The 71,863-nt window shown below is 43.1% G+C and overlaps 2 protein-coding genes across 2 annotated transcripts in view; both read left to right on the top strand.

Annotated features, from left to right (window-relative positions):
* Positions 1-4,266, top strand: part of MYCL (v-myc avian myelocytomatosis viral oncogene lung carcinoma derived homolog) — a 6,574-nt gene extending 2,308 nt beyond the window's left edge. Inside the window, exon 3 of the mRNA XM_018042224.1 lies at positions 1,725-4,266. Coding sequence (XP_017897713.1) covers positions 1,725-2,323 — 599 coding nt within the window. The 3' untranslated portion in view covers positions 2,324-4,266. The remainder of the gene's footprint in view (positions 1-1,724) is intronic.
* On the top strand, positions 16,805-60,978 carry TRIT1 (tRNA isopentenyltransferase 1). Its single transcript, XM_005678653.3, has 11 exons — positions 16,805-17,003; positions 43,690-43,830; positions 46,771-46,869; positions 47,593-47,738; positions 51,409-51,551; positions 52,151-52,262; positions 52,634-52,746; positions 52,996-53,073; positions 55,633-55,742; positions 56,063-56,180; positions 58,376-60,978. Exons 1-11 carry the CDS (start codon positions 16,827-16,829, stop codon positions 58,543-58,545), a joined length of 1,407 nt encoding a protein of 468 aa, XP_005678710.3. The 5' UTR covers positions 16,805-16,826; the 3' UTR covers positions 58,546-60,978.

The following is a 71,863-nucleotide window of genomic DNA, read 5'->3' as shown; positions in this document are numbered from 1 at the left end:
ATTTTTAACCTGCCTGCTTTTTACACCAAGACCTTCTGTTTGTTTAATGGCTGGAATGGGAACTTTGAGATCAAGAAACCAATAAAGATGTATCTCTACAAAAGCTGATATGGTAGAGTGGAAAGTGCATTGTTTCGGGAATCTGGAGATCTTAGTTTTAGATCCAGAATGTTATAAAGGTGCTGTGTGGACTTGGCTGACCTGGCTCTCAGTTTCTCCCTTTGCATGTTAGCGAGTTTGACCTGATCATCCAGCTGAGGACATGTCCTTGTCTGGGTAGAGTTAGACATGCTCTCTGAAAAGGAGAATGGTGTCTCACATAATTTTTTTCTTAGGCAGAACCTTCCCCAGCTATGGGGCTTAACCCTGAAGTATTAAAGGTTTGGGATGTGGGGAAGTCTCCTGTATCATTTTCTAACCTGCCCTTTACCCTGAACCTGTTTGCAAGCTCCTGGTTCACTCACAGGCCACATGGCCCAGAACAAAATGCAACAGATTGCAAACAATGAGGGGGGTGGGGAGAGTGACTGACGGCAAAGCTCAGCCAATAGGGGCTCGGGGCTGAGTAAGACCGCATTCCAAACTCCGCTCAGCCAGCCAATCACAGGTCTCGGGGCCAGGAGGGCTGAATGGTCAGGTTTTATTAATGGAGAAATAATGCGATTGTCCACACAATGGAAGCCTTCCTGACAAAGGGGCTCAAGCTTCGTGATTTGCGAAAGAGGCTGAGAACTGAGCTCTTCTGTTGTCAGGCTGAAATGCATGAAGGTGGCCTTCTCTGTGGGGGCTGCAAAACAGTGAGGAGCAGTAACGTTCTCCCCTAATTGTCCCTCTCCTGGTTGGGGTAAGCTGAGATCTTGGAGTAAGGGAAAGATAGAGGCATGTCCAGGTGTTGCTAGTGTTTTGGCCCCTGTATCAAGACATTCTCTTGCCGCTCAATTCCTGACCCCCTAGCACAAGTAGCTTGGAAATGGTCTTTTGTACCTCCGTGAAGTTCCTGCGGCTTCTGCTGACCTGTGATTACAAATCCAATCCTCTTCTGGTCCAGGGAAGTGGGTGGGGCAGGCGACCTATAAATGATGGGTGACTTTAGAAACCCACTGAACCCAGGAGCAAAATGCTCCTAAGGGAAACCCTTTCCCTCCCCTCTGTGGGTGAGGAGGGATGGGTTGTAGCCCTCCCTTCTCTGACTCTTCTGCTGAAAGGGACGGCAGAATAGAGAGGTGGGGGAATAATAGGATTTATAACTTGTGAAAAGTAACAATTCCCAAGTGCAGGCTGTGCTGGGCTGGAACAAAGGGCAGCTCTGCCCACAGACCCCTCATTTACAATTCTGATGGGGTATGAAAGAGCCCGACTGGGGAAGATCTTTATAGTTAAAACTTTGTCCCAGGCCGATAGCTCTTTCTCTCCATCCCATCGGTGGGGGAGGGGAGAGCCTGTGCAGACTGGGGGCTGTTGGCTTGGGTCTGCCTTTTGTTCTTATCTAAGCCTTGCTGTGCAAAGAGAAATTGGAGAATATTTTCCTTCTTGCTTATTTCCCTTCCTTTCCTTCACACCACCCTTAGCCTTGATACAATTGAATCAGTTGTCTTTCTCCCCACGTGAATTTGTTTATATCTAAATTGGGAAGATGTCACCTCCTTTCCCAAACTCCAGCATAGGGTCTGTGTATGTGTTTCTCATGGGGTGTGTTTCTTCTGTTGATCTCTCTTCTCGGACAGAGGGTGAAGAAATTGACGTTGTGACAGTGGAGAAGAGGCAGTCCCTGGGTGTCCGGAAGCCGGTCACCATCACTGTGCGAGCAGACCCTTTGGACCCCTGCATGAAACACTTCCACATCTCCATCCATCAACAACAGCACAACTATGCTGCCCGTTTTCCTCCAGAAAGCTGCTCCCAAGGAGAGGCTCCAGAGCCAGGGCCCCGTGAAGATGGTCTGAAGACAGATACACCAGAAGAAAAGGAAGATGAGGCAGATGAAGAAATTGTGAGTCTCCCACCTGTAGAAAACGAGCCTTCCCAGTCCTGCAACCCCAAACCTGTCAGTTCTGACACTGAGGACGTGACCAAGAGGAAGAACCATAACTTCCTGGAGCGCAAAAGGCGGAATGACCTCCGTTCCAGGTTCTTGGCCCTGAGGGATCAGGTCCCTACCCTGGCCACCTGCTCCAAGGCCCCCAAAGTTGTGATCCTGAGCAAGGCCTTGGAATACTTGCAGGCCCTAGTGGGAGCCGAGAAGAGGATGGCTACGGAGAAAAGGCAGCTCCGGTGTCGGCAGCAACAGCTGCAGAAGAGAATCGCGTACCTCAGTGGCTATTAACTGACCAAAGTCTGACTGCTCTGTCTTCACAGAGACCCAAGTTTATTTTTTAACCTTCCCTCTTCCCCTTAGGAATTTGCACATTTCAGTTCAGGTGGGGCGGCCTGGACAATAGATTCCCAGAATGCATTGCAGCCGGTGCACACACAAGAAGGGCTCGCATTCTTGGAAACCTTGCAACCCGGCTCTCCTTCTGCCCTGACTTGCGGGAGCGCAGTGGCTTCTCTGGCGCCTTTGGCTTCTCAGGCAGGCAGCACTGAGGAGACTCTGGGTTTGTCGAGCTCACTAGCTCCTAGCTCCGAAGAAAAGCCTGACAGATGCTATGCAACAGGTGGTGGACGTTGTCAGGGGGCTCCAGCATGCATGAAATCTCACACTGCGGATGAGTCTTAGACTGAGAAAGGATGCTCCCACTGGTGTCTCTGGGGTGACGCTAGGACAGCTGGGCTTGGATGCTCTCCCCAGGCTCCTTTTTCCAAGAGACATACGAGCTGTCTTGAGTGAAGACGAGCTCGCAGACTTGATCAACAGGGACCATTACCTCACTGTCAGACACTTTACAGTAGCTGAGGAGTCAGAAACCTTTAGCATATATATATTCCCATGTTAGTTGACACCCCTCCTCCCAGTCTCCATGCTGCGATCTTGAGATCTTGAGAACTTTTAATGCGCTTGGCCTCTTAGATTCTTTGTCTCAAGGCCCTCCGGGCCCTTTCCTCTGAGGGCAGAGACCATCCCATCCCCACCAGAAGCTTTTTTGGTTTCCTTCCACCTTTGTTATGCAATGGGCTCTAAGGCCTTTTCCTACAGGTCAGAAATACTTCCCCAGGACACAGGGCAAAGCGTCCCAGCCTGTGACCGGGGGAAGGTTTGGAGTCCTGGCTGCGAAAGTGTTCCCTGCCCAGGTGTTTTCCATCTTGGAAATCCTCTCAAAGCAGATGTCAGGCACCTGAGGGGGAAGAGCTGTACCACTTCTTCTTTCCCACTTCCCTCTCATCTCAACCCCTGACTGATAACTTTGAAGTTCTACTCAGTTCAGTTCAGTCGCTCAGTCATGTCTGACTCCTTGCGACCCCATGGACTGCAGCACGCCAGGCCTCCCTGTCCATCACCAACTTCTCGAGTTTATTCAAACTCATGTCCATTGAGTCAGTGATGCTAGAACCAAACCTGTGCTTCTCTTGCAACTCCAAGGAGCTTGCTGTCCCTGTAGCCACCCTTGGGCCCTCTGCCAGCCTGACATGAGTCAGAATCCCATTCCCAGAATCTGGGCCTTATTGCAGTTCTTACTGGGAGAGCCGCTGGGACTCATCCAGTGCTCCAGAAGGTGGATTAGCTTCCTGGTGGGTTTTTAAGAAGCTTCCAGGAGCTCTGCTCAGTGGACCATGATGGATTTTACCCAACTGGGCTCAGTCTCTCCAGGTGGATTCCAGGCACAGCCTCCAATCTGAGAAAGTCACCTAAACCAACAAGTGTCACGTGGGCAACCCCTAAGTCTAGTCTGGAAGAAAGATCGGCCCTTCCAGCACTCTGCCCAGGGCAGCAGGTGCCTACTGGTTGGGGGTTTGAAAATGGGGGGAGGGAAGGAAGCTAGAGTGCTATACGTGGCTCTGGGAAGCCAGCTGCTACTTCTAAACCTGTTATGCATGATGGTCTGTTCCTGAGGTTGCTTCCTGGCCTCAGAGAACCCCAGTGGAACTTGCAAAAAGCCCCCCGCTTCTGGAGCATGGTTTTGGGGAGCCAACTGACTTCTGGAACTGTCTCTGGAGAACAGGTGGGATGTAGGTTATTGATGTCTCACCTGAAGAGCTTGGGTTTTATAAGCTGCTGTTGGGTATTATACTGGGAGCAGTCTTCTTTTTAATACTGTATTTTTGTATGCCTTTTGCAAAGTGGTGTTAATTGTTTTTGTACAAGAAAAAAAAAAAAGAACTCTGGGGCAATTCTCCTGCTGCAAAAGTCTGATTTATTTTAAAAGGCAGATTTACCTGAAATTTTGTATTTAGTTGTGAATACTGATTGCCTGATTTTAAAATGTTGCCTTCTGGGACATCTTCTAATAAAAGATTTCTCAAAGGTGTCAGAGGTGGGGGTGGGGGGAGCTTATGCCCACCATGCCTCCCAGAACCAAGGGACACTGTGTTTTAGGGTAGCCACAAGCGATCTCTAACCATGTTGCTAACCTGGTCACTCCACCCTGGGTTCCTGAAATGCCATTTCAAACATGTCTAAACAACATAAGTTCAGTACTCAGTAAACACAAAATTGTCTTGTGAATTCCATAGTGCTGAATTTGTATTTTAGAAGGCTTGAAATCCTGGTGTTTCACCATTAATTCATCCTGTGCCTTTTACCTTTACCTGAAAGCCCTAGTTTCCCTACTTGTAAAATGGGGATAAATGCTACTTCCCAGGGGATTGTTGTTATTTAGTTGCTAAAATGCATCTACCTCTTTTGCAACCCTATGAACTGCATAGCTTGCCAGGCTCCTCTGTCCATGAGATTTCCCAGGCAAGCATACTGGAGTGAGTTGCCATTTCCTTCTCCAGGGGATCGAACTCACATCTCCTGCATTGGCAGGCAGACACTTTACAACTGAGCCACGAGGGAAGCTTATCGCAGGGGTTGGCAGGCATTAAATGTAGACTTTTTCTTTTTCAACTGCAAGGCTTGTGGGATCTTAGTTCTCCTACCAGGGATTGAACCTTGGCCATTGGCAGTGACAGTGCAGAGTCTTAATCACTGGACCACCAGAGTATAGACTTTAAACTGCTTTTAAACTGTAAAGCCTTAAATCTTTTCAGGTGGTACTTTTACCATAGGTAGTTTAATACCTTTTTTTTTTTTAACCATGCCTACCGCCCTGTGGGCTTCAGGAGACGTAAGAGATGTGGGTTTGATTCCTGGGTTGGGAAGATCCCTGGAGAAGGGAGTGACAACCCACTCCAGTATTCTTGCGTGGAGAATCCACATGGACAGAGGAGCCTGGAGGGCTACAGTCCAAAGGGTCACAAAAAGTCAGACATGATTGAAGCGACTGAGCATGCGTGCATGCACTGCCTTGCAGGATCTTGATTCTCTGACCAGGGATCAAACCCAAGCCGCCTGCAATAGAAGCGCAGAGTCCTAACCACTGGGAAACCAGGGAGTTCCCTTGCAGGATGTCTTTTTAAAAATTTTATGAGAATCGGTGATATAATGTGATTTTTTTTTCCTTTCTCCTTTGATTAATACAGGAACATAGTTCTCAGAAACTTGCTCTAAATGCAAGAGGGGAGACTATAATAATAGCCACTCCTGATGGAGCACTGCCGATCTCTAAGCACCTTGCTCCTTCCTACATGTTAGACCACACCAATCATGTGCCGGGACTACAGAAGAGGGAACCAAGGTTCTAAGGGTGAAACATAACTGCCCAACGTTGCACAGCTAGTAAGTAAATGAGTTCAAAGGATGTGAAACCAGCTTTGCCTGTCTCTAGAGCCAGAGGTCTTAACCACCACATAATAATGATCAGCTTCTTTTGTTATCATGGGGTGTGTAGAGGAAGTAGACAGGGAATTTCATCACTTAACTGCTTGCTGGAACTATCTCCTTGGGGCCACTGTGCCTGCCACTTATTGGGATGAAGTGGAGCAAATGTCCTGTGACCAGCCACTCTGCCCATTTGTGGGTTGAGTAGGTTCGTCTTGCCCCAGAGAAGCCCCTTCTAGGACTATGAAAGGAAAACAGGTGCAGGTCAGAAAAACCATGCGCATCATGGTAAGAGAAGGCCACTGTATCTCATGTAATCCTGCCTTACAGCTGAGACCTGGGTCGATATTGCCCACCTGCATTCCTACGAAGCCTGAGTCCAAAAGTTACTATAAATTCCTCACATTTACAAAGTGACTCTCATCACAGCCTGGTAAGTAAGCAATATCTGCCACTTGGTACTGGAGCCCAGACAGTTTTTTTGTTTTGGTTTTTTGGCCACACCTTGTGGCTTGCGGGATCTTAGTTCCCTGAGCAAGGATGGAACCCGTGCCCCCTGCAGTGGAATGGAGTCCTAACCACTGGACCACCAGGAAGTCCCCCAGACAGGTTTCCTGCTCAAGGTCACAGATCAGAATCCAAATCCCCAAACCAGTCTTCTGGCAGGTAAACTTCCCACTCCACCCCTATGACCCCTAGGTCCCCAAAGCCAGGGCATAAATAGCTGTTTGATAAAACAAACTTGGATTACTGGGATACTTTCCTTAAAATTCCATACCCCTCTTTTAGCTCTAGTCGCTCTGTTCCCACTGAGTGTAACATACTTTTTTGGGGGACTGTGCTGGATCTTTCTCGGTGTGCTCGGGCTTTCTCTAGTTGCGGCGACCGGGATCTACTCTTCGTTACAGTACGAGGGCTTCTCATCATGGTGGCCTCTCTTGTTGCCACCATGGCACTCCATGCCACCATGGACTCCAGAGCGCAGGCTCAGTAGCAGTGGAGCGTGGGCTTAGTTGCCCCAAGGCATGTGGGATCTAGGTATCAGCCCCATGTGCCCTGCATTGGCAGATGGACTCAACCGCTGGACCAGCAGGGAAGTCCCCATTCTTCTGCTTTGGAGGCCATTTGTTAAGAAATAAGAAAATTTGTAGGGGCTTCTCTCCCATTACTAGACCTTGAAAAAATTCACGAGTGCTCAGTAAAATCCTAAGAACTCCTAGGTACAGGCCCTACAGCTGATGCTAATGTTGCTTTACATTGCTTAATTCTCACAATAACCTGGAGGAAAGGATTGGTATCAGCTCCATTTCACAGGTGAGCAAATTGGAGCTCAGAGACATTGAAGTCATTTGTCTGAGCCCAGACAGCTAGTACAGACTGCCTGACTTGCCTGACTCTAAGCTTCAGTTCCTTTGAGTCTGAAACTCTGCTGAGAAAGGAGTGGGAATAAAGCCATCTCCTGGGGGGAAGAAAGGGTGTTTCTGGAATGTGAAGTATTTTAAGCTCCTTCCTAGCTCACTTCTGCAGACTCCTACCTCTATCTTTGTCTGAAAATAGCCAGGAGTTTATTCCTGGATTTCGGAGAAAAATTTCTACAAATTAGGTTTGCCTCTGAATAGTACACTTAAGGGACTACATACCCCTCCCAGAGATGTGAACGTAGATAATAAGGAACAGCTGAGAAGACACACGTGGCATGGGAAAGAAAGACCATCTGCTCTGTTAGACAATCAAAGGCTAAATGGAGTGCTTAACTCCTGCCCCTATTGGTAGCTATTTTAGGGGGACTGAGACAGGTTGAACTATCTTAGAAGTGCTGAATTTATCTTAAGTGCCCCTGGAGTCAGAATATTTCAGAATATGCACTTTAGAAGGAGAAGGGATGGGTGCAGGGGTAGAGGGGCAGGCGGTGAGGGGAGGTGGGGGCTGGGGATGGTTTTGTTGATCTGGAAGGTGATAGGGGGTGTGAAAGAGGACTCGAAGGATAAGATAACCAGTGGGAGATGACTGATGACTGGGTGACTAGGGAGGGCAAAGGGGAGGTCTCTAAATATGTTAGCTAAAGTTCCATGGGGGTGTGGACATTTCTACTTTAAGCTTAGTGGACAGCTCTTAATGTCTGTATTTAGAATTGCTGCTAAAGGGATCAACCATATTAAGATTGGGCTTCCCAGGGGGCTCAGTGGGTAAAAAAAGTAAAGTCAAAGTGTTAGTCCCTCAGTGGTGTCCTACTCTTTGGGACCCCAAGGACTGAAGACCTCCAGGCTCCTCTGTCCATGGGATTTTCCAGGCAAGAATACTAGAGTAGGTAGCCAGTCCCTTCTCTGGGGGATCGAGATCGAATCTGGATCTCCTGCATTGTAGGCAGATTCTTTACCTTCTGAGCCACCAGGCCTGCAGTGCAGAGGACCCAGGAGATGAGGGTTCCATCCTTGGGTTGGGAAAATCCCCTGGAGGAGGGGATGGCAACCTGCCACAATATTCTTGCCTAGAGAATCCCATAGACAGAGGAGCCTGGTGGGCTATAGTGCATAGGGTCAAAAAGAGTTGGATGTGACTGAAGCAACTGAGCATGCACGCACCTGTTTTAAGATTGCCATTCTTTTGGTGAGTAAACCTAAATATGATCTTAAGGTCTCTAATCAGGTGAGTTATTAAACAATTAATACTCAGTGCCAGGGGTCAAGTTGGTGCCCAAGAAGTAACTGTTGAATCACCTCTAAACTTGTGGGAAGTAGTATGGTTAGGTAACCTCCCACAACCAACAGAGCTCAGTTCCAAATCAAGCTCTCCATTTTCCAGCTTTGTGACCTTGGACAAATTATTAACCTCTCCCAGTCCCAATTTCCATATTTGTAAAACAAGCATAAATCATAGCACCTGCTTCTTAGGGTTGTTGTGAGCAATACTAAGTGCTTAGTAAATGATTAGTATTATTTAAGCCATTTAACAAGCCCCACCTAGAACACCAATTAATCATATTTACAAGGCAATAGAAGGGATTGGTAAAATAAGAAATCTTCCCAGAAGGAGTACTTAAAATAATCTGAGGTGGACGTATTAATGCCTCTGCTGCTGCTGCTGCTAAGTCGCTTCAGTCATGTCCGACTCTGTGCGACCCCATAGGCGGCAGCCCACCAGGCTCCCCCGTCCCTGGGGTTCTCCAGGCAAGAACACTGAAGTGGGTTGCCATTGCCTTCTCAAGAGGCAATAAATCATCAGGGAAGGAGTAGCCAGGAATTTGGGAGACTGAGATGAGCAGAGAAGGAAAGAAGGGCAAAGACCTGAGTCTGACTGGTCCACAGCATCCCACGCCCCATGGCAGGTAGGAGGTGGGAGTCTGTGACGCTGTTGCACGTATGCGCCCTCCATTTGTCCTTACTGGGCACTGCAGTGTCTTCAAACTGAGCTGGAGTCAATGACTCCATTCAGTCATTAAATCCTCTAATGTGTATTTTTGTTCAGGCAGTGATCCTCACACTTGAGTGGGTCTTAAGAATCTGGAGATGGAAATGACTACCCACTCCAGTATTCTTGCTTGGGAAATCCCATGGACAGAGGTGTCTGGTGGGCTAGTACGGTCTATGAGGTTGCAAAAGAGTTGAACACAACTTAGCAACTAAACAACAAACAAACCCCCAAAACATTGATGTAGTAGGTCAGGGCCAGGAATCTGCCCTGCTGATAAGCAAGGAAGAAGATGGAATCCTATGGTCACACTTAGAAAAACATTGGAATAAGGGGTTAGAGCCAGGTCTTGTGGCCAAACAAAAATATTCACAGAAGTTGGTATAGATGGCATAGTATAATGGTTAAGAATAAGGGCTTGGGGTTACTACTTATGTGATATTTGGGCAAATCATTCAACCTCTCCAAGTCCTAGAAGTTTCCTTCTCTAAAATGGATATAATATTAATACCTACCTCATAGGACTGTTGAAAAGATTAAAAATAATTTACTGTATGTGAGTGCTCAGAATAGTTCCTGCCACATGGTAAGAACAATGATATAGGAAGTGATGGTTCCTTATGGAAGTTTCAGTTCAGTTCAGTCGCTCAGTCATGTTTGATTCTTTGCAACCCCATGGACTGCAGCATGCCAGGCCTCCCTGTTCATCACCAACTCCCAGAGATTGCTCAAACTCAAGTCTATCAAGTCAGTGATGCCATCCAACCATCCCATCCTCTGTCATCCCTTTCTCTTCCTGCCTTCAGTCTTTCCCAGTATCAGGGTCTTTTCCAGTGAGTCAGTTCTTCACATCAGGTGGGCAAAGCATTGGAGCGTCAGCTTCAGCATCAGTCCTTCCAATGAATATTCAGGACTGGTTTCCTTTAGAATGGACTGCGGTCCAAGGGACTCTCAGGAGTCTTCTCCAACACCACAGTTCAAAAGCATCAATTCTTCAGTGCTCAGCTTTCTTTATGATCCAACTCACATCCACACATGACTACTGGAAAAACCATGGCTTTGACTAGATGGACCTTTGTTGGCAAAGTATTGTCTCTGCTTTTTTTTTTAATGGAAGTTTATGAGCATGCAGACATGATCACAGAATAAGGCAATATGTGTCTCAAACAAGGGCTGCAAGCCTCAGAAGGGGAAGAGAGCACTTTGGAGTCATCAAGAGAGTTCTTGTTGGAGATACTGTGACTTTAACTGGAACTACTAGTCAAGGCTATAGTTTTTCCTGTGGTCATGTATGGATGTGAGAGTTGAACTGTGAAGAAGGCTGAGCACCAAAGAATTGATGCGTTTGAACTGTGGTGTTGGAGAAGACTCTTGAGAGTCCCTTGGACTGCAAGGAGATCCAACCAGTCCATTCTGAAGGAGATCAGCCCTGAGATTTCTTTGGAAGGAATGATGCCAAGGCTGAAACTCCAGTACTTTGGCCACCTTATGCGAAGAGTTGACTCATTGGAAAAGACTCTGATGCTGGGAGGGATTGGGGGCAGGAGGAGAAGGGGAGGACAGAGGATGAGATGGCTGGATGGCATCACTGACTCGATGGACGTGAGTCTGCGTGAACTCCGGGAGTTGGTGATGGACAGGGAGGCCTGGTGTGCTGCGATTCATGGGGTCACAAAGAGTCGGACACGACTGAGCAACTGAACTGAACTGAACAAGTCCCAGTAGTATTTGGCTAAGTGAAGAGGAGGAAGGTGTTCGAAGCTAAGGGAATAGCTATGGGGAAGAGAGGATTGGGAAAGTTATGTGAAATCTGGGGAGGGATCTGGTCTGATTTTCAGGCCAGGTGGTCTTATTTTTGTAAAAGAAGAGGAGTTGCACTAGATTTCTAAAAGGATCCTTTCACCACAAACATCCTCTGTGATTCATTAAAATAGGGAAGTCAAGAAAAGAAACCGATTGTGGTTTGGGACACAATTGAGATTGAGGTGGTGGGATCATTCAAAATAGAGCACCCAACAGGAAGTTGGAAATGTGACATTAAAACTTTGGAAAGGGGCTTAACCAAGATACAAAGCTGATGAAGGCCCACAGTGCCAAGTCACAGGAAGGAGAAAGGGCCAGAAAAGCAAAGGAGAGGGCTTGAAGAAGCCATGAAATTAGAAACAGAAAGGACCTCTGATGGCTCTGCATCTTTTCTCCTTTTGCACCTCCCTACTCTGGTTTTGCAGCCTTTGGGGATCCCTGCGCATGTGTAGGCTCCCTTGGTGATATGGGAAGGCAGGAAGTGAGCTCTTTTTGAGAACAGAAACTTGGGGTTACTACCTTTGTGATGTTTGGGCAAATCACTCGACCTCCCTGAATCCTAGAAGTTTCCTTCTTCTGGGATTTCCCTGGTGGTCCAGTGGCTAAGGCTCCATGCTCCCAATGCATGGGGCCAGGGGTTCGATCCCTGGTCAGGGAAGTAGATCCCGCATGCTTCAACTAAGACCCAACATGGTCAAAGAAATAAAAACAAATATTATATATAAAAAAAAAAAAAAACAAACAAAGTTTCCTTCTTCTGGTGTGCTCTGGAGAAGACTCTATAACACAACATAAATCCTATAACATGGTGAACTCCACTCTCTTCCCCTCACTTGTTCTGAGCACTCTGATGCTCCCAGATTTGAGCTGGCCAATCGCCAATGGAAACAGTCATGGAAACGGACATCCACCAAACCAATGGAGGGTGTTGTAATTACTCACAGGCACTGTACTGGGTTGTATTTTGTCCCCTGACTAAACTCATGCCTATCCAGAGCCTGTGAATGTGACCTTATTTGGAAATAGAGTCTTTACAAATATCATCAAATTAAGGTGAGGTCATATTGGATTAGGATGGTCCCTAAACCAATGACTAGGATCCTAAAGAGAGGGAAGTGGGGACAGAGACACACCCACAACAGAGAGGATGGCCACGTGAGACAGGCAGGATTAGAGTCACACTGCTGAAAACCAAGGAATATAAAGAATTTCCAAAAATTACCAGAAGTTAGAAGAGGTAGGGAAGGATTCTTCACTAGAGGGAAGCATGGAGTGTGACCCTACCAATACCTTGATTTGGGGCTCCTGGACTCCAGAACTATGAGAGAATATATTTCTGTTGTTTTAAGCCAGCCAGTTTTTAAGCCAGTTTGTGGTAATTTGTTATGCTAGCCTGAAGAAACAAATACAGGCACCAAGTTCATCATGAAACATCCCTGCAGGAAACATTTTTTTAAATTTAGGATGGGGGTCAGGCTGCAAAGCACTTTAATTTGTGATTTAAAAAAATATATTTTTATTTGGCTGTGTTGGATTGTGGTACATGGACTCAGTAGTTGTGGTATATGGGCTTAGTTACCCTGAGGCATGAGGGATCTTAGTCCCTGACCTGGGATTGAACCCACGTCCCCTGCATTGAAAGGCAGTTTCTTAACCACTGGACCACCGGGGAAATACCTAATTTATGGGTTTTTTTTTCCCTGAATGTTTATTTGGCTATGCTGGGTCTAAGTTGTGGCATGTGGGATCTAGTTCCCTGGCCAGGGAATGAAGCTGAGTCCTCTGCATTGGGAGTGGATTTTCCTAGCCACTAGCCCATCAAGGAAGTCCCCCTAATTTGTGATTTAAAATAAAATTTTATGGCTGCACCATGTGGCTTGTAGGATCTTAGTTCCCTGATTGAACCCAGGGTCCTGACAGTGGAGGCATGGAGTCCCAAACACTGAACCGCCAGGGAGTTTCTGGCACTTTGGATTGTACCAAAAATCTAGTGTTTGTCTTTGAACCAACTTTCTTCTCTTACTTTAGAAACAGATGCTTCAGGCCTTTCATGACGACACATTCCTCCTCCTGTCCTAAATGTCGCAGCATCCTCTAGAATTCCAACAAGTTCAAACTTTCTGGATGCTCCATTTTGAATGATCATTCCACTCTAATGGCTTTTCCCTACCTTTCTTTCTTTAAAAAAAATTTTTTTAATTGGGTCATTGTCCAGATTCTGCACTTCTCCTTTTCAGCCATGTTTCCATGCCCATCCCACCCCACGTACTGCTCTCAGTTTCCTAAAGGCAAGGTAAGGCAATGTAGATGTTGCCCAGGCTATATCTGCCCTAGGATAGAACACACACATACAGGCAGTGACAGTTAGGTGGCAGACAGCGGACTTACAGAAGGGCAGGCAGGAAGTATTATCCTCCAAGTAATTAGTCTCCCTCGTATCTCATTCCTGCATTTCAGACATGCTCTTCCAGACTGAACCTATCCCAGCATTTTAAGAAATAATTTTATTGATTTTTGGCTGTACTGAGTCTTTGCTGTTGTGTGGGCTTTTCTCTAACAAGGGTGAGCAGGGGCTACTCTCTAGTTGCCGTTCTGGGGCTTCTCCCTCTGGTGACTTCTCCTGTTGCAGAACGCCGGCCTCAGGTGCATGGCCTTCAGCTGCTGTGGCCCATGGGCTCTAGGGCACAGGCTCAGTGGTTGTGGTGCACAGGCTTAGTTGCTCCGTGGCATGTATGATCTTCCCGTATCAGAGATCGAACCTGTGTCTCCTGCATTGGCAGGTGGATTCTCTACCACTGAGCCACCAGGAAAGCCTGCATATTTGCCTTTTAAACTTTTTTTTTTTGACTCCGAATAGTCTGTAAGCAGTGGAATATATTGAAGATGGGCTTCTGAATCCTCCACCTCTAGATATACACATATATTTAAGCGAGAGACTGCCTTTCCTCTTGAGCTGTCTTTCTGAATAGGTTGAGCTGCTTCCCATCTGGCCTCATACAAAGCAGAGAGGGGTCAGGGCTAATACCTGGGCATGACTACAAGTAGCTTTTCTGACTCACTTTCGCCACCTTTTGTTTCTTGATTTCCCTGCAGTGCTCCCATTAGAGGGTTTTGGTGGTGCTAGAGTCTGCCTACCAGTGCAGGAGGCACAAGAGACACAGGTTCGATCCCCGGGTCTGGAAGATCACCTGCAGTAGGAAATGGCAGCCCACTCCAGGATTCCATGGACAGAGGAGCCTGGGGGGCCACAGTTCATGGGGGTCGCAAAGAGTTGGACATGTCTGAGCACATTGTTTCTTAGAAACACTAACTCTTCTTGATCTTAGACTTCAATTTCCCAATTTTTACTTGAACTTAATCTCTCCAATTAGGATTTCAAGTTACAGGTTATCTTTAAGGAACTATTCTTAGTAAAGTTTAGAATTCAGAAGATCATTAGGGAGACCCAGGTCCAAAAAAATAGCCTAGAGACATTTAAAAATATGTTCCAATTCTCCTTTGGTGAGGCTGGCAGAATTAGAATTACAATGAATGGAAATAGCATGATTTTTTTTTTTTTTCCTCACTTCTCCCTTCTCCTCATTTGTTTAGGACTACAGGCTCCATTCTGATTTAGGAGTCAGAATGAAATTCCTGCTCAGTATTTCAGTGATAATTCTCCCCATGGTCTATAGGATCCCTGTTCTCTTTGTTTCTATAGCAACAGTCCTGTGTTGCTTGGTTAGAAGCAATTTTCTACTGCTGTGGTGAAGCCCCATTTTTTCATTCCTTGCTCCCCTGTTGCCTCGGTAACCAGCCTCTCCCTCTTCTGGTCTCTCAGTAGTAAATTCCACTTCCCCCTCCTTCCTCCCTCTCTCTCTCTCACAACAGTCACCTGGTCATGACTCAGACAGCGCTTTCCCATCTGTAAGTGGGCCTCTCTGTCATGGTCAGATTGTCATCATGATATTAGCCTCCCTTTTGCTTTATTTGCATCATTTCTCTGGCCTTCCTTCTTTCTGGTGGTTGTCAAGGTAACTGTACCCTCGGAAAATCTCCAGGCAAAGGCTCTACAGTTAACAACCATCATGTGAGAGTGTCTGCCAATATGTGGCCACACATCTCGATTTTAAAACCAGCCCCAGGCGGGTACTACAAATTGGCGAGAACAAGGCTTTTGATCAAAGCAGGCTGGATTGAGAAAAGGAGGTTCAGGGGACCCTGGGACACGTGACTACAAGGTTGAGGCTGGGTTTGCAAGAATAGCCATTATGCCAGTCGTGATCCAAGTGATTGAGAAATGTATTTATTGGCAATCATTCTAGACAGGTCTATCACATGCTGTAACCATCCAGGGGTGATTCCTCTGGCCCAAGGGTGACATGACCTGAGAGCTAGGCAGAGCCAAGGAGTAATCCCAGGGAGAAAGCAATTAGAACTCTTGAACTTGCTAACAAAGGGTGAGTAGAATAGGTATTTAGGCACTTTCACACATTACTGGAAATTTCTCTACCCTTAGGCGGCTGCTCTTACCTCTTTAGTGAGGCAGATGGGGTGTTACTATTATAATAACACAAAGTGTTCAACAAATGGTGGTTATTATGTGCCAGGGCATTGTAGCAGACACTTTTCAGACATTACTTCATTTTCTCCTTATGGCAACCCTGAGAGGTATTTAATGATGAGGAAACTAAGGCTAAGCTAATTGTGTGAAGTCACTCAGCTGATAAGCGGCAGAGTTGGAATTCAAATCCATGCTCATCTGACCAGGTGCCCAGGATCCAGATGCCTGGACCAGGGATCCAATCCCTGCCTCCTGGGGTGGAAGTGTGGAATCTTAATGCCTGAACCACCAGGGAATCCCCTCAAAGCCCTTTCTTAAAGGTTGTGGAGTCTCCAGAAGTTTGGTCCTCTCTGGACCTGATTTTTCCCCTTCCCTACTTTAATCTGAGGGTTGTTACTATATCCCTTCTACCTTCCTTATTTTTCCTCTTTGTATGTTGTCGGTTGTTTACTTGCTTATTTTTCTCTCTGTTCTCACCCCATCTCTTGCATACTTTCACCAAAGAGATGACAAATTTTGTTTTGTCTTCTGATAGTGTCTGAGTTTAAGTTGTTGGACGAAAACATAACAGCAGCCCTCTTTTCCTGAGAACCAGGAAGATCTGATCCTAGAGAAGGTCACACCTCTGAGCTCACTGGCTGTAGCACTAGGTAGGCAAGCTATTCTCTCCATTAACAAATCATTGGGTATCTTTTCGGTATCGGGTACTATACTGGATCCCTGGGTCAGGATGATCCCTTGGAGGATGGCATGACAACCCGCTCCAGTACTCTTGCCTAGAGAATCGCATGGACAGAGGAGGTTGGCGGGCTGCAGTTCTTAGGGCTGCAAAGAGTCGGACACTTCTGAATCGACTTAGCACGCACACAGGCACTCACTGTACTGGAGATACAGTAATGTCCCAGGCAGAATCTGTTCCTTGCCTTTACAGAACTAACAGTGTGGAGACAAAGTCAGACAATAGAGGTCAAAACATAATTTCATACTATAATTAGGGCTATGAAGAAAAAGAAGTGGGTGCTAGTTTAAAAAAGAATAATAGGTATAAATCTATTTTAGATACGGCTGATACGTTCCCATTTAAGAGAGGAGTTAGTTGAGGTTTTCACACTAGCTAGTTGATGGCAGTCACAGAGGAGCTTCTGAGCTTGGGGACCTTAGTCCCTTGCCTCCTCCTTCCCTCCGCCCTTTCCCTCTAGAGCCCGAGGTCCGCGCAGGCGCACTGACGGTTGCCATGGGGACAGCTGATCCGGCGCAAGCGCAGACGTCTCCAAGATGGCGGCGGCGGCGGCGGCTGCGAGAGCTGTGTCTGTGGGCCCTGGGCTCCGGGGCCTGCAGCGGACACTACCTCTCGTAGTGATTCTCGGGGCTACGGGCACCGGCAAATCCACCCTGGCGTTACAGCTCGGCCAGCGGCTCGGTGGAGAGATCGTCAGCGCTGACTCTATGCAGGTATGACAGTGCGGCTGTCCCCGGCCTGGGGAACCGGAGGCCGCGTGCGGGCCTTTGGCCGAGTAGATATCTTGTCGCTTGGTGGAAGTGGGTGAACTCCGAAGCTTGTGGGGCGGAGGGGGCAGAGGAAGGGCACCCATAATTAGTAGGCGCCCACCGTAGGCCAGACACTGTGCCAACATCTCATTTACTGCTGCCGACTTCACTGTCTGGTGTGTGGGTTCTATTATTTTCCTTTTACGGATGAGGGAGTTCACCTCGGGAAGCGAAACGACCACCGCCTTGTCACAAAGAGAGTATGTGGAGGCCATGTATTTGAACCTACAAGGTTGACATATAGGTGTCCAGTACATACCTTTTGATTGAAAATTGTCCCAGAGCTTTTGTTGTTTAGAATTTCCAGCGAAACCAGGATAAATCATTTACCATCTGTGATTGTCTGCTGAGGGAATGGATCACCGTGGATAGTCTTGAGACCTGGATTCTCCTCCCTAATCTGCCATCGGCCTAAATAAGGTGACCTAAATAATTAGGTCGTGATTTGTGCTTCGATTGAGGGTGGGTGACATTTGGGGCAAATCTCTGATGGAGGAATTACAAGTTAAGAGTTTTTACAGAGTAAATGAGATGCTTGGTGTGAAATGCCTGCTGCTGAACTTCAGCAAGGAGGGGCAGTCCTTCTCCCCACTGTACCCCATAAATCCCTCCCGCATGGTCTCCACCCTCATTAGTTCATTTGGGGTGACATGACCATCAGCACATATCAGGTGATTGGGATAATTCAACAAATATTTGTTTGCAACCTCTACTTTGTGCTGACTTTGAGAGACAGACTTTAGCTCAAATCCCAGCCTTGCCTTTTCTAAGATATGCAACCTTAGCTTGACCTCTCCATGTCTTTGTTTCTTTTGTAAAATAGGAAGAATAAAATTAGTAACAATATTATTGCAATGGTTAAACAGATTAAATATGTAAAACACTTAATAGGAGGCAGGTAGTAAGTGCTAAAAATATGGTGAAAGTGAAGTCGCTCAGTCGTGTCTGACTCTTTAGGACCCCATGGACTCTAGCCTACCAGGATCCTCAGTCCATGGGATTTTCCAGGCAGGAATACCGGAGTGGGTTGCCATTTCCTTCTCCAGGGGATCTTCCCAACCCAGGGATTGAACCTGGGTCTCCTGAATTGTAGGCAGACGCTTTACCGTCTGAGCTTCCAGGGAAGCCCTAAAAATACGGTAGGTGCTATTTTCTGCAAGGCCCTTTTGGAGAGACAAAACTGCATTCCTTGTCCTCAAGGAGTTTTAGTCCAGCTAAACATGAACCAAAGCAAATTAATACATGTTTGAACTGAGATTTTCATGATGCTTTGCAAGGTATGGGAGTGGGAGGTGGAGAGGAGAGAGACTACAAATTTTAGATCTTATATCCATGGGGAAAGTCTAGCACGTGTGTGGAGAATGCAGCAGGTGTGATGCACATTAGGAATCTTACGCTCAGGATTCCTTGTCTTGGTGGAACTGTTTCCCCTCCATAAGTGTGCGTCTTTTACTCTCTTTATTTAGGTCTTTACTTAGATGTCACCTTATTGAAGCCTTCTCCGACCATCTTACTTAAAACAACACACTGTTGCTCCCTGTTTCCCCCTCTTCCTCATATACCACACTTGGCAGGAAAGTGTTCTCAATAGAACATCTTAATTTTACATGTTTTTAAGTAAGTTGGCAGGTCCTGGCAATAAGGGTTGGTGATTGCTCTGTAATAGCTGTTATCCATTATTCAGAAATGTTTCTTTACTCATATCTGTGTGCCACAAGGTTGAGCTTGCTAGAGGTCTTGCTCAAGGTGAAATAGGCCACATCAGTTAGATACTTTGTGTCTTGTACAGTGCTGATGACGTGGTAGATCTTTAACATTTGATGAAATATTTGTTGGCCTGGCTTATCAAAATTACACATCTTGATCCATTTAGATTCTTCCTGTGGTTGTAAGTAACTAGAATATGAGAATTAAATTTCTTTTCATCCTTGGGATGCCGTGAGGATTAATTAATGCATGAAAAACACTTTGAAGATAACTGAGCTATCTGAACTGGCTATGAAACAGTTAGTCGCTCAGTCAAGATTCTTTGTGACACCGTGAACTGTAGCCCGCCAGGCTCTGTCCAGGAATTATCTGGGCAAGAATGCTGGAGAGGGTAGCCATCCCCTTCTCCAGGGGATCTTCCTGACCCAGGGATTGAACCCAGGTCTCCTGCATTCAGACTATGAGCCACCAAGGAAGATTGTGTTTAATTTTGATTATACCTGGGATATTCATAACATTTCCCCTCATACCCGTCGGAAAACTTTGACCTTTGATTTTTACTTTTCAGTTCAGTTAATGAAATGAAGTATCTCTGCCCCTTTCTCTGTGGGTGTACATAGTTCTTCATTTCTACCATTGCTTACCATGCCCCTGATAGGGTAGTGCTTCTATGCTTGCTTTTTTTTTCTCTGCTTGCTTTTTAAGCAATAGAAAGAGATAAGGCTTTTCAGTGACTTGAGGTTGACTCAAAAAAGTTTTGGCAAACTTGTAAACAAGTGATACTGTTTTTTTAAAAGTTAACTTATTTTTAGTTGTACTAGGTCTTCATTGCCTCCCGAGGCCTTTCTCTAGGTGCGGCAAGAAGGGGCTACTCTGTAATGGTGCACTGGCTTCCCATGGCCGTGGTTTCTCCTGTTGCAGAGCAGAGGTAGGCACTTGGGCTACAGTAGTTGCAGCACGCAGTTTCAGTAGTTGTGGCTCGCGGTCCCCAGAGCACACAGTCTAGTTGTGGCACGAGGGCTTGGTAGCTGCGGCTCTCAGGCTTAGTTGCTCTGGGGCATGTGGAATCTTCCTGGACCAGGGATTGGACCCGTGTCCCCTGCATTGGCAGGCAGATTCTCATCCACTGTGCCACCAGGAAAGTCCCAATGAATGATATTCTTAGTGTTGGAGTTAACCAGCTTCTCTTCTGATTTTATTTTTTATTAACCAGCTTCTTGAAAGAACAATTTCAGTTAAATCCACAAGCAGAATCATAACTTAAATTTGTGTAGCACTTTTTATAAAATGCTTCTATATATGCTTTTTTGTCCTCACAATAACCTTGTAAGGTAGATACAATTATCATTTCACAGGTCTTACAGTGCGTAGCAGACCTAGAGTTGGACATAGGTCTCTACTTTCCACGCTCAGTTCCTTATCTGAAACTGTCATCCCTTTTGGATGAGGCAGGAGCTGTGGGAGTCAGTCATTAGAGAGTACTTCTTAACTTGTATGACACTCATCCTTCACACAGAGAGGGCGATGGCACCCCACTCCAGTACTCCTGCCTGGAAAATCCCATGGATAGGGGAGCCTGGTGGGCTACAGTCCATGGGGTCGCGAAGAGTCGGACACGACTGAAGTGACTTAGCAGCAGCAGCAGCATCCTTCACAGGAATATGTTACATTTTGGTCAAGATATAAAATGTATTTTAGGATTCATATTGTGGATTGTAGTGTGAATTCATCATGATATCTCAAGTTGAGTGTTGAACTAAGTGGTGGCCACGTGATGCATTGCTTAGGGGGCTAAAACTTACTGCAGCTGAGACATAATTTACTGTGAATAATTTGATGGTACCAAAGGCAAAGAATGTTTACTGGAACAGAGGAGAAACGAAGGGCTTGTAGAGAGCCTAGAACGAGCAGTAAACTTGCTTGTTATAACAGCCACAGAGATGGAAGGGTGACCAAGTGGAAAGTGCGACAATTAGAAAGTTTTTGCAAGTTTCCAAATTGACCTTTCTAAACCAGCATTTGAATTTTAATAATCTCAGAAGTATACCAGTAACTCAGAAAGGATTGTAAAACACTGTCTTCAATCTTAAATTGTCTTGCGCCTCATACTTCTATCATCCTTTTGTCCTACCTTAATTGTTGGGTCATCCCCAAGGCAATCCCAGCAGGGCAGTTTTCATCCAAGGAAAGTACTTGGTTTTGTAAACATTGAAGAAGTAAGTGCTGTAAGTACTGAGGTAGCTTCTTTGAGATAAAACCGCGGGGTGTTAAGGGTCATGGGTCTGGGGTGATAATATTGTGGTAGATAATGGCTTGCTTTTATAGCCAGTTAACACCTGAGGCCCTGCCTTGCCTCTCGCCTCTTATTCTTGCATCAGTGGTTTGTTGAGTAGGAAGTCAGAACTAACTCTCTGAGGAATTACTTGGTTAGGGACTTCTGGGCTCAACTGTGGACTTTTCATGGTAGGTCTGACGAAAGTGAAAAACAACCTTTGTGCTTTATTTTCTGAGTTTTCCAAACTCCAGTTTCACAAGTTGTCGAAGCATACATATTCTCAGCTAGCAGTAAAAGTCTGAATTCAAAGGACAGGTAATACAATCCCCGTTTTCCAGGATGGAAACACTGAGTTGCAGAAAGATAAAAGAGCAGACTAGAGATCACACTACCAGGCACTCGCACACCTGGGGGTTGGATCTGGCTCTTCTGACCGGTGTAGTGTCTGATATATTGCAGGAAGGCGATGCTGAAGGCCTTCTTTTCAGTCTTTTCTTGGTGTGTAAATTTAAGGTACAATGCTTCGCCTTTAGTGACTGATGAAACATTGTACTGAGAAATTTGAAGGCACTTGCCAAAAGATGTACAATGGCTGCCTGGAAATACAGACTGCCAACTATATGCCAAGAGAAAATAAACAAAGTGTTCTGTTTGGGTTTATAGAGAGGAAGTATCTCTAATGCCTTATTAGTTCTTCAAGTTCTGTGGAGAAGCAGTAGTCATACATAGGAGCACAGTTCCCTTGTGTTTGCCTAAACCTCCAAGAGGAGAAGCAAGTTATTTTTGGCAGTCTGACTAGTAAGCAGGCTATGTGTCATCTAATAAATGTGGAGTTCTACGTTCTTTGTCTGCTTTGGGACATAATTTAGGAGCAGTGTTTTTTTTTTTAAAAAACCAAAGGACTGCTTGTCTGATAGTGCTCAAGGGAGATCTGGCTTGCATGGGGGAGGGATATGAAAGAAGAGATGGGATAGTGGGTTACAGTGGCTTACTAGGACAGGAAAATGAAAGCTACAAAAACTTGTTAACTGAGAGGAATGAGGGCTATCCAGAGTCTCCTTGCCACAACAGACAGAGGCAGTCTTTTAAAGGACTAAGCATGAGCGTGAACCAGAGGAGATACCCCAAATTTGGGGTATTTAAAAAATATATCTAAAAAAATATATATATATATATATATTCATTTCTAGGTCTCTGGGTTCACCTCCATTGTGAGTGAATTTAATTTTCCTTTGGCTACCGTATGAAGCATGGGTGGGTTGAACACATGTATTTAGGTTTTTCTGCAGCTGTGGGAAGAACTTTAGAGTTAAATCTGCCATGTTCTGTAAGGAAAGAGAAGTGGCTACTGGCTGAATGGGAAGACATGAGAGAGCACATGTGGGTTGCAGTTTCAGATTTGTGAGGATGCGGTGCTGCTCTGATATTTCAGTGCTGGGGGCCGGGTGCTGAGACGGGAGTATTTATGTGAGGGTGCAAGTCATCTGGGCACACGAGAATTTACCTGTGTGCTCTGTATGTACTCTAGTATGGCTTAACCGAATTGGTTGTGGTTTCTTGTGTAGTTTGTTGGATTCTTTAGATAATTTGAATCAGACCAGGTTCCCTTTTTCAGTTTACTCAGAGCTTCTGAGCTGGAACTTCACCACTGTTCCTTCCTCATAGCAGCCAGAGTTCAAGCTCTTACCACTGTGCTGTGAATAATAATTATACCGAAAATGAAAACAATACAAAAATATATGTCAGGCAGTGTTTTAAAAGTTTGTCGTATCTCATTTAATATGCTCACCGCAGCCTTAGGTGGTAGACGCTATTGTTATCTCACCCCTAAAAATTACTTCTTGAACCCTCGTCTCTGCTATTCTGTGTTTTTTTCTCCGTCTCTTCCTATTTGTTTATCCATTCATCTGCCATCCCATTCTTTTCCGATATACCACTGTGTACATTTTATCAGGCAGAGAAGGAAAAAGAATATTCCTGATGAAGGAACAGCATGAGCAAAGTAAAGGAAGGGTGAAAATGCATGGTATGTTTTCAAGATATGACCAGCAACTATCACTGGCATAGACACTAGAAGGATAGCAGTCAGAGGTGAAACTAAAAATACAGACCCTGAGGCCCTTGAGAGGCATGCCGTGAGGTTTGGGGTTTTAAATGTGGGAATGATAGTAAATATTTCAGACGGTAACTCTGAGGCCTGGGTGGAGAATGGGTTAGAGAGGGATAAACAGTTTAGGATTCTGTTACATTAGCCTGGGTAAGAGGGGCTGGAGTTGAGTTGTGGCTGGGACAAGGGGTAATCGTTTTGATGTTTTGGAGACAGAATCAATAGGATTTTGGTTACTGAAGTGGAAGCATTGTAAGGGAAAAAGATGGAGAACAAAGCCTTTTTGTGTTTGGAAAAAAGAAAACATGCTTGTTTAAAAAAATCCAAATAATATACAAAAGTTCCAAGGAAATACCACCATAATCTTAGCGTCCAAAGATAACCATTTTGACATTTTGGTGCACATCCTTCTAGACCTTTTTTTTGTGTATTTGTACATGTATATATATATGTGTTTTTTCCAATTTACAAAAATTATAAAATACACGTAACAAAATTTATCACCTTAACCATTTTTAACTGTATAATTCTGTGGTGTTAAATGCATTCATGATGTATAACCACTCTCCATTTCCATAACTCTTTTCATCTTGCAAAACTGAAACTCTGTAAACAAGGCCCTGCTGTATAACACAGAGAACTATATTCAGTATCCGATTATGAACCATAATGGAAAAGAATGTAAAAAAAGAATGTGTGTATATGTATAACTGAATCCCTTTGCTGCTGCTACTGCTGCTACTAAGTCACTTCAGTTGTGTCCAACTCTGTGCGACCTCATAGACAGCAGCCCACCAGGCTCCCCCGTCTCCGGGATTCTCCAGGCAAGAACACTGGAGTGGGTTGCCATTTCCTTTTCCAGTGCATGAAAGTGAAAAGTGAAAGTGAAGTCGCTCAGTCGTGTCCGACCCTCAGCGACCCCATGGCCTGCAGCCTTGCAGGCTCCACCATCCATGGGATTTTCCAGGCAAGAGTACTGGAGTGGGGTGCCATTGCCTTCTCCCTTAAATTAATGCAAATTGTAAATCAACTCTACTTCAATAAAAAACAATGATTAAAAAATAAAGAAAATTAGATATTTTTCAAATTAAAAAGAAATCTAAAACTCTGTACTCATTAAGTAATAACTCCCTAGTCCTCCTTTCTCCCAGCCTTGGCAACCACCATCCTGTATTCTGTGTCTGATTTTGACTACTCATGCATAACTTATATAAGCGGAATCATATGATATTTGTCTGTTTTGTGACTTGCTTATTTCACTTAGCCTAACGTCCTCAGGTTCATTCATGTGATTCTTTTTAACATAAGTTGACTCATACATTTCATGCTGCTCTGTAGCTTGCTGTCGCCCCCCCTTAACAATGTGTTACAGTTTTCTTTATGTGTTAATGTATATAACTTGGTATCTGTGGTCTCAATCTGGGGTAATTTACCCTCCCACCTCCACCCTATGGGACACTTGACAATCTCTTGGAGACATTTTCAGTTGTAAAAAATGGAAAGGTGGGTTCCTGGCAACATCCTACCATACGTAAAACAGCCCCTCCCAGCAAGGGTTTACCTGGCCCCAAATGTCAATATAGTGTACTGAGGTTGAGAAACCCTGTTCTACATGATTGTTAGCTTTTAAATTTTGAAGTAATTATAGATTTACACAGGGATGTCAAAGATAGTCCATGTCCAACTCTTTGAGATCCCATGGACTGGAGCACGCCAAGCTTCCCTGTCCTTCACCATCTCCCGGAGCTTGCTCAAAGTCATTTCCATTGAGTCAGTGATGCCATCCAACCTTCTCCTCCTCCGTCATCCCCCTCTCCTCCTGCCTTCAGTCTTTCCCAGCATCAGGGTCTTTTCTAATGAGTCGGCTCTTCGCATCACATGGCCAAAGTACTGGAGCTTCAGCTTCAGCTTCAGCATTAGTCCTTCCAGTGAATGTTCAGGCTTGATTTCCTTTAGGATTGACTGGTTGAATCTCCTTGCAGTCCAAAGGACTCCCAAGAGTCTTCTTTAACACCACAGTTCAAAAGCATCACTTCTTCAATGCTCAGCCTTCTTTATGGTCCGACTCTCACATCCATACATAACTATTGGAAAAACCATACCTTTGACTCTATGGACCTTTGTTGTTAAAGTGATGTCTCTGCTTTTTAATATGCTGTCTAGGTTGGTCATAGCTTTTCTGCCAAGGAGCAAGCGCCTTTTAATTTCACGGCTGCAGTCACCATCATCTGCAGTGATTTTGGAGCCCCCTAAAATAAAGTCTGTCACTTTCTGCTGTTTTGCCATCTATTTGCCATGAAGTGATGGGACTGGAGGTCATGATCTTCGTTTTTTGAATGTTGGGTTTTAAGCCAGCTTTTTAACTCTCTTCTTTCACCTTCGTCAACAGGCTCTTCAGTTCCTCTTTGCTTTCTGCCATAATCCCATACTGAGTTATTTATTTTATTGATCAGACTGTTTCAGCTTTGATTATTGGGTGCTCTTTCATGCTGGTGCTTGCATCCTTTGGCATGTCCCATATTTGTTTGTTTAGCACTTCCTTACTCTCTGGCAGTGCAAGATGCTTTCGTCTTAGTTTGTCCTGTTTCAGTTCTAGAATCGGCCGTTTTTCCGAGGAGCCTTGGTTCCTTTTACTGGTGAATGGCAGTCAGATACAAAGTACTGGGTGCTAATTGTGCTTGTTGCTACTAGGATATGATTGCTTCTAATCCCTTCAATGGGAAGAGCTAGGCAACATATGTACATACACTTACTCATGCGTACCCAAATATCTATGTTTATTTCTGTATCTATGTAGATGTTAAAATAAACTTGAGTTTATACTGATATCTCTGACTCTATTCCACCACAGGTTTTATTCTGATCTTTCCTTCTTGTTATTTGTGACTTCTTCCTCAGAGTAATAAACCTGGGTCTCCTTGTCTACAAATATTTCTTTTTTTGTACAACCTGTAAAATAGTTTAACTAGTTAATCCTGTGAGAAACAAATTTACCAACTAGAGTATAATGTGTGTATATAATTCATTTTGCCATCTTAGCTATATAGTATCTAGCCATAACATTGTTTTTCAAAGTTACTTAGGTCAACTCCCCTTCTCCCCCTTCAGTGAGATTATGTCATACATCTGTAATATAATTAGATTCATTTATTGCAGACTGCATTCTGTCCTGGTTCCTCAGTCATTCTGGTTAGTATTAAGTTTGCATATGGTAGAGAACATTCATTTTTGTGTACAGTTCTTTGGGTTTTGCAAATGGAGAGAGTCGGGTGTCTGCCATCAGATATACTGAGCCGCTTTCATCACTAAAAATTGCCTGGGTCCTCTTTGTGGTCATCTTCTCTACCTACACCGATTTTTGGCAACCTCTGATCTGTTTTCCATCCCTGTGTTTTGCCTTTTCTAGAAGGTCATATATGTGGAGTCATACAGTACTCAACCTTTGGGGTCTGACCTTTTTTTTTCTGGCCATGCGGTAGCATGTGGGATCTCAGTTTCCCAACTAGGGGTCAAACCCAGGCCCTCTGCAGTGGAAGTGTGCAGTCTTAACCACTGGACCACCAGGGAAGTCCACGGTCTGACTTTTTTCACTTAGCAAAATACATTTAAAATTCCTCCATGTAGTTAAATAAGTCTGTTTCTCTTTATTGTTGAGTATTATTCCATTGTACATTATGTGTCCTTTCATCTATGAAACGCCATCTGAATTTCCAGTTTGAAGAAAGCTATTATAAACATAGGTAATGATTTAACTTTACAGCACTGGTTAACTAAGAAGATAGTTTCCGAAAATAGTTTAGGAAACTACTAAATTGTTTTCCAAAATGACCGTACCATTTTGTATTCCTACCAGCAGTGAATGAAAGTTTTTGTTTCTTTCTTTCGGCATTTGATATTGTTGTTGTTGCTTTTAGTTTTAACAATTCCAAGAGGTGTGTGCTGGAATCTCATTGTGGTTAATTCAAATTCCCCTAAAGGTTAATGATGTTGAACATCTTTTCATATGTTTATTTGCTCTCTCCGTATATCTTTGGTGAAATATCTGTCTGATCTCTTTTCGGAAGGGGCTGTCTTATTGTTGAAATTTAGGGGGTTTTTAAAAACTGTGTTTTGGGTACAAATCCTTTATATAGAATGTTAATTGCAAATATTTTATTCTAGTCTGTATCTTATTTTTTCATTCTCTTCAGTGTCTTTCACAGAACAAAGTTTTACATCTTCATTAAGTCCAATGTATCTATTTTTTCTTCTGTGGGTTGTGTCTTTGGTGTCATATCTTAAAAACTCACTACAGGGAGTTCTTGGCAGCCCAGTGGTTAGGGCTCAGTGCTTTCCGTGCCATGGCTCCAGGTTCAGTCCCTGGTCTGTGAACTAAGATCACATAAGCAGGGGACCCTACCAAAAAGAAAAAAAGCGAGAACAAAAAAACAAGACACTAACTCATTGCCAAGTCCATAGACATGCTGATTTTTCTCCTGTTCTTTAAAAGAGAAGTTTATATATACAACAAACACACACACATATATACACAGAAACACACGTGAGTTTTATAGCTTTTCATTTTACATTTAGACCTGTGATCTACTTTGAGTGAATTTTTATATAAGGTTGTGAGATACATATGGATGTCCAGTTGAACCAGATCTGATACTGTTCTTTCTCTGTTGAATTGCCTTTGTCAAAGACCAGTTGACTATTTTTGTGAGTCTACTTCTGGGGCCTCTATTCTGTTCCACTGATCTGTTCGTCTATTCTTTTGCCGGTATCACTTTGTCTTTAGTTACTGTACCTTTATAATAGGTCGTGAGATTAGATAGTGTAAGCTGTACAACTTTCTACATTATTGTTTTTGATCTCTGTGTAGTATTCCATTTCATAGATGTATCATAATTTACTTAACCATGTTTCTTCTGAAGGACATTTAGTAAGTTTAATTTTGGGGTTTTTTTTCTTTTACTTAATAAATGATGCTGAGATGAACGTCTTTGCACACACATCTCTTCCTATTTGTGTAATTCTCTCTCAGAATAAATTTCTGGAATGGGATTGCCAGATGAGAGGGTGCACATGTTACTTTCTTCCAGTTTTCTAAGAGCTTTATTAGAGGAGGTACTTAAATTTTTCTTATTGAGGTTAAACTAATGTAATATTAACCATTTTAAAATGAAAAATTCAGGGACTTTCCTGGTGGTCCACTGGTTAAGACACCACACTTTCACTGCAGAGGACACTGGTTTGATCCCAGGTTGGGGAACTAAGATCCTGCATGCCTTGAGGTACAGCCAAAAAAAAAGAGAACAATTTATTGGCACTTAATACATTCACAGTTTACCTCTGTCTAGTTCTGAAGCATTTCCATCACCCTGAAAGAAAACCCCATAACCATTAAGCCATTACTTTTGAGTTTCCCTTTCCCCCCAGCACCTGGGAGCCACCAGTCTGCTTTTAGGAACAGATAGATTTTATCTGTTTTGGATATTTCATATAAATGGGATCATATAACACATGACCTTTTATGTCTGACTTCTTTCACTTACATTGATTGTAGCATGTGTTGGTGCTTCATTTCCGTTTATGGTTGAATAGATATTCCAGTGTATGGATAGATAACAGTTTATCCATCTATTGACGGACATTAGCACCTTTAGGCTATTGTGAATAGTGCTGCTGTGAACATAGGTTTACATGTTATTTGAGTATCTGTTTTAAATTATTTTGGGAATATACCTAGCATTGGAGTAGAATTGCTGGGTTATATGGTAATTCTGTAGCTTTTTGAGGAATTGCCAAACTGCTTTACACAGTGGCTATATCATTTTGCATTCCCACTATCAATGTATGAAGACAGCAATTTCTCCACATCTTCTCCAGCACTTACTTACCTTAAAAAAAATTGTAGCCACCCTAGTGGATCTGAAAGTAGTATCTCATTGTGGTTTGGGTTTACACTTCCCTAGTGACTGTTGGACATCTTTTCGTGTGTTCATTGGCTATTCATGCATTGTCTTTGGAGAAATGTCTGTTCAGGTCCTTTGCTCATTTTTAAATTGGGTCTGTTGTTTTTTGTTTCAGTTGCACACATTACATTTTTTCTCTTGTTGCTTATCAATATTTAAAATTTTTTAATTGGAGGATAATTGCTTTACAATATTGTGTTGCCTTTTAACATTTTTGCTGTATACAGTGTGAGTCAGCTGTGAGTATACACACATTGCCGGACTGCTTTCAATAAAGTTTACCTGTGGTATGTCTAATTCCCCTTACCCTTGCAATTCTGTGTGTTATCATTGTTGTCAGTCTGGTGGACAACAAATGGATTTTATTTAAATTACATTTTGAGATAAATTGTCTTTTCAAGGGTGCCTTGGGCATTTGTATTTTTCTTTTTTGAATTTCCTGTTCAATATCTCTTGTGCTTACTTCTGTATAGCAGTTTTCATTTTTGTGTTTATAATTGGAAATATTGTTTCAGTTGGTCATTTGTCTTTTGACACTTATGATTTTTTTTTTTTGCATATAAAGGCTTTTAATTTGTATATTCTTGTACACTTTTTAGGAGTACAAGTTAACTTTAACATTCTTTTAGAAAGAGTTCATGACTGAAGTTGATAATCCATTGAGCTGTTGGAATTTGCAGATGTGAATAAAATATGCTGATTCTCTAGTGTAAATGAAGATACATCCAGGGGTTCCTTGCCTTCACTCTGCATGTTACTCTCCTCTTGGAGTCTCATGTAGATGAAAATTAAACGTGGGATCCTGCATTGTCCAGGCTTACTTAGGTCTGCATACCTTTGCTTTGGTTAGCTGCTTTCCTTTCTCTCTCTCTTTTTTCCACATCTTGCTGCCTAGCACAGTACTTGCAACAGTGGTTCTCACCTTCAGCTGTCCTTGGAAATCACCCAGAGAGCATTAAAAAAATACTGATGCATGGCCTTATAGTAGTCAGTAAATACCTGTTGATTCCAATTACATGATTTGCCTAACTTTTCAGGTGCCAATATTCTCTCCTAACTTACAGTCCTCGTTTTTACTCTCAGGTCTTCATTTAGTTCATTTATTTTACCCTGGTTGTTGTTGTTCAGTTGCTAAGTCGTGTGTGACTCTTTGCGACCCCATGGAATGTAGCCTGCCAGGTTTCCTTGGGATTTCCCAGGCAAGAATACTGAAGTGGGTTGCCATTTCCTTCTGCAGGGGATCCTCCCAGACCAGAGATTGAACCCCAGTCTCCTGCATTGTTGGCAGGCAGATTCTTTACCACTGAGTCATCAGCGAAGCCCATTTAGCCTGGTAGGCAATTTTATTTACTGGGAAAACTGGGTTTTAGTCCCAGCTTTGTTGCTAACCACTGTATATATAACCTTGGAAAGTTCCTACTGCTCTCTAGGCTTTAATTTCCTCTTGGCTGTGTTAGGGAAGGGAAACTGATTGGATCAGATCAGGGATCTGCAAACTGTTCAAGTCCAGATAGTAAATATTTTACGCTTTGTGGGCCATACAGTATCTATTTGTCACAGTGTCTGAAACCCCTTTCAGCTCTGGTGTTTTGCAGTTCTTTTCTTTCAAACCCTAGTCAGGGATCTCACCACAAAAAGCCAAGGAAAATATAGATACCAAGTATTTTGTGTACTGCTTACCATCTGTCTGGCACAGTTCTAAACACTTTGCATGTATTAACTCTTTCTCAGAATAACCCAGCAAGGAGTGTAGGTGCTGTTTTTATCCCCATTTTACAGAGTCGGACTTGAGGCAAAGAGAAATTAGAGACTAAACCTACCAAATGAAGGCTACCACTGGGTAGTAGAGCCAGGTTTGAACCTGGATTTTCTGGATCCAGTGTGCTATGCTCCTCTCCCTGCCTTAGACACACACCTCCAAATAATGGAGCACCTCAGCTGTTATTCTCCATCCTAAGAAAAAGTATCAGTGAAGCCAAAAGGAGTGGGCCAATCTTGAGGCTGTAAGATGACCACAGAATAGAAGCTTTATCATTAACTCTGTTTTCTTCTCTTAAACCAGCCCTTTTGTTTCTGTCTTAGCATTATGTTCATATGGCATTGTCCGTGTGTCTATTTCTAGCTTTCTGTCACACTGACTCTTTCTTTCTTTACTTTGGGCTGCGCTGGGTCTTTGTTGCTTCCTCCAGTTGCCGTGAGCAGGGCTGCTCTCTCTGGTTGCGGTGCGCAGCCTTCTCTTTGGGGCGGCTTCTCTTGTTGCGGAGCACGGGCTCAAGGCATGCAGTCTTCAGTGGTTGCGGCACACAGGCTCTAGAACTCGGGCTTGGTAGTCGTGGCGCACGGGCTTAGCTGCTCCACAGCGTGTGGATCATCTTCCCGGATCAGGGATCGAACGGGTGTTCCCTGCATTGCTCGGTGGACTGCAACCGCTGGACTCCCAGGGAGGCCCTGCCATGTTTCCTCTTGAACACTTTGAAGGGGTTCAGTGTATGGCAACTGTTTTCTCCTCAACTTCTCAAATTTAGTTTCACCTCAGTAGAAATTCATTACTTCAGGCAAGCAAACAGACTAGGGTCAAATGAGGATAAAAATTCTACTGATAAGAGGCAGCAGAGGGGACTTCCCTGGCAGCCTGGTGCTTAAGACTGTGCTTCCGCTGCAGTTTGATCTCTGGTTGAGGAACTAAGATCGCGCATGCCATGTGTCATCCCCGCCGCACCACCCCCCCCCCCCCACCGCCCCCCCCCCCCCCCCCCCCCCCCGCCAACAGGCAGCAGAAACTGCTTGGATTATAGGCAAAGCACCCTGCTTTAGTCCTACCTCCCCTGCCATCAGTTATATGGCCAGGGTTGCTCTTTGAGCCTCATTATCCTCAATGCAAAAGTTCAGGTGATTAGACTGGCTATGTTATCTCTGAATTTCCTTATATCCATGCTTCATCATCAGTGTTTGCAGGTGGACTTCCAAGCACCCACTGCAAAGGCTCTGCATTGCAAAATTTCTCACATTTTCACTTAAAAGTATGTGCTAATTTTGCATTCTCTGATCTGATCTCTCTGTATTTATTAGATGTCAAAATGTTTCAGCTGCTTGTTGCCACCAAGTAAGATTGATTAGACATTGTATGAAAAAGCAGAGATAGCACTTTGCTGACAAAGGTCTATATAGTCAGAGCTATCGGTTTTCTAGTAGTCATGTATAGATGTGAGAATTAGACCATAAAGAAGGCTGAGCACCAAAGAATTGGTCCTTTTGAACTGTGGTGTTGGAGAAGACTCTTGAGAGTCCCTTGGACTGGAAGGAAATCAAACCAGTCAATCCTGAAGGAAATCAAGCCTGAATAATCATTGGAAGGACTGATGCTGAAGCTGAAGCTTCAATACTTTGGCCATGTGATGCAAAGAGCCGACTCATTGGAAAAGAACCTGATGCTGGGAAAGATTAAGGGCAAAAGGAGAAGGGGACAGCAGAGGATGAGATGGCTGGGTGACATTACTGACTTAATGGACATGAGTTTGAGCAAGCTCTGGGAGATAGTGAAGGACAGGGAAGCCTGGCCTGCTGCAGTCCATGGGGTCTTAAAGAGCATCAGACCCGTCTTAGTGACTGAATAACAACAACAAAGATAGATTCGCTGAAAGAATACATCACATACATATTATGTGTGCACTTTTAATTTGATAATCATAGCCTTATGTGATTCTAGTCCCTTTCCTTTGAAGAGAGAAGATCTCTATAGGAAAGTAAAAGCCATCACTGGCACTATAAATTTCAAACCACTTCTATTACCAGACTGACTAAACATGTCAAGGTACTGGTTCTCCTGCTTTCTAGGCATGTTAATCTGTCTGATTTATTCAGCATGTTTGCAGTTGGATCTCTGCTAAACAAAGCTAAAAGAAGTAGTTGCCTGTCGTGATGTTCCTGCAGCTAATTCATTGTTTCTAATCTAGTAAAGTGTGAATTATTTTTAAAGTTATAGTTTTATTAAGAAAGAAAAGTTAGCCAAGAGACTGACCTTTTGTCTACTCTTCAACATCTCTTCAACTGAATAACCAAATTCAAATTACTTTAATTAAAAAAGAAAATCAGCTTTCTATTGAGTGTCAACATCTTAAAAAACTTTTGTTTTCCTTTCACCCTCCTGTGCCAAAACTTTTCTTGAAACTTGGGCTATTATAACTAGAAGCGTTGCTAGATGTGAGGAACTTGAGTTTCCAGGAATAAAAACTGGCTTTGCAAATTCACAAAGCTGATTTGTGTGGAGCAGAGATTAGCAACGTAGTAGGAAAAGAACACTGACTGTGAAGTAAGAAGACATGGATTCACAGTTTGTCTCTGCCACTAAATAGTTGGGTGACTTTGGGCAGATTGCCTAATGTGTCTACATTTCTATTTCCTCACTGGTGAAATGAGGCAACATAACTTGATAGAGAATGAAACTCAGCATAAAATCTAGCACTCTATACCTCCAGCCCAGAGAATCCATTGGATATATTCCATGTATTAGACATTGTGCTAGATGTTGGAACTAGAGATAAAATACAGTCTTCCCTCAGAATTTGTAGTTCAGTGGAGGAGATCGAGATACTTCTCATGTACAAGAAGTTCTGTGATAGAGGTAATGTGGGAGCATGGAGGACAGGCACAGATTGGGGAGAATTAGGGAGAGATCTCAAAGCAGGCTTTCATCAGAGGTGATGCTAAAGAGTTTGGGGATTCATGAGACCAGATTTTCATTTTAGAAAAATCACTGACTACAGTGTGTACTAAATTGGAGGGGTTATACCGTAAAGGAAGGAAGATCAATGAGGAAGTGGATGGAACAGTTCAGTTGAGAAATCATGAAGCCTTCAATTGATAATGGCAGTGGGCAGTGTAATGGTGGTAAGCTTTGAGATAATTTTAGGAACTCATATGGATAGAAGTTGAGGGAGAATAGAATTGTGAGAGAGAGAGAGATACTAGGATCATTTAGCTTTTACTTTGATTGGGTGGTTCATTCAGGTATGGGTAGAAAGGTAAGGAGGTCAGTTTTGGACATAGCAGGTTTCAGGCGCCTGCTTGGGGTGGTGATAAAGATGATGATAGCTTTGTATTGCTGCTTCCTATAGGGCAGGCCTATTCCATGTGCTTTACTGTATCATTTATTTAATTTTTACAATAATTCTTTGAGGTTAGATTTAAGGTTATCCTTACTTTATAAATGGGGCTTCCCTGATAGCTCAGCTAGTAAAGAATCTGCCTGCAATGCAGGAGACCCTGGTTCAATCCCTGGGTCGGGAAGATCTGCTGGAGAAGGGATAGGCTACCCACTCCAGTATTCTTGGGCTACTCTGGTGGCTCAGATGGTGAAGAATCTGCCTGCAATGCAGGAGGCCCCGGTTTGATCCCAGGGTTGGGGAGATCCCCTGGAGAAGGGAATGACTACCCACTCCAGTATTCTGACCTGGAAAATTCCATGGATTGTATAGCCCATCGGGTTGCAAAGAGTTGGACACGACTGAGTGACTTTCACTTACTTTATAAATAAGGAATGTGAGGCACAGAGAGGTTAAACACCTTGCCCAAGGTTACGTAGCTAGTAAGCTGTGAAGCCACGATTCAAATCCTGACAATCAGACTCTAGAGTCCTTACTGTTAACCACTTCAATACTGTATTTTATAGCTCTCACTGATGATGGAAATGTCTACGAGGGAGTTAAATGTACATCATGAGAGAGAACTAGATTGTAGATAGGATTTTGGGAGTTAAAAACACACACAACAAATGGTTACAGAGGCCTTGGGGGTCACGCAGAGAAAGTGTATAGTATAGATATGGCAGATGGATGCTGTAAAGACTGCCATTTCTCAGTATTGTTCCCATGACATGCTTAGTGGCTCAGTTGTGACCCTATGGACTATAGCCTTCCAGGCTCATCTGTGGGATTTTCCTGGCAAGAATACTGCAGGGTTGCCATTTCTTCCTCCAGGGGGTCTTCCCAACCCAGGGATCGAACCCAAGTCACCTGCATTTCCTGTATTGCAGGTGGATTCTTTACCCTTGAGCCACTGGGGGAGCCCCCTTTTCCCATGACAGACATTGCTAATAGCTCGGTGGGAGGCCCTGTGAATAGGAAGGAAATCTGGAAGAGACAGTGCCATCTGCAGTCCCAAAGGAGATGATTTATGAAGGAGAGCTTGGGTGTATCAGATTTTTGTATTTTCCATTATTTGTTTTGAGAGCTTAGTATAAAAAATGTTATATTTGGCAGTCAGGGTTTCTTAGTGATCTGAGTGAGTGAGATAGCCACAGAGCAGTGGGGATCAGCCAGCAGAGAAGATGGATGGATAGTTATTATAGATTGACCCGTAATCCAAGATTGTGGTTTTCAAGGTAGGTATAATCCCTAGAGGTAAGAAAGTGACTTCAGAGAAAGTGAGGAAAGGATTTCAGGATATAATTTGGTTTAAGAAGTAAATGAAGCCAAAAGGGAGAAGATAACTTGGAGGATGGAACCGAACTGGTGGGGGACAGTGTTTCCCTTTGCTTGTAGACAACTGTGTTGGTGCATCATAGCCAACTGGCCCTCGGACAGAGCTCCAGGATCTGCCCAGTGCCTCTTCTGATTAGCACACTCCTTGGGACCACCCAACAGCATGACAGCCCCAAAAGATTGGAGCTTAAAGGAGGAGGACCTTAGGCTGTACAGATTTTGGGAGGAGTATCTCCAAGGTGAAATTTCTCTGAATCCGGTTTCTCAGTTTTGAGACTCTTGACATTTTTGGGGGCTGGGTAGTTCTTTGTTGTGGAGGCAGGGGCTGTCTTGTGTATCGAAGGGTGTGTTTGACAGCATCCCTGGCCTCTACCCACTAGATGGCACCCCCACCACCAATTTGTGACAGCTAAAAATGCTTTTAGACAATGCCAGGCATCCCCAATTGAACGGTTCTGTGAAGACCTACAAGACCTTCCAGAACTAACACCCAAAAAGATGTCTTTCTCATCATAGGGGACTGGAATGCAAAAATAGGAAGTCAAGAAACACCTGGAGTAACAGGCACATTTGGCCTTGGAGGACAGAATGAAGCAGGCCAAAGGCTAATAGAGTTTTGCCGAGAAAACGCACTGGTCATAGCAAACACCCTCTTCCAACAACACAAGAGAAGACTCTACACATGGACATCATCAGATGGCCAACACAGAAATCAGATTGATTATATTCTTTGCAGCCAAAGATGGAGAAGCTCTATACAGTCAGCAAAAACAAGACCGGGAGCTGACTGTGGCTCAGATCATGAACTTGTTATTGCCAAATTCAGACTTAAATTGAAGAAAGTGGGGAAAACCACTAGACCATTCAGGTGTGACCTAAATCAAATCCCTTACAATTATACAGTGGAAGTGAGAAATAGATTTAAGGGACTAGATCTGATAGACAGAGTGCCTAATGAACTGTGGTCGGAGGTTCAAGACATTGTACTGGAGACAGGGATCAAGACCATCCCCAAGAAAAAGAAAAGCGAAAGAGCAAAATGGCTGTCTGGAGAGGCCTTACAAACCACTGTAAAAAAAGAAGTGAAAATGAAAAGCAGAGGAGAAAAGGAAAGTTATACCCATTTGAATGTAGAATTCCAAAGAATAGCAAGGAGAGATTGAGGACAAGAACCTTTTCTAAGTCTTTGCACACCTAACATCTTGCAAAAGATCTGGCGCATAGTACACTCTCAGTAAATGTCTACTGAGATAAGCCAGTTTTGCTGATAATTGGTTAAGTAGGTTAGAGTTTCTTAGAGTATTTCAGTTATCAGGCCTCAAAAAGAGGCCAGAGTTCCCTTAGTATTGTCAAAATCTGATTTGTGTGGAGAAGCGTTTTATCCCATCATTTCTTTTATTTATTTTTATTTAAAAATTAAAAAAGAATTATATTCAGTCATTTCTGTGAGGACAGATCACAGGTGTCCTCTGGGAGGATGGGAAATGGGCAGAGTGACGTGCTGGCTTTAAAAGATAACACAGACCCCTTTAGCTCTTCTGGCACCTGGAGCTGACTGTGCTGTAGGTAGTTTCAGAGTTTCACTGAAACTATAGGTAAAGCTGGGAAATAGGCAGAATGTCAGGCAATCAGCTGCAAACCTAACCTATTCTGCTGGAATGATGCCTTCTAGGCAGGTAATAAAATTATAAGCCCAGTTATGGCATTTATAATAATATGAACCAAACATGACATTTATAAAAACTGATTGGTTTCCAGGTTTGTTTACATGTTTATCCTTAATGCAAATATAGAAATTGTTGCTCTGTTTTACTTTTTTGGCCTAGCAGTATGGTTTTAATTGATAAATAATATACACCATAGAACACATAATTCATAACTGCATAGTTCAATAAATTATCAACAAGTGAAAATACCCGTGTAACCAGAACTCAGTTCAAGAAATGAGAACAATACCAGCCCTCTCAGTAATTTTGAAAAATGCTGTATGATTCAGCAATTCTACTTCTGGGTTATATATTCAAAAGAATTGAAAAATTCAACAAATCTTTGAAAATTTTATCTTATTGCCAATTTTCATTAGTTTCTCATTGTGTCTAAATTCTATCGAGACTTTTTAAAGTTACTGGTAAAATAGGCACAACAAAGAAGTTACCATTTTACCATTTCAGTGGCCCTCTGCACATTTGGATTGTTCTGCAGCCATCATCATTCAGCATCTCCAGGACTTTTTTCCTCTTCCCAGATTAAAATTTTGTACCTATTATACGTTGACTTGCCATTTCTCTCTGCCCCGGCCCCTGGCAGAATGACAGGGACCATTCTGGCAACCACCATTCTACTTTCTGTCTCAGAATTTAATGATATATGTCATATAGTAATATGATATATGTCGTATAGTAAATGGAGTCATATAGTAGTTGTCCTTTTGTACTGGCCTATTTCACTTGACATAATGTCTTTGGGGTTCACTCATGTTGGTGCTAGTGGTAAAAATCTTGCTTGCCAAAGCAGGAGACATAAGAGATGCAACTTTGGTCTCTGGGTCGGGAAGATCTCCTGGAGGAGGGCATGGCAACCCACTTTAGTGTTCTTGCCTGGAGAATCCCATGGACAGAGGAGCCTGGCAGGCTACAGTTCATAAGGTTATGAAGAGTCGGATATGACTGAAGTGACTTCGCACACATGTTATAACAAGTGTCAGAGTTTCCTTTTTTTTAAGGCTGATTAATCTTCCCTTGTCGGAGAAGGCAGTGGCACCCCACTTCACTACTCTTGCCTGGAAAATCCCATGGACGGAGGAGCCTGGTAGGCTGCAGTCCTGAGCGACATCACTTTCACTTTTCACTTTCACCCATTGGAGAAGGAAATGGCAACCCACTCCAGTGTTCTTGCCTGGAGAGTCCCAGGGATGGGGGAGCCTGGTGGGGTTGCATGGAGTCAGACACAACTGAAGCTACTGAGCAGCAGCAGCAGTCTTCTCGTGTAAATATAGGACATATCTTGTTTATCCATTTATCTGTGATGGACACTTGGGTTGCTTTCACCTTTTGGCTGTTGTGAAAAATGCTGCTGTAAACATTATATCTGTTCAACTCCCTGCTTTCAGTTCTGTTGAGTACATACCTAAAAGTGAAATTGCTGAATCAGGTATTTCCCTGGTGGCTCAGACAGTAAAGAATCCCCTTGCAGTGCAGGAGACCCAAGTTCGATCCCTGGGTGGGGAAGATCCCCTGGAGAAAGGAATGGCTACCTACTCCAGTATTCTTGCCTGGAGAGTTCCTGGAAGAAGAGCCTGGTGGGCTGCCACCCGTGGGGTTGCAAAGAGTAGGACATGACTGAGCGGCTGTCGCTTTCACTTTTTTATGATTTTTCTACTTTTCACTGTTTGAGGAGCTGCCTTACTGTTTTCTATAGCTGCATCAGTTTATAGTCCCGCCAGCATTGTACAGGGATTCTAATTTCTTTACGCCTTCACCACCTTTTTTTAAAAAAATAATAACCATCCTAATAAAGTGCATCCAGGTTTTTTTAAAGTCTTTTTGTTATGGAAATTTCCTGATATAAAAAAGGAGAGCAAGTAGTAGCTGAACTCCCATGTATCTGTCACCTGTGCTCAATAACTGTGAAAACTTGGCCAGTCTTGTTCCAATGATAATCTCTTTATCCCCTATTATTGGAACTCAGACACCAGTCATCATAAACTTTAATTAATTAATTTAAAAATTGAAGTAGTATAGTTGATTTATAATATACAAACTTTCTTTTTCTCTGTGAAAGACAAAGCATAAAACAATATTATTAATATAAATAATGTTTGTGAATTTTACTTGGGTCATAGCCATGTATTTGACTCAGTGATCCATCTCTTGTGTCTTATTAACAAATATGTTCTCAGCATCATTCTTGCTCTTGTACAGTGCAGAAATAGATATATTTTACCTATGCTTTTCATCTACTTCTTGCTTGTTAACAGTTTTATTCATGAGTAAAATTTTTCAGTACACAGTTACTATGATCACAAGCTGCATAGTCATTTGTTACACAACTTCAACAGCATATCAGAAACTGCCAAAAGTCATATTAGAATGGAAAAGAGTGAAGCAACATCATTATAGACATAACTTTGCTGTTGTTTAGTGCTGAGTTGTGTCTGAATCTTTTGCAACCCCATGGACTGTAACACGCTACGCTCCTCTGTCCATGGGATTTCCCAGGCAGGAATACTGTTATGGATTGCCATTTCTTTCTCCAGGGGATCTTCCCGACTCAGGGATCAAACCCACATCTCCTGTATTTCAGGCAAATTCTTTACTGCTGAGCCACCAGGGAAGCCCTAAACATTACCTTGAATCACTTCTAATATTCTTCTATTGAAGCATATATATTCTCATACAAAGAGATACAACCAGTCCATCCTAAAGGAAGTCAGTCCTGAATATTCATTGGAAGGACTGATGCTGAAGCTGAAACTCCAATACTTTGGCCACCTGATGCGAAGAACTGACTCATTTGAAAAGACCCTGATGCTGGGAAAGATTAAAGGTGGGAGGGAAAGGGGATGACAGAGGATGAGATGGTTGGATGGCATCACTGAGTCAGTGGACATGAGTCTGAGTAAACTCCGGGAGTTGGTGAGGGACAGGGAGGCCTGCCATGCTGCAGTTCATGGGGTTGCAGAGTCGGACACGACTGAGCGACTGAACTGGTATATTCTCATACAACATATATATTAGTTCCAGATAAATAATATAATGATTTGATGTTTGTGTATATTGTGAAATGATCATCATGACAAATGTAGTTAACATCTGTCACAATTCATAGTTAGATTATTTTTCTTGGGATGAACCTTTAAAATTTACTGTTGGGTGTGTGTGTGTGTGAGTCACTCAGTCATGTCCAACTCTTTGTGACCCCATGGACTGTAGCCTCCAGGCTCCTCTGTCTATGGAATTCTCCAGGCAAGAATATTGGAGTGGGTTTCCATTTCCTTGTCCAGAGGATCTTTCTGACCCAGGGATCTACCCTGGGTCTTCTGCATTGGCAGGCAGATTCTTTACCATCTGAGCCACCAGGGAAGCCAAAATTTACTCTTAGCAAGTTGTTAATATGCAGTAGTAGTTGTTATTAACTATGTTATACATTACATCCTCATGACTTACTTATTTTATAACTGGGAGTTTGTATATTTTGACTGTCTTCACCCATTTTGCCCACCCCATACCCCTGCCTCTGGCAACCACTAATCCTTTATCTACGCAGCTTCAATTTCTCTCTTTTTTTTTTAAAGACATATGCTTTCATTTGCAGTACTCTAATATACTGTATACCTCAGTATATTACATACTACTATGTAGAAACACCGTATTATTCAGCAAAAAATATAATAAAAATTCTATATTTTATACTATAAAAGCATATTATACCTAAAAGTTAACAATAATTCTTTTTTCAGATACCTTGTTTGTATCACCCATATCTTTATGCTCAGTTTCTTTTAATCTGCTGGTACAGGAGACAAAGGATTACTAACAAGTTGCTCAAAGATGACAATTTACATTGCTAACCAAGATTCAGTTACAGTTTTTAGTTTGTTAACTCTGGTTATTTAAAACCATTCTTCCTGATATTTGTTGGCTTTTGTGTATATACCATAAATAGTACAATAGGTGGCCACTGCCTTCAGCAAATAAGGTGAGTTTAACTCTGGGATTGATTTATATTTATGTGTTTGTTAAAATTGGCCATTTGAAGGGGCTCCAGAAAATATACCTAAAAGCAGAATATAGGATGAAAATGTATCTATCAACAAATTTATCTACATACCTGATAGAATGTGCTGGTAGAGACTGTGTTTACATTTTGGCTTTTTTGGAGGTAAGGGCTGGTAATTAGCAGCTGTGCATTTCCTTAATGTTAATCTCAGTGTTAAAAGTGAGAATCTGCTTATAGGTCAGAAGTCCTCTACTGGCAAAATCAAGTTGTATGAATTCTTTAACACTGGGCCATTTGAAATCTAAACTATAGCAGAGCCAACTAAAGGCTGTGGGAAAAGGAGAGGAACACACAATTATTCATTCTTTTTCCCTCCTATAGTTTTCTTACCTTGCACAGCAGATCCCAGTATATGCTACTGCACTTTATAACTTTTGAAGGAAGTCTTGTTCAAGATACAAAGAAAAGAGCTCCCTACAATTTAAGATCCATCAGTGTTCAGGTGTCAGAATGTAGTTCTGTTGTTAGGCCCAGATAAATGGGTTAAAGGCAGAGCTAGTACTTTCTCTTGGAGAAGGCAGTGGCGACCCACTCCAGTGCTCTTGCCTGGAGAATCCCAGGGACGGGGGACCCTGGTGGGCTGCTGTCTATGGGGTCGCACAGAGTCGGACATGACTGAAGCGACTTAGCAGCAGTACTTTCTCTATGGCTCTGTTTATATGTTTTCTTGTGCTGTTTTACGGATTAACTGTTTTCTTTTTGTTTGAAGATAGTTTATATCCTTGTTTGTTAAGTAACCTCAGTAGCTAAGAGCACAGAGGCTTCAGAGTGATAGTGACGCTGATGTTACTGTCCATTCTTCTGTTGTTGCAGTAGTATATAGATGGTAGTAATATAATGACCCTTATATGGAATTTTCAACTGGTAAAGAATCCACCTGCAATGCAGGAGACCCCACTTTGATTCCTGGGTCGGGAAGTTCCCTTGGAGAAGGGACAGGCTAGCCACTCCAGGATTCTTCGGCTTCCCTGGTGGCTCAGATGGTAAAGAATCCACCTGCAATGCGGGAGACCTGGGTTTGATCCCTGGGTTGGGATGATCCCCTGGAAGAGGGCATGGCAACCGACTCCAGTATTTTTGCCTCAAGAATCCCCATGGACAGAGGAGCCTGGCGGGCTACAGTCCATAGTGTTGCAAAGCGCCAGACACGACTGAGCAACTAAGCACAGACGAAAACTAAGTAGGTATTAACTCATTTAATTTATACAACAACCGTATAAGATAGATATTATTATCCTCATTTTACTGCTGAAACGTTAGGGCACAGAGATTTGTAAACTGACTACTCCAAGTACAAATAACTAGTAAGTGGCAGAGTTAGGAATTGATCTGAGGCAGCCTGGCGCCAGGGTCCTCCCTCCTTACCATTATACTTTATTGTTGTACTTACTTGACACCCATTTAAGTAAAGGGAAATGTGAGATAAAAAACGTTCTTAACATCTTTGTGGGCTCTATGGAACTTATTATTTGTTCATTCAGTGCTCCCTGTAGAATCAGTGATTACAGAGAGAACATTTAATCTAAAGCATTCATCCCTATTTTCAAACTAGTATTTTCAGATCTGTTCTCCATCTGAGACCTTGCATTTAGAAAAAGTACACTTGAACTTTTTAGTTGAATTGGCAGATCAAGAGCTTACAGACAGGATATTGCCTTTGAGTATTTAGACTGTATTTGCTGACCTCCTGAAGCAGTAATTTGGCACAGCATTTCTGCTAAGAGTTCAGCAGTATTAGGGGTTTTGACTTCAAAGTGTGTATATGTGTGTTTTACATATATCTTTGTAGATAGACCACTTCTCCACAAATGGAGCCAATCTTGCACAAATTCTGAAAATCTTTCAGAGCCATTTAAATCCAAAAAATATCTAAGCATTTGAAGTAGAACTATGTGCCACACAACATGTTACCTTTCTGGAGACTTGTGATAAACAGAGTAAATAAAGCAACCTGCCCTCTTTTAAAGGCTTGACGTTCAGGCCAAAGAACCTCCAGTAAATCTTGCAGAGTTAGTTCTTATTTGGGCACCGATGTACATGTACTTTTTATCTTTAAGTCTGAGTTAGTAACCACTATTTTATTATTTTTTTTAAAGTGTTCTGATTTCTTCTGCGTCTTTTGTCTTGGATTATGTGGATCTGGCTGTGCTCTGGTTAGAACACATTTCCTCTGGTGATTTGGGTCAGTCAAATGTTTGGCTGCAGTGAGCAGTAGATCATTATTTCTGCGCATGAGGTGTGCATCTTATGGAATACATGACTTTCACACTAATTTTCTTTCCCCTAGGTGTATGAAGGTCTTGACATCATCACGAATAAGGTTTCTGCCCAAGAGCAGAGGCTGTGCCAGCACCACATGATCAGCTTTGTGGATCCTCTCGTGACAAATTACACAGTGGTGGACTTCAGGAACAAAGCAACTGCTCTGATATCCTACGGGGAGACAGCAGCTAGGCTTGGTGGCTGCATGGCAGCCCAAGCCAAGAAAGAACTTTTCTTTGTGCTAACAGTTTCTCCTGAGCAGAGATACCCAAGACAGCAGTAGCATCCCCATCAGAACTCTTTGGATTGAAAGATACAGTGTCCTTGCTGCTGAATCTTGTCCTCAGACTGCGGGGTCAGCATCACTTAGGACCTTATAGAAGTGCTGGATTTGGGCCTCATTCTAGACCTACTGAATCAGAATCTGCATTTAACTAGAGTCCTAAGTGATTCATAGGCGTATTAAAATTTGGAAAGTGCTGTTTTAGTGGAGAGAACACTGACTTAGGAACCAGAAAATCTGTGTCCTAGTTTTAGAATTGCTTCTTTTGACTATATACATGTGATTTCATTGGGTAAAGCATTTACCCACTGAGCTTGTTTCCCATCCTTTAAATAGGGATAAGAAATTAATTTAGAAATATAATGGGGTTATAGTAGGAAAAAATAATTCTGGGTAACACCAAAGAAATTTTGGGAAAAAGAATAACATGAGAGGACTGCCCTTATATTATAATGTCCAAACTGCCTTTACTCTATGGACTACTATATATTAAAACATTGAAAAGTCATAATAATTGTCATAGCATGAAAATTGTATAATACTAGACAAATTTATAGCACAGATAAGTAAAGCCAAATACAACTTGAAGTTGTATGTATGTATGTATGTATTTTATGATCAAGGTGGCGTTTCAAAACAATGAAGAAATAATGCAGTAGTTAATAATTTTTCCTGGGGCAGTTAATTTTTTTTTTTAAGTGAAATCAGGTCCTTATTATATGTGACATAAGTTCCAGATGGATTTCAGAGTTAAATAAATGTCCTTTATTTTTTCAATGAAACTTTAAAACAAATGAGATAACATGTAATTGAGTAGTTATGTGAGATTAGAGTAGGGAAGGACTTTGTAGATACAGTCTTTAAAAAAAATTTTTTTAATTCAATTTTTTCTTTTTTATTGTGTTAAAATGTACATAAAATTTACCATTTATAAGTTCAGTGGTCTTAAGTATATTCACATTGAGCAGCTGTCACTACCATCTATGCCAATAATAGTCTTTTTTTTTTTTTTTTTAAGGAAAATAGCTAGATTTGGATATATTCTTGTATTACCAATACAGGAATTTGTATTGGTAAGAATACTGGCTTCCCTGGTAGCTCAGACAGTAAAGAATCTACTTGCAATGCTGGAGACCCAGGATCAATCCCTGGGTTGGGAAGATCCCCCTGGAGAGGGAAATGGCAACCCACTCCAGTATTCTTGCCTAGAGAATTCCATGAAGAGAGGAACCTGGAGGGCTATAGTACATGGGTCACAAAGAGTCGGATGTGACTGGGTGACTTACACTAGCCATTGGAGAAGGTGATGGCACCCCACTCCAGTACTCTTGCCTGGAAAATCCCATGGACAGAGGAGCCTGATAGGCTGCAGTCCACGGGGTTGCGAAGAGTCGGACACGACTGAGCGACTTCCCTTTCACTTTTCACTTTCATGCATTGGAGAAGGAAATGGCAACCCACTCCAGTGTTCTTGCCTGGAGAGTCCCAGGGACGGAGGAGCCTGGTGGGCTGCCCTCTATGGGGTCGCACAGAGTCGGACACAACTGAAGTGACTTAGCAGCAGCAGCCACTGGTAAGAGTGTATTTCAACTACTTCAGTTCCTAGGTTTCTATCCTAAAACCTTGCCACAAGTATACCAGAAGATAAGTGATAGATCTCATTTTAACAGCATTATTGCTCTTAACAGCAAAAACATATAAATACCCAAGTTCCTACTTAGAGAAGAATATATCAAATGTGCCTTGTTCATTCAAGTACTATATCAGCAGTGAAAGTGATGAAGTTGTAGTTCCATGCATTATGGAGGAAGAATCTTACACTTAATTAAAGGGGGGCATACAATTTGTTTCTCTTTTTTAAAAAAGGACATATTTCTTATAATCTTTGACTGGTAACATCTTTCTGCCCACCCTACCCCAACCTCTTGTAGAGGGTTTCTGATAGAAAAGAGGTCATCTATCTCTGTGCCTACAGAGGGGCTGGCAAGGGGAAGAAGTGTATAAGTGAGTCTTTATCTGGGTTGAAAGTCTCTTTATCAGTTACCCTCAGAAGCACAGTTCCTCTTAAAGTAGATATTATCTGTTTAACAGAGATTGTAAAGAGAAGAATTCCAAGTAGCAGGGGTATGAGAACAATAATGACTAAAGTAAATTGAGTGCTTACTCAGTAGAAAAAAGTATTTCAGGCATTGTCTTAGGGGTTTTATTTGCATTGCCACATGTAATGCTCATAAGAACTCGGGAGAATTTTATAGGTGAGAAAGCTGAAGCTTAGACAGCTTGAATGACTTGCCGAGTGTTGGAGCTGGTAATTGAAATCTGCTTGTCTTTACATCTGTGCTTCCCAGGTCATCTGGTAGAGTTTCAAGCGTGAAATATATACCACTACCCCAGAATGGTGAAGACTGACCGAGTCTAAGAACCACAGCTCAGAGAAACCAGCTCATAATTTGCCTTAGAAGGCAAAGCCACATAATGGATGCCATTTTCATGGCTTCCTGAGCAGCTGGCACTTGGTGCTGTGAGAGTTCTTTAGGCTTGTGCTTGCTAAGCTGATGTGGAATACTAAGCAAGCTTTGAATTTGAGCAGCAAGGCTTAGAAAGTTCTAGAACTGGAAGGAATTACCATCATGCATCTCTCTCTGGTTTATGCAAGTCCCTCCAGAACTGATAGGAAATGATTCTGAGAACTCATGAGAAACGTTGAAGACTAGTATCAAAAATATGACAAATGAATGTGGTTTCTTACTAATCCCCTACTTCCATGTGAGTCAGCATTTTCTTCTTGATATTAAATATTTTGATGTCTTTCTTAACGTTCACATTGAAGATATATTTGCCCGAGATAAAATTCCTATTGTCGTGGGAGGAACCAATTATTACATCGAATCTCTGCTCTGGAAAGTTCTCATCAATGCTAAGGTATGTTTAGTTCCCGTGTAGTTCAATGAGGAAATGGGTTCTTCTTTCTTGCCAGCTGATTTTAGTGGGAGGAAAGTTGACTCTTGCCTATTTTTTATACTCAGCAACTGTACAAATTTTCCTACCTAATATTCTGAAGCAAGTGCCATTTCCATATGTGAAGTGTGCTCCTCTAGGCTGGCCTAAGGGCAGGGGCTGTATATGGGAAAGATTCTTCTCTGGATTAATTAGCATCGCCATGTAAGTTAACAGTACGTTAGTCTGATTCAGCATTTCCCGGCTGTAACAATCTGTATGTCAGGGAGATACCTGACATCAGCGTGTTTTACAGAGGTGCTATTGCATAGGGTGGGATTTGCAAACTATTCAGTATAATGTGCTGGAAATTCTGGTCCATTCTTGGATCACACTTACTGAGAAGCTAGATTCCTAGATGTGTTTATATAGATGTATTAGTCAGGGTAGCTCATACTTCTGACAAGGAAGCATTGTACCTGAGTACTTCCCTAGACAGTAGATCCTCTTTCTCTTTATTTGCTGTGGCCTCATAGCACTACCGTGGTGTGTTGGAATTTTCTGTTTATGATCTCTCACTATATGGCAAGACCTTCTTATTGATCTCAGTTATGTTCCTAACACTTAACCAAAGTGCCTGGCACATACAGTGTATCAGTGTTTGTTGAATTGTTTAGTTAAATTTACCTCTAAACCTTCATTTGATAGCCACAGGAGATGGGCGCTGAAAAAGTGATCGACCGAAAAGGCGAGCTTGAAAAGGAGGATGGCCATGTTCTCCACAAACGCCTAAGCCAGGTTGACCCAGAAATGGCTGCCAAACTGCACCCTCATGACAAGCGCAAAGTGGCCAGGTAAGAAAGCTGGAGCCACTGACCCAAAGCCCTTTGAGAGGTAGAGGGCAGTCAGTTCTTCAGGGTGCCTGGGTGGCAAGACAGGTTTGGTAATAGCATTTAGTGGAGATTGATGTGTTCTAGCGCAGCAGGTTCAGTTCAGTTCAGTTCAGTCGCTCAGTCATGTCCGACTCTTTGCGACCCCATGAATCACAGCACGCCAGGCCTCCCTGTCCATCCCCAACTCCCCGGAGTTCACTCAGACTCGCGTCCATCGAGTCCGTGATGCCATACAGCCATCTCATCCTCGGTCGTCCCCTTCTCCTCCTGCCCCCAATCCCTCCCAGCATCAGAGTCTTTTCCAATGAGTCGGCTCTTCGCATGAGGTGGCCAAAGTACTGGAGTTTCAGCTTTAGCATCATTCCTTCCAAAGAACTCCCAGGGTTGATCTCCTTCAGAATGGACTGGTTGAATCTCCTTGCAGTCCAAGGGACTCTCAAGAGTCTTCTCCAACAGCACAGTTCAAAAGCATCAATTCTTCAGTGCTCAGCCTTCTTCACAGTCCAACTCTCACATCCATCCATGACCACAGGAAAAACCATAGCCTTGACTAGACGGACCTTAGTCAGTCTCTGCTTTTGAATATACTATTTTGGTTGGTCATAACTTTTCTTCCAAGGAGTAAGCGTCTTTTAATTTCATGGCTACAGTCACCATCTGCAGTGATTTTGAAGCCCCAAAAAATAAAGTCTGACACTGTTTCCACTGCTTCCCCATCTGTTTGCCATGAAGTGATGGGAGCAGATGCCATGATCTTAGTTTTCTGAATGTTGAGCTTTAAGCCAACTTTTTCACTCTCCGCTTTCACTTTTATCAAGAGGCTTTTTAGTTCCTCTTCACTTTCTGCCATAAGGGTGGTGCCGTCTGCATATCTGAGGTTATTGATATATATCCCGGCAATCTTGATTCCAGCTTGTGTTTCTTCCAGCCCGGTGTTTCTCATGATGTACTCTGAATAGAAGTTAAATAAGCAGGGTGACAATATGCAGCCTTGACGTACTCCTTTTCCTATTTGGAACCAGTCTGTTGTTCCATGTCCAGTTCTAACTGTTGCTTCCTGACCTGCATACAGATTTCTCAAGAGGCAGGTCAGGTGGTCTGGTTTCCCATCTCTTGAAGAATTTTCTACAGTTGATTGTGATCCACACAGTCAAAGGCTTTGGCATAGTCAATAGAGCAGAAATAGATGTTTTTCTGGAACTCTCTTGCTTTTTTAGGAGGCCCTAATTATTGCCTTAGTCCAATTCCTTCAACGAATAGTTGCACCCTACTTTGTTGTTACATTTAAAATTCGTAATGCAAGGTAGTTGTTCCCTAAGGCCTGTGTACTCTTGCTTTGTTTTCTTCCTTTGCTTGTATAACAGTTTTCATATAAATTTTTTCTGGCACGCAGCAGTGGCTGAGTTCTGCCCCAGCACACTGCCCATTGGGAGGCAGGTTTTAATTTTATTTTTTTCCATAACTTTATTTATTTATTTATTTTGGAGGTAAGTTTTATAAATTGTTTTATTGATCAGCTCACCTTAACACGTGGAGGCTTTCTTGAAGGGAAGAGAGAGATGATCTTAGTTCATTAACCATGTTTTCTCAGGTTATTTTGAAATTGAAACCTCATGTGTTGGGTGTGTTTTTCTCCCTCCCTCCCTAGTATTAGATGGTTTATTTTTTCCTCCATAAATACGCATCTTCATTGGCTCCATATTCTGTTCACTTCTGACCACATCTTCATTTTATCAGTTATTATACCTACTTTTTTCCTTCCAGTTTTCTTGATATATAATTGACATACAGCACTGTGTAAGTTTAAAGTGTACAGCGTAATGATTATTTTTACATACATCATTACATTATTACCATGATAAGTTTAGTGTACTTATATAGATAGAAGATAAAAGAGAAGAATAATTTTCTTGTTATGAGAACTCTTAGGCCAGCCTCTCAACTTTCATTTATAGCTTACAGCAGTGTTAGTTTATTTACCATGTGGTGCATTGCGTGCCTTCTGCTTGTTTATCGGTAGCTGGAAGCTGGTATCTTTTGGCTAACTTCATTCAGTTCCCCCTTCTCCCACCCCAGCCTCTGGTGACCACACATCTGATTTCTTTTTCTCTTGAAGTTTTATTGATCTGGAACACTGTGTTGATTCCTAGTGCATATCATAGTGATCTGATTTTTCTATACATTACAGTATCATCACCTCAGGTGTATTTTTATGCAGTGCTGGAGGTGACACCATATCTGGCAGAGCAGAGGCTCTAATGAGGATCTACTATATGGATGTTTATACACTTTAAATGTTGTAGCAACGTTTGGTATTGATAGGGGTTGTGAAATACTCCACTCAAATAAGTGTTCTAGATCAGTGTTTCTTAAGCCTTCTCCATTATCTACTCTGCCCTTGAAGCTTTTTTAAACACTTTTTCTCTTGTTGTAACTCCCTCCCTCCCCTCCTTGAAGATTTTGGTTATGGTTACCCTTTGGAAGGCTGCTCATGATCATGATGTCTAAGTGTTTTTTGCCCCTTGAGGTCAGTATCACCCTGTTAATAGTGCCTATTCTAGATAAATGAAGTATTTTCAAGTATCCAAACATTTTATTGTAAACATTTTAATAGAATTCTTCCAAAATTTTTTTGGAAAACTCAAGGATTCGAGTTTTTATATTGTTTTATGGTATGATTATCTGTTCCTTTTATTAATCAATTCTTATCATTTCTCTTTGTTTTGCTACTTCTAAAATAGTAATGAGTTGAGAATATATTTTAGTAAGAACAATAGGTTTGGAGCAGGAGTTCTAGAGTCTCTAAAAGAAGATCCAAGGACCTTTTTCATCTTTCTTTTTTGTTTGAGGCTGTATATTCTAACCTCCAGATAAGTAGGATATCTATTACTACTTTTTTTCCCTCGTAAGTCCTCTTTTGAGAGACTGGTGATGGGGAAAGATGAGGGGTTTCTACTCTTGTGTTAAGGTTTCAGGAAGTAGAGTTAGATCGGGAAGGGATAGATCACTTTCAAGCTGGTAAGTTGCAATCACCCAGAGTGGTAGAGTATAGATTTGAGAGTTAAATTACCTAGTGCTGCATAACATAGTAGATACTAACAGAGTGGATGGTGGCTTAAGTATGTGAATTCTTTCTTCAGTGATCTTTGTGTGTGTAGTAGAGTACTGAATTAGTCTGAAGCATTCTTCATTAATTTTAGACATATTTAAAAAGAAAATCGATGAGCTGGTTAAACAGCATACTTTTGCACTGTGGGAAAGGCATTCCAGCGAGACTAGACTTGTTGGCTTATAACAAGGTGTCCCAGCAAGCTTTTACTGCTTTCTTAAAAGTGAATATGTCCTATTCTGTTTGTGTAGAAGAAACCCGTTGTTTCTGAACCTAAAGATTTCAGAGAATTTTATGTATGTTTAGAAGGGTAGTTTTATTTCAAATTTTCTTTATAACTCTTTTCTGAGTAGCTATAGGATTGCCATATAACACCAGACCTTCATGTGTTCAGGGGCTTTAATGGTGAAAATGACAATGAGGCATTCTATAATAAATAGCCTCTCTCCTGTTTTACTTGAGAATTAATATTTCCTAATGGTTTTTATGGATGTGCCTACGCTACTCTTTCAAATGACTTAGGAGCCTGCAAGTGTTTGAGGAAACGGGAATCTCTCATAGTGAATTTCTTCATCGTCAACATGCGGAGGAAGGCGGTGGTCCCCTTGGAGGCCCTCTGAAGTTCCCTAACCCGTGCATCCTCTGGCTTCATGCGGAACAGACAGGTAAAAGTCCTTTAGTATCCCAGAGTCCATCTGAGATAAAACTTATAGTAATACATTGCTGTATATAAATGTTTAGAGTAAGTCAGCTATACCTCAATAAAACATTGTTTTGAAAAAACATGTTCTTAGTGGCATATGAATGGCTCATAATAAGTGCTAAGCAAGTGTTCACTATTAATTTTATTGTTATTACCAAAGGCACAGTGTCATTTCCCTGGGTACCAGTCTGGAAAGCAGGTAAAGGTATTCCTGGCATTAGTGTATGATACCAAGGATGAGATAAGATGGGATGGGAAAGGGGCTGCTATCCAGAGAAGATCCAAAGGAGAAAGAGAAGGCTCCTGTGGAAGGAGGTCTGACTCTTTGAACTGGCTAGTGCTTTCTCCTTATATGATAAGATGATGTGCCTCATTCTTGCTGTTTTTATTGAATTGCAGAGTTTGTGACTGAATATAATGATGAATTATTAGATAATCTTTGGACTCTGAACTTTTTCTTCCATTTGAACGAATTCTCTTCTTTGTGGCAGCTTATGCATTCATCATGTATAGTACGCACCTTCGGCAGGCTTGCTGGTTGATGAGTTAATTTGATTCAAGTTCTAGATGAGCGCTTGGATAAGAGGGTGGATAACATGCTTGCTGCTGGTCTCTTGGATGAACTAAGAGATTTTCACAAACGCTATAATGAGAAGAAAGTTGCAGAAGATAGGTGAGAATTTGGCTGTTACTTTTACCTACTCTTCATTCCTTGCTTGTGGTCAAAAGACCATAAACACAATACTGGCTTTGGACCTACTTGTTTATTAGCCTTTGTCCTTGGCATTGGCTGCGCTTGTGGGAGCAGGGTTGGTGTACTTGTTATAGTTGCAGTTTTCTAATCTCACCAACATTCCCAGGAGTTAATTTTCAATGGAAATAACGTGGGAGCTGATTGGGGGGTTAGAGGAAGGATTTCAGAGAGGTGCTGACTGCTCAGGATCTCAGTTTCTCCATCTGTGAGATGAAATGGTTCAGCTCATTTCCAGGGCCCTCTAGTGCTCAGATGCAATGGCTTATCTGCTGATGCTCTCTTGTTCCCAGCCAGGACTATCAACATGGTATCTTCCAATCAATTGGCTTCAAGGAATTTCACGAGTACCTGATCACTGAAGGAAAATGCGCACCAGAGATTAGAAACCAGCTCCTAAAGAAAGGTGTGAATTCTCCATCTAACCTAGCCTTGGACATCCTTGGGTGATAGAGTGTCCAGCTGGTATGGTCTGAGAAAGAACTGAGGCTGAAAGAGTCCCAAATGGCCTTCAGCTCAGAATGGAGATTTTCACGGAGCAGGGATCCACCAGTGTGCTGATGCAGCTAGTTTTCTCCGATGCCAGGCTGGCTGGACCTTCCTTGCGGCAGAGTGAGAAGTGCTTAGAGGTTCTTATACCTGCTTTGTCTTTCAGGCATTGAGGCTCTGAAACAAGTGACTAAGAGATATGCTCGGAAGCAAAACCGATGGGTTAAAAACCGTTTTTTGAGCAGTAAGTCTCCTTGTTTTCCTTACACTCTGGGTCTGCTTTCAATGGAACGTCGGCATTCTCAGCTCACCCAGAAAGTAAACTTTAGTTTCTGGATCTGACCTGGGGGGTGTTGCATAAGTGATTATCCAGGGGTATTTTCTTTTGATACCTCAGAAAACACTTCTTCTTGAGGAAGAATCTACCTTATGCCTTGAACACCTGAGTACCGTCTGCAAGCTAGTAAGAGCAAGGTAGCAATATTTTCTTAGTAGAGTTGGTGTTTGGGGTTGATCTTAGCTTCAAATTTTATAGCTGAAGAACAATTAGATGTCTGTAGGAACGCTTTCCTAATTAAAATGGTTTTGGGGCCAGATAAGTAGTATAAAAAGACAAAGCCTTTACCAATTCTCCTAGCATTACTTTTGTGTTCAGATATGTGGTGTTTCAAGCTGCTGCACCTCTTCAGTTGAATGGTGCTTTTAAGGAAAAGGGAAGGAAATTCTCATTCACTGGACCCTGTACTATATCCTTAGCACTAAATTGGGTGCAATATATTTATTACTGGGACTTCAAGGTGGGCATTTTCCTTTTCTTTCTGAGGATAAGTAAATAGAGGCTTAGAGAAGTTAAATAACATGCTCAAAATCCCCTTGCTAATAAGCAGTAGAGTACTGGCTGCAGGCCTGACTCCAAAGTCCACACTCAGCTGTACACCCACTGTACTTGTTTCCTTCAGCTATACCTTTAGCTGGATAGAATTAGTATTGGGCCTTGGGTCAGGAATGGTGTGGTCACGAGCTAAAATATTAATTTAAGGGAGGTTAAGCATAAATGAAACCTTGTTTTTATCTTTTGGGCACTTTTAACATATGCTTTTGAATCAACTCCTGTTCACCTTTGCCATTGAATTTCTGCTTTCAGTTAGTTACAGGTAAGTACAGCCGAGGCCTCCCCTCCTCCCCAGTGCCTCTAAACAGAAACACCTTCGTCTGTGGTGTTTGACGGATCGTTGTATCAGTTCTCATTCTCTGCCAGCATTCTCCATGCAGTTCTACTTAACCTTGCTTTCTCTGCACCTCCTTCTAGATAGAAGTCTTTTTGTCAGCCGAAACTGAAGTTCACTACTACAGATTTCTAACACAGCCTCTTTTCTTACCAGACCTAACAATTAGTCTGTAACAAAAGATGGGGTTTTGAGGGGTAATGATTTGGAACTTCTTCCTTTGGTAAAGCCACAATAACCCCCCCCTCTCTGAGTCACTCTGGGTTGATGGCACAGTGCATCGTATGCTCGTTCCTCATTCGTGTGTGTGCCCACACAGCGTTGGTGCTGGAGTGAAAGGCACAGCTGCCCTGTAAATCAGGAACCGCGTGTGATTGGCCAGGGGCTGGTCTGCTGGGATATGGTTCTGGCAGAAAGCCAGAGGGACTTCCCCACCCCAGCTTGGCCTTGGACCTGAGCCAGAAATAGCAGCTGGGAGCCGAGAACTTGTTGAAAGGTGCTGAGACAGGGCACAGAAGCCCAACAAAGGACTCAGAAGGGAAAGGAAAATATAGAGTGGCCTGGAAACAGGTGCAGAGCTTAGGCACGGCCAGGTGTGCTGGGGATGCTGCCTGCGCCCTCCCAGTCTCACCTTTCCGTGTGGTGGCAGGTGCAGCCCAGTCCAGTTTATGAAGAATCTTATTTGTGGTTGGCACAGTCAAAAGGCCAGCACCTGCCAGCCGTTGGCATTCTGAGGACTTTGATGTTTTTGTCCATGGGGTGATGCTCTTTGCCTTTAGGCAACTGACTTAACCTAGATGTGGAAGACAATTTAGTGTGTCCACAGACCGAGGAAGCCAGCAGCAGAGACTAAACATGGTTGGCTCAGTTGGATGAAATGCCTGTAGCTGTACATTTGGCTACCTCCGGTCTTACCTCCATTCAGAAGTAATTCACCATAGGGTATTTCATGAATACTGCTCTGGATCTGTTTCTTAGAAACAGGGCGCAACTACTTCAGTTCCAAGGCTTTTTTCTAATTTTCAGATTCAGCAGCTCCCTGGCTGATACTGTGCTGTTGCCAGCCCGTGATTATCAGTATGGTATTAATGAGTTTTGTGAGTGCCAGACTGCTGAAGGGAAATACACAAACCTGAGATTAGTGTCTGTTTCTAAAGAAAGCTGTGAACTCTCTTGCCACAGAGTGACATCACCATCAGATGATATGGACCTTAGAACAGGTGTTCACTTCAAGCTGCTAATTTCCCCCTATAACATGCTGCCTTTTATATTGCAGCCCATACAGTGGCCACTGGGGTGTTACTGTGTGCTGTTTTCCTGAGTGATCTGGAAGATCCCACACCTGAGACTCTAGATTATATAGCTAGACATGTTGGCTCCAGACCCATCAACCTTCTCAGTCTTTGTTGGACTGTGTGTAGTTGTTTGGTTTGTGTTAGTGATTAAAAGAAGTGGCATGGTCAGAATGTTTATTCCTTTGGCCCCATATCTTTCCCTTGAGGATTTTGGAGTCCTGAGGGCAGAGTAGATTGGGTCTTGGAAGCTGACCTCTCACGACTTTTCTTTGTCCTCATTAGGACCTGGTACCAGTGTCCCCCCAGTATATGGCTTAGAAGTATCTGATGTCTCGAAGTGGGAGGAGTCTGTTCTTGAACCTGCACTTGAAATTGTTCGAAGTTTCATCCAGGTAATTATTAATCATGGTCCCATCTATTGTCTGATTTTCAGAGAGCTTTGTGTAGCTGACACCTTTGTTGCTATGCTGGGGAATGAAGCATTCTTTTCCATGGAATAGAGCAGAAGGGCTGGCTGCTTTTAGATCCCTGGAGGCTGTGTTTCTACTTTCACATTCAGAAAGGTTGTTGTTAAAATCTGTTCACAGCCCACCTGCTCTCTGGGATGAAAAAAAGGAATCTTGGGAAAATCTCACTCCTCTTAATATCAGAGAATGATATCCAGATCTCTTTGAACAAATGCTTCTTCCCCATCCCTGTCTTGTTCTTTCAGGGCCACAAACCTGCAGCCACTCCAGTAAAGATGCCAAGGAGTGAAACTGAGAACAAGAGAAGTTATCACATGTGTGAGCTCTGTGATCGAATCATCATTGGGGACCGTGAATGGGCAGGTAAGAGTCTGGGGTCGAACACAGAGAAATCTGCAAGGGCGGGTCACACTGACTTCATGAAATTTAAGGGCTTTGGTAGCTTGAATGCTGGAGTCTGCTTGTTTGTAAAAAGATGGCCAGATTCCTCTAATAGCCTGTGTTCAGATTTCATGGAGGCCTTCTCAAACGGGAGAGTTGTCTCTATTCTGAATTTCAAAGGAAGATCGTATGCCCTGTAGCTTTGCCTAGAGTAGATATTTTATACTGAGAGGTTGGCAGTTAACTTTCCAGAGCTCCTATGACTTTTGTAATCCTCCCTTAGAGGAGTTTCATGGCCTCTCATGTTTAGACCTCAGTGAGGGTGAAGTAGGATTTGAAGGGAAGCCAGGCAACTCACCCAAGAGACCAAAGGGGCAGAAACAGCTAGGAGGAGGGGGACAGGAAGTGCAGTTACTCCTCCTGAGTACATTCTTCAAAAGTGGTATCTCCAGTAATTTTTAAGGTAATGTGTTGAAAAGCTGTTAGTCACATAAACTGTGATGAAAAGTGTTAAGGGGAACTGTGTGGAAGCAAGACTGTCAGATACTCAGAAAGACAGTGGTGAAAGGGTGCTCTTCTTCATAAGGTGCTTCCAGACAACCCAGTGGCCTGCCCCAAGGTCTAGTTCCTTGTTTCAGAATCTAGGTCTGTCTTTGCCACAGAGTCAGCTGCATTGCGGTTCTCTTTCGGATTTCTACAGTCACCCAGCAAAGGCCAAAAGCGCCTTAGCTGCCAAGCCTTGGATTTACGTGGTATTCAGAAACTTGTTTAAAGCTCACTCCTTTTACGCACAAGTAGGACTTGTATTTTACCCAGTGACTGGAATCCTCCCGTTCAGAGGACTGCTTTGCATGGTTGGGATTCTCACAGAAGTAGATTTTTCTCCCCATACCAACCAATAGAACTATGAGTTCTGTTAACTGTTAACGCTGGCAAAATGAACTGCATTGTCAGAGTCTGGGGATGGCTGTGATTGCCCAGGCAGCACAAGAAGCCTCGATTATCGTTGGTTCATAATGATGAAAGGGGAAGAGAAAGAGAGTGCCTGGTTGTTTTTTCTAAAGGAAACTTAGTGGTTCGATTTGTCGAATGTCCTTCAGGGATTGCCATAGAGAAGCAACATTTGTGAGCCTTTGTGAGTGGAGCTTGTGTGAGCCTTCTATAGTGCCATCTGTCAAGTCCTTGCTCCCATCTCCTGCTGCCGTGGGCAGTCAGTCCAGAGATCATTTTTTGCCTTAGGCTCTAGCTGGAGACAAAAGCTGACTTTTTCCCTCAAGTAAATTTTCCTTGACTTCTAACCTCTTCCTTTCCTACTTTGCTTTTGAGTAAGTGTAAAAGAGAGTTTAATCTCGTTTTCTGTCCTTTTAGGTATTTCCAAATAAGATTTCCGTGAAAAAGAGCAGGCTAGTAAAAAGGAACTTCTTTGAGGTACAAGCTGAGAACTGCCTTTGGGGTGAGAGGTCAGAAATTGGTATCAGCCGAGAGTAGCTTTTTACTGCTTCTGTGACCCCTTGAAAGGGACCATTGGAAGAATACTCGCTGTGATCTCTGTGCATTGTGTGCTGGAGAATGTGTGTCTGGGTTAGCCATTCAAATGGCTTGTCTGATGCAGGCAGAGGGTTGTCACACCAGGAGGGGCAGCCTGAGCGAGCTGGTAAGAAGTGAGAAGACAGCTCAGGGTACTGTAGGCCTACAATACAGACAAGAATTTGGATTTCTAACTTTTGAGCCACATGGGTTGAAATGTATTCGTAACAGGCAGCCTCATATGGGAAAATCGAGTCTAGAGCCCTATTCTGGAAAATTGAATCTCTTTTTGAGCTATAGCTAAGCCAAAGAGCTTACCTGCTGTGTGACCTTGGACAAGATATAAGACCTCCATGAACTTTGGTCTCCTGTATAAAATGAGCTGAATAATACTGTCCCGCAAGATTGTTGTGCAGGTTAGTGATAGAAAGCACCCAGCAGATAGATGTGGTTTGTGGTTTATAGCTCACTCTAGTTTGCTAGCTAGCTGGGCATATGACTTATTCTTCTTTTAAAAATGCCAAACAGCTATACCAATACATGTGTTGATTCTGTTATTGTTAGAGACGAGAATTGTATGGTTAATTTTGTATGCTACCAGAATTAATTAATTGTAGAAAATCCTAATTTGTTTGTTTGTTTTGTCTTAGCACATATGAAATCCAAGTCCCACTTGCACCAACTGAAGAAAAGAAGAAGGCTGGACTCAGATGCCATCACCACCGTAGAAAGTCAGAGTGTTTCCCCAGACCATGACAAAGAGTTTAAAGAAAAGGAATCTCTTGGGCAGAATGATAAAGAGCTGAAAGCCAGCATTTAAGGGACTTGTCCAGTGACCTTTGCAAAGGTGGCAAGAGTCCAGTTCTTTCATTCAGTGCTGTGGCTTTAAAGTCTCATGTTCTCTGCCCTGGAAACAGTAGGTCTTGTTAGCTCCTTGTGTGGCTGATGTGTCTGGTCTGGTAATGATGAGTTCGGGAAAGGAGGTTTTTTTTTTTTCTTTAAATCTTTAGAGGTTCTATTTTTAAAAGAGGCACAGATTGCACTTTTTAACATTTGATCTTCTTGGTGATAACTACTGGAATTCACTGTATCCCTTTAAAAAATGTTTTATGTCCTTGACTCTGGCTGTAAATACCTAATTTCCAGACACTTTTATAGCTGACTGAGTTATTGTGAGCCACAGTTCCGGAGTTCTGGATGGGAGTGAATGGCAGGAAAGGGATCAGCCCCAGTGAGATAACCAAGTGAACCAAACCAGTTTCAGGAATTCCATGAAGCAGAGAATCAGACTGAGGTGGTTGGGACTTAAAATCTGAAGACTTTGACATTTGTTGAGCTCCTCCTGTGTGATAATCACTAGTATATTCCTATTGAGTTAGGAATCTATTTTTATTAAAAGTTAAATAAAGAAAAAGTTTTTAGGAGCCTCTCTAGTGCTTAAACAGGTGTATATGTGATGTCTAACTTATATGCTTTGTTTTCAACATGAGAACTTTTTCTCAAAGTCAACATTCTTAATATGTCTATTTATTTAGCAGATGTTTATTGAGCACTTAATTGTATTCCTGGAAAACATCTGGAAAGGGTCTTTTTGTTTGTTTGTTTATTTGGCATGCGGGATCCTAGTTCCCCAAACAGGGATCTGTCCCATGCCCGCTGCAGTGAAAGTGTTGAATCTTAACCACTGGACGGCCAGGGAAGTCCCAGGAGGACTCTTTTTTAATTGGAGATTTGTTATTTCCAGTTGAAGCTCTCTTACTGGAGTGATCTGAGCCACCAGCCATATATGAATGTAACATAAAACTAAGCATTTTTAAGTTCACAGTTCAGCAGCATTTATGTTGTGCAACCAGAACTTTTTCATCATCCCAAACAAACTCTGTACCTATTAAGCAGTAACTACCCACTTAAGCAGTATTTTATTTGTTTAGAATCTAGAATCCACCTGCAATTCGGGAGACCTGGAATCGATCCCTGGGTTGGGAAGATCCCATGGAGGAGGGCATGGCAACCCACGCCAGTATTCATGCTGGAGAATCTGCATGGACAGAGGAGCCTGTCAGGCTACAGTCCATGGGATCGCAAAGAGTCAGACATGATGGAGTGACTTAGCACGCACACATACACAATATATGAGAGGCCCTGAGTAGGCTAGAGGGATACAGAGACAAAATGAAATGTGATTCTTGCTTTCATAGAGCTTGAAATATTGTTACCTATACACAAACAACAAGTTTAGGTGAGAGAATATAAAAAACCATAAAGGCTGTGTAGAATTTCCCTTGGAGGGAAGAAAGAAGAGGGATCATGGAAGAAGGAGCATTTCTATCAGACCTTAAAAACCGTTCTTGGTGAATGTATTATGAGCTATGCAAAAGTTTTATTTTTTAGATTTTTTTAATATAGTTCAAAAATCAAAATGATACAAAAAGAGATATTCATTGAGAAATCTCGCTTCTACTTCCATCCTCTTCTCCTCTTATAATCACTTACTCACTTTTTTATGTATATCTCATGAGTTTTTTTAAGTAAATAAGGACAAATGCAAATGTGTATTCTTGTTTCTTCCCCTTACCCAAAAGATAACAAGTAGTGCACACTACTTTGCTTTCTTACTTGTTGGCAATACCTAGGGTGTGTGGGTTTTTCCTGCCTCCTCAGGCAGGTCTCCTGTTTCTTTTCTTTACTACCCTCCTGAAGGTCACCCAGTTGACACCAGGCCTTAAGCAGGGTTCACTCATGTTTGCTGAACTTCATTCAGATGCCAGGGTTAGGCCAAAACTAGCCTCTGAGGAATTCTCAGGGTGTGGCCAGCTTTTTCATTCAACCAACACATATTTTAGAACTTATTCTGAGCCAGGTGCTGTGCTAGACTCTGGAAGTTCAGTGATTAAAAAAGCCCACATTGGTCAAATAGTTACAGAATTACAGCTGTGATAAGGGCTGTAAAGAAAGGACCCTAGCTGTGAGTACAGGTAACCTGCAGCCCTGCCCCTCCTTGGTGTGTGTGTCTGTGTGTGTGCACGCATGCATGCGTAGGTGTGTATTGAGGTGCATGGTGTGGCACAGCACGCGTCTGGAGCAAAGGCTGCACACAGTAGCACGTGATCTGAAAGCCAGATTTCACAACTTCACTGCCTTCCCCCTTCCCTCACCCCCAGTCTGTGGGGGGTCCTGGATCCCTTGAGTTTTATTGATCCTTACCCACGTTACCTGATTTGAATCTCAAGAATAAATGTATTTTTTGTTCAAAGGAGAAATTGTCATTGAATCCACATCATCGTATTCCCTATATTAGATGTGGTGTAGTTTTCCCAATCAGTGTATTAACTACTTCAGGAGCTGATGAGGTGGGAGGTGGCATCTTCCCTCTGGCAGCGGAGATGAATCCTTACTGTGAGCCAAGCAGCACCACGCAGTGTATATACATTAGCTTCTCATACAACCCTGGGAGAGAGAGACTGTTTTTGTACATGTTCCCCAGTGGGGAGATGGGCTCAGCAAAGGTACCTAAGCCAGTACATGGCAAAGCTGGAATTGAAGCAAGGCCACAGAATTCAGGGTTCAAGCTGCTGAGCCCTGTGTTAAGCTGGTAGAATTTAAAGAGGAACCTTAGTCTCTGAAATGCTCTTCACTCAAGTTGCTAAGTATGTTTTAAACCTTAAAAAAATTTAAATGGAGAAGCAGGAAAAACTAGTTTTAATAATCCTTCCTTAAAAAGCCTTTAATCCATTCATCTGAAATACCTGGAACTACAATTTCTCATTGAAGTAACCATCCCTATCTCTGTGGCAGCTGGCAATCAGGGATTTCTTGAAAGAGAAAAATCCAAGCACCCAGTATTTGTGAAACACTTCAGTCTAAAGCACTGTGGTTGTGCCCACTATCCCTATTCTTGTTAAGTTGTTTCAGTTGTGTCCGACTCTATGTGACCCCATCGTCTGTAGCCCACCAGACTCCTCTATCCATGGCATTCTCCAGGCAAGAATACCAGAGTGGGTTGCCATTTCCTTCTCCAAGGGATCTTCCCAACCCAGGGATTGAACCTGCGTCTCTTGGGTTAGCAGGCAGATTCTTTGCCGGGTTCTTAGAAACTGTCAATTCAGCAAGATAAAATTTCCTGTACCCGCCGCAGAGGGCCTTGGGGAAGGCAGAATCCTCACTAGCCAATCTCTCCTCACTAGGAGTCTACTTGGTGTCCTGGTCTGAGGCACTGCCTTGAGGTCGACTGCCCCTTTCGGCCTGCTGCCCCGTGAATGACTTTGCTGTTGTGTGTAGGGAAGGAATTGGAGAAGGAAATGGCAACCCACTCCAGTGTTCTTGCCTGGAGAGTCCCAGGGACGGGGGAGCCTGGTGGGCTGCCGTCTGCGGTCGCACAGAGTCGGACACGACTGAAGCGACTCAGCAGCAGCAGCAGCAGGGAAGGAAGCAGTTCTGCCTAGTGATTGTTGTAAATGTAGAGGTGAGAGGGTCTTTAGCACCTTCTTGTACAGGTGGGGGAACTGAGGCCCCAAACATGGATGTCTCACAGTTACACAGCAAGTTGTGACAGAGCCAGCACAAAGCTCAGGTCTCCTCTCACTCGCTGCCCAGCCTCGTACCAGATCTCAGTTGAGAGCAGGAAAGGACCACCCGTGGGCATTTTGTTCAGCCTAGAGAGAGGATGAGAAGTGCCCCGGTTAATCCCTAGACCAGCAGAGCCTTTCAGTGCAGGTACCTAGAGTCTAGCCCATGGCAGTACTGTCTAAATGGCTTTGGCAACTCCAACTCTCAGCAAGCCATTTAGGGCCATCTACCTCTGTTAGTAAAAACCTTTCCTCTCAGTTTATTCTTTTAATTTTGGGAGGATAATTACTTTACAATATTGTGGTGGCCTTTGCCATACATCAGCCTGAATCAGCCTCTCAGTTTCGAGAGAGAATTGATAGATAAAGTAGAAATCTTGATGAGACTTTAGACACTTCTTGTAGTTCAGACAATGCTGTTTTAAGTAGACAGGAAATATTTTGACTGTGGAAAGAGGTGGATTTTTAGTCTTGAAAATATTTTGAGTTTAGCAAGAGAACATTTCATCTATAGCCTACTTTTGTGGTTTGAACCTTTGTATTGACAATTCTCAGTAATTATTTATAGTCTTAGCCTCAGTTCCACATTCTACAAAGATTTTTCTGCTTAAAACAGCATGACATTTAAAAAAGAGAAAAACTAGGAAGAAGGCTTTTACAAATTCAACAACCTGTCTGTATATCCCCAGCATCTAGAAAGTTCAGTATTTGTTGAGTTAATTGTGTGAAAGCCTCGAAGTTAGTGGGTTTCTACAAAGGTAATCTGTTTTTTAATTGTTAAATAGCCTTTAAGTGCGATGAAATCTTGGGATAGTAGCCACAGAAAGGAATTTCATTATTTGATTATCACCTACTTGGGTGGTTAGGGCTGTTTTCTGAAAAGCTGGCTAACAGGTCATTTGTAAAGCTGTTTTGAATACATACAAAGGCCTCTGCATGGTTGTATTAGTTAGGGTAAAAGGCTAAGCTGCTGTGACAAAGAGACTCAACAATACAGTGGCTTAAAGAACAAAGAAGTTTGTTTCCTTCTCACGTAACAACTCTGAGGGGGGTTAACATTTCCGAAGTGAGCGGTCCAGGTCAGTGGGGCAGCTCCACTGCAACCGGTCATTCAGGGACACTGATTCCATCTGTATCATGTTGCCTCTTCATCGTCTGGGGAGCATCTGCCTGGTTAAAGTTGGGTCATCTCTGGTTCCAGTCAGTGGGAAGGGGACAAAGCATAGAGGAAGGCTGGGACCCTGCAACGGCACACATAATTTTGCCCACTTTGCCTTGGCAAGAACTTAGTCATGTGGCCATATCTACCTGCAAAGAAGGCTGAGAAATGAGTCAAGCCATGTGCCAAAAAAGAATGGGAGAACAGATTTTGGTGGGCAACTTGCAGTCTACACTAAATTAGTCTTGTGGAAAGAGCGCTGGTTTATCTAATTAGCTCTGATAGCTTGCTAGGGGCACATCTCTTATTTCCCCATCTGTGAAATCAGCAAGTGATAGGAGCTGACCTCTGAAACATTTCAAAAAGTAAAGTTTGAGAAATTCTTGGCTGCTGAGATTTTAAAATGAGTATTAAAGTGTTACAGTTAACAGAAGACTGAGTGAGCCTTAGGGCCAATGGCTAATGCCCTAAAGGTGGTGGAGAAGGAAGTCAGAAGGCATTTTGATAGCCACTGCAGGATACCTGAGTTAAGGGCTGTAACCGTCCCCCTCCAGACTTTCTGATGTGAAAAAATGAAACTGCTATTTGTACCTGCAGCTGAAGGCCCGCCTGTCTAATATGGTGTTGGTGTGACCCAGGGAAAGTTTTGTTCAAGTAGCCTGAGTTGCCTTGTTTATAAAATTACCTCCATTGCACGGGACATTGTAAGGATGAAATGAGGCCCTTTTGAAGGAAGCATAGTGTTTGGTGCTTCAATGCCCAGTAAGTGGTAGGCATAAATTGGATTTATTTGCTTCGTTGGGGAAAAAATAGTGCTACTTAAGTGGTGATTTATGGTATGTTGTCAGTTTCCAGAAGTTATCAAGGCCAGATTATATTTAAAACTGACTGGCTTGATGTTCCGTTGTACTAATGGCCAGGAATGGTGCCTCAGGCTTTATCTGTCACCCAGCTAGGCTTCAGCTGTTAGTCGTTGTTGTTGTTGTTGTTTTTAATGCATATGATTTCTTCATGGGTCAGCTTGTTTGCATGAGCAGTCTCATTTACCTGAAATGCCGTTTCCCGTGCTCTTCACTTTGTAAACGTCTGCACATACTTCCAGGCCCAGATGTGATGCCCTCTCCTTAGACAAAGCTTCCTTGGCTCCTCAAGGGAGGCTTAGTTTTTCCTTTCTTCATGTTCCTGTAGCAGTTTATACATAACATTAGCATGTACTTTTAGATGGTACTACACACCAGGCATGTTCTAAGTAGTTTGCACATAATAACTCATTAAGTCCTTCAACAGCCCTATGAGGTGGTATCATTGTTGTTATTAGCTCTGTTTTTCAGTTGAGGAAACCAAGCAGAAGAGTAATTTTCTGGAGGCCAAACTGGGGTGTGGAACCAGGTGGGTGGCTCCAAAGCCTTGAGTTCTTATCCACCGTGCACTCTTACCCCCCGCGTTATTCTGCCACCGCACATGTCGCCTGTAACTGTCCGTTGCTCTCATTGGAGAGCGAGTCCTGCCACGGCGTGAGTCCTGCCACGGCGTGAGTCCTGTCTTAAGGAGAATGTGAGACACACAGTGGGTCAGTTGGTCCCCAGTAGATACAAGGCTGGGCTAGACAAGACACAGTGGCATACCTAGATGTGAACATGGCTGCTCTGTTTTTTTATTTAATTGCACTGGGTCTTCGTTGCTGTGCAAAGGGGCTGCTCTTTAGTTTCGGTGCAAGAGCAGCTCATTGCGGTGACTTGTCTTGTTGCTGAGCATGGGCTCTGGGGTGCCCAGACTCAATAACTGACAGCTCATGGGCTTGGTTGCCCCTTGGTAGCTTAGTTCCTAGACCAGGGATCAAACCTGAGTACCCTCCATTGCAAGGCAGATTCTTAATCACTGGACCACCAGGGAAGTCCCTAAACATGGCTACTCTTCATTAAGTGCTTCGCCACGTGCCAGGTTGTTTGTGTTAAGTACATGTATACTTTGGGGCTTCCCAGGTGGCTCAGCGGGTAAAGAATCTGCTTGCAATACAGAAGACACAGGAGACGCAGGTTTGATCCTTAGGTCAGGAAGATACCCTGGAGGAAGGCATGACAGCCTACTCCAGTATTCTTGCCTGGAGGATCCCACAGATGGAGGAGACCCACAGGCTATGGTCCACAGGGTCTCAAAGAGTTGGACGCCACTGAAGCGACGAAGCACCCACGTAAGTGCATGCCTCGTACTGATTTCTTTACACAAATGAACAGGGTAATGAATTATCCCCGTTTTATATCCAGGCATACGTGTACAGAGAGCTTCATGATGGCCAGCAGAGTAGACATGCAGATACTTGCTGAGGACTAGAGAGAAAGTTCTGTGAGGATGAGGATTTTTGTCCACTGTTAACTGCTTCATCCCTGGCACCTACAGTGGGTCTGCTGCTTGAAAGGTACTCAGTAAATATTTCTTGAGCTAGGATATGAAATCAGTTTGGGCTGACTTAAAACTTATGCTCTAGCCATTTTGTTGTACTTCTTCAAAGACATTCCTTTAGGGCTTTATAAATGTACAAATTATTTATATCCCATCTGTATAAAGAAGGAAGGTGATTTAGGTGATGGAATTCCAGTTGAGCTATTTCAAATCCTAAAAGATGATGCTGTGAAAGTGCTGCACTTAATAGGCCAGTAAATTTGGAAAAAACAGCAGTGGTCACAGGACTGGAAGAGGTCAGTTTTTATTCCAATCCCAAAGAAAGGCAATGCCAAAGAATGTTCAAACTACCACACAATTGCATTCATCTTACACGCTAGCAAAGTAATGCTCAAAATTCTCCTTGTGAGGCTTCAACAGTACATGAACCCAGAACTTCAGATGTTCAAGCTGGATTTAGAAAAGGCAGAAGAACCGGAGATCAAATTGCCAACATTCGTTGAATCATAAAAAAGTGAGAGAGTTCCAGAAAAACATCTGCTTCATTGACTACACTAAATCCTTTGTGTGGATCACAACAAACTGTGGAAGATTCTTTAAGGAGAAAGGAATACCAGACCACCTGACCTGCCTCCTGAGGAATCTCTGCATGACAAGAAGCAACAGTTAGTACTGGACATGGAACAATGGACTGGTTCTAAATTGGGAAAGGAGTACGTCAAGCCTGTATATTGTCACCCTGCTTTTTAAGCTTATATGCAGAGTATATCATGCGAAATGCTGGGCTGGATGAAGCACAAGCTGGAATCAAGATTGCCGGGAGAAATATCAACAACTTCAGATATGCAGATGACACAACCCTCATGGCAGAAAGCGAAGAGGAACTAAAGAGCCTCTTGATGGAAGTGAAAGAGGAGAGTGAAAAAGTTGGCTTAAAGCTCAAGATACAAAATATGAAGATCATGGCATCCAGTGTCATCATTTCATGGCAAATAGATGGAGAAACAATGGAAACAGTGAGAGACTTTATTTTCTTGGGCTCCAAAATCACTGCAGATGGTGACTGCAGCCATGAAATTAAAAAGATGCTTGCTCCTTGGAAGAAAAGCTATGACCAACCTAGATAGCATATTCAAAAGCAGAGGCATTACTTTGCCAACAAAGGTCCGTCTAAAACTATGGTTTTTCCAGTAGTCATGTATGGATGTGAGAGTTGGACTACTGTGGTATTGGAGGAGACTCTTGAGAGTCCCTTGGACAGCAAGGAGATCCAACCAGTCCGTCCTAAAGGAAATCAGTCCTGAGTATTCATTGAAGTACTAATGCTGAAGCTGAAGTTTCAATACTTTGTCCAAGTGATGCGAAGAACTGACTCCTTGGAAAAAACCCTGAGAGATTGAAGATTGAGAAAGATTGAAGGCTGGAGAAGGGGACGAAAGAGAATGAGATGGTTGGATGGCATCACTGACTCCATGGACATAAGTTTGAGCAAGCTCCAGGAGTTGGTGATGGACAGGGAAGCCTGGCGTGCTGCAGTCCATGGGATCGCAGAGTCAAGACATGACTGAATTCAACTGAACTGATATATAAGAAGGAATCAAGACAAGAAAAAGCAAAAAAAAAAAAAAGATTGCTGAAGAAGTAACCCTTCTACTAAGATGTTTGTGTTAGGTAAGACTTAATAGTTACAGATGAAACAGGCCAGACTCAAATTACCTTTAGCAAGAAAGTGAGTTTTATGATAGAGTTACTGAGGTGTTTCATCAAATTCAAGCACAGAGAAGCATCAAGGCGCCAGGTACCGCCAGTGCCACTACTCTGGTGCTGTGGAGTTCCCCTTGCTTCAGTCACTGCAAACAGGCTTTCTCTGTGGTGGGAGACAGGACTGCCGTCACAGCTAAACTTTCCATCTTGCAGCTTTTACATCTGAGAGACTCTGCTGATGCTTTCTCTGGTTCTAAATTCAAAAGTGCTGAAACATCTACACTCATCAGGATGGATTCTGTTAAAAAAAGGAAATCGTTTTAAGTGTTGAGGAGGATGTAGAGAGATTAAACCCCTTGTGCACTGTTTGTGGGAATGTCAAATGGTACAGCTGCTATAGATAACAATTCCGTGTTCCTAAAAATTTAAAAAGAGACTTGCCATCTGATCCAGTAATTTCATTTCTGGGTATATACCCAAAAGAACTAAAAGGAGGGTCTTGAGGTTTTTGTACGCTCACGCTCGTAGCATTATTCACAGTAGCCAAAAGGTTAAAATAATCCCCACTGTTCATCGATATGAACAGTGTGGTATATACATACAATGGAATGTTATTCAGCCTTAAGGAAGGGAATTCTGACACATGCTGCAGCCTAGATGAACCTTAAGGATATTATGGTAAATGAAATAAACCAGTCCAAAAAAAAATTGTACAACTCCACTTACATGAGGTATCTGAAGTAGTCAAATTCACAGAGACAAAAGGAAGTTGCCAGGGCCTGGGGCAAGGAGGAAATCGGGAGTTGCTTAATGGGTATAATTTCAATTCTGCAAGATGGAAAAAAGCTTTGGAGATTGGCTGCACAACACTATGAAATGCTTAACACTACTGAACTGTACACTTAAAAATGGTTAAGATTGTAAATTTTATGTTATGTATATTTTACCACAATTAAAAAAAAAGTTCCCAGGAAAGGGGTTCATTAACTCAGCTTGGATCTGGCCCTACCCTGCAGCCCATCAGCCAGGGTAGGACGGAGTCTTGAAAGAACAGGTTAGTTCCCATGGAAACTAAGTAGATGGAAGTGGAGCGATTTCCAGAGGTAGGAGCATAGGAGTTGCTATGAGGCCTCCCTGGACGCACGAGCAGTGAGGACACTGTGGAGAAACTGCCTCCTAGTCAGCTTGTTTTTCTAAGCAGCAGCGGTGATTATGCTCTGTCCAAACCACTGGGGTATCATTTGCATTTATCTTCACCGTCAGTCACCTGTCACAGTCACTCCTTACAGACATACTTAGCTCACTGTGGTTTAACAGTTACATATCTCATTAGTCTTTGCCAAAAATCTTTGAAGTAGTTTCTACAAATGAGAAAACAAACTCACTGTTCAAGTGACTTAATGTCGGGTGTCAGCTGTGAGGGACTAAAAGCCAATTTGAAATCATTTAGGTATAAAGAAAGGTTCACTGGCTCATGGAAACTATGGACAAGTTAACAGCCAAGCCCCTCCTGAAAGGCTGGTCAGGTGCCTGTGGTATCAGGAGCAAGTGCTGCCAGGGACTCAGGCACCACCAGCACGGTCTGCCCCGCCTTTCCCTGCTCTCTGTGCTGACTTCACTCTCTCCTCCACACCCACCAGTTTTCTTCAGATGATTGCTGGAAGCTTCTACACCTCTCATATCAGAAGTGGCCCTGAGCCCTAAGGAAGGACTCTGAGTGGAGCTGAATTCTGTTGTCCACCTCCCACTCCAGATTAATCAAGAGGACTGGTCACCTGAGAACGAGGCAGCTCATTGTAGAGCCATGTGACCAGCATGGGGCTTGAGGGGAAAACAGTCTTCAGAAACATTGGTGCTGCCTAGAGAGAGCAGTCGGTGTCTGCAGCAGTGACACCGAGCAAGTCAAGTGGCAGGTGAGAGCAGTCCTCAGTGGCGTGCTTGCATGGACACGCACGCGTGCGCACACACACACTGCTGGATGCTTTTCATGCAGACGAAGGCCCTGTGTGTGCGACGCCCACACATGCACACAGCCCTCTGTGCAAGGCAAGCATATGCGCGCACGTGCGCACGCACACACACACACACACACACACACTGCTGAATGCTTTTCATGCAGATGAAAGCCCTATGTGTGCAAGGCCCCCAGGACAGTGTATCTCACGTGTGAGACTGGGGTCACCCTTTTGAGTCACCAGATTTGGAGTGATGAGCCATCTGAAAGAATAGTAAGAGAACCATTTAGGCCCATATTTTTGGTCTGAGGTCCTTGTTAATTATGAAGGGGATAGAGGGATGCAGACCATTGTATAAGTGTCATTTGTGGATTCAGAAATGTATCTGTGTCCTGCTAGATCCGCATGATGAGGTAGAGTCGCTTGAAAACCGCTGAGTGGTTGATGGCAGATGGAAGTGCCAGTCCACCTCCTCAGACGCTCGCAATCAGAACCCTCATGTGCTTCTTAGACACTGCCTTCTTGATAATGACACTCGTGCCTTTCAGGTGTTCTAAATGTGAGCGCATAGAGAGAGCAGGGAGTCCAGTGAGCATCTGGTTCAAACTTAATTTGACTGTGGATCCTTCTGTTTGTTTTTTTCATTCTCTAAAGAAAACGTCACCTGAAGTCCAGTCTATATAATACAGATAGGAGCAGATTGGCCTGGGGTCTGGGTGGGTCACAGAGGACTCTGGACTGTCAGATTCGCTCCCTTCTCCTGTGGAACGTACTTTGAGAATCACTGATCTAGAGCAGCCGTTTTATTTCACAGATGAAAAAATTGAGGCTCAGAGAAGCTAAGTGGGTCCCTGAAAACGGCACAAAGAGCAGCAAAGCTGTTACTGGAAGCCTGGTCTCCTGGCTTCAGAGCTGTGTTCTTTCCACTGTTCGATGCTGCTTCTAGCTATTTGGAATGAGCACTCCAGCAAAGTAGTTGTATTTTCCTTAATGGCAACCCCCTCCAGTACTCTTGCCTGGAAAATCCCATGGACGGAAGAGCCTGGTAGGCTGCAGTCCATGGGGTCACTAAGAGTCAGACATGGCTGAGCGACTTCACTTTCACTTTCAGCACACGATAACTTAAATTGGACTAACATGAAGGCAAGTAGAGAACTTTGGGAGCCTAATCCAATAAACAGATAAAAGCTTTATGGTTAGCAACATATGTTTAAATTGTCTGACAGACTTAATGGGTGCTTCAGTTCAGTTCAGTTTAGTCGCTCAGTCATGTCTGACTCTGCGACCCCATGAATCGCAGCACGCCAGGCCTCCCTGTCCATCACCAACTCCTGGAGTTCACTCAGACTCGCATCCATCGAGTCGGTGATGCCATCCAGCCATCTCATCCTCGGTCGTCCCCTTCTCCTCCTGCCCCCAATCCCTCCCAGCATCAGAGTCTTTTCCAATGAGGCAACTCTTCGCATGAAGTGGCCAAAGTACTGAAGTTTCAGCTTTAGCATCATTCCTTCCAAAGAACTCCCAGGGCTGATCTCCTTCAGAATGGACTGGTTGGATCTCCTTGCAGTCCAAGGGACTCTCAAGAGTCTTCTCCAACAGCACAGTTCAAAAGCATCAATTCTTCGGCGCTCAGCCTTCTTCACAGTCCAACTCTGACATCCATACATGACCGCAGGAAAAATCACAGCCTTGACGAGACAGACCTTAGTCAGCAAAGTAATATCTCTGCTTTTGAATATACTATCTAGGTTGGTCATAACTATTCCCCATTTAGGTACTATAGATGTATCAGTGAACAGGACAATTCTTGTCTTCAAAGAAGTTCAAGTCTTCCAGGCTGTTTCAGTGAATGTGGTAAATGCTGTCTGTAAGAGAGATGATTGTACCTGACCCAGTTCAGAAGAGCCTGGGGAGACTTTCTGAAGAAATGACATCTAAGCAAACACCAGAAAAATTGACAGGAGTGAGTCAGATAGGGGAATGTTAGGAGAAAGGCTGGCGAGGTCTGTAGGCTTTAGGTCATAGAGGGCCATGTGAACCATTAACTCCAAGATAACAACCTCAGTGGGTTTACTGGAGAAATCACTCTGAACTGGTTGGAGGCAGCTAGAGGCAATAGAGGCAGGGGGATGGTTCTAGTGTCAGTATTTACCAGGTAGAGTTGACAGGACTTGATGACTGGTTAAATGCTGGTGATGAGGCAGTAAAAAGGGTCCTTTGGCCAATATGGAGAGCACTGGAGGAAGAGAATGCCCAAGGATTGGGTGGAGGCATCGGACGAGTTCCCTTTGGAACTTGAGATTGACCTGTCTGCAGAGAATCCTAATGGGAGGTACTGTATGGAACTGGACATTC

Source organism: Capra hircus, chromosome 3 (assembly GCF_001704415.2).
Source record: "Capra hircus breed San Clemente chromosome 3, ASM170441v1, whole genome shotgun sequence".
In the NCBI taxonomy this organism is placed as follows: domain Eukaryota; kingdom Metazoa; phylum Chordata; class Mammalia; order Artiodactyla; family Bovidae; genus Capra; species Capra hircus.
The sequence above is the reverse complement of the archived record's forward strand: the minus strand, read 5'-3'. Positions and strand labels throughout refer to the sequence as shown.

Coding starts and splice junctions, on each gene's coding strand:
- TRIT1 (XM_005678653.3), top strand. CDS start 16,827: ATGGCGGCGGCGGCGGCGGCTGCGAGAGCTGTGTCTGTGGGCCCTGGG. Junction 52,263..52,633: donor AAGAAAGTTGCAGAAGATAG/GTGAGAATTTGG, acceptor TCTTGTTCCCAG/CCAGGACTATCAACATGGTA. Junction 56,181..58,375: donor TGGGGACCGTGAATGGGCAG/GTAAGAGTCTGG, acceptor GTTTTGTCTTAG/CACATATGAAATCCAAGTCC.